The sequence below is a fragment of the Amia ocellicauda genome, chromosome 4 (assembly GCF_036373705.1).
Source record: "Amia ocellicauda isolate fAmiCal2 chromosome 4, fAmiCal2.hap1, whole genome shotgun sequence".
Classification (NCBI taxonomy): domain Eukaryota; kingdom Metazoa; phylum Chordata; class Actinopteri; order Amiiformes; family Amiidae; genus Amia; species Amia ocellicauda.
Window position 1 is genome coordinate 17359140 of NC_089853.1, and position 60948 is coordinate 17420087.

Below are 60948 nucleotides of genomic sequence, written 5' to 3' on the forward strand. Positions count from 1 at the left end.
TGTACAGAAGCATAGAACATTTGGAACATTTACGCAGCACTGACTTTTGGTATAATTTTGGGGATTTTGGTACACTCTGTTATTTTGGTAATGCTCTTAAAACCATTTTATCTTTGTTTACACAGAGCACAGACAACAAACCTTAGTATAGGAGCAGGAATATATTTAATAATTATTCAATTCTGATGGAAACTACAGAGAGTGATGCCAAAAGACTTATGTAAGTTGGTGAATCAATCTGAAGGTACCACAGGGTTACAACATACATTTATTTGACTCTACAATGTGATTTCAGGCTTTTGCCCCCAGGAGGTAGATGAATACTATGGTTTGTCTGGCATTTCTCCAGTATTGGTTTCATATTATCAGCTCTAGTGCTACACATAAAGCCACCTGCTATAGAACTTGATGGGACATTAATAGTAGGCGACTCAAAATCCAAAGTAGTAGCCAGCTCCAATACTTTTTACAAATGCTGAAATAAGAGGGAAAAAGCTGAGGAAAGAAAGGAAACAAACTATGTCAGTATTCCCATCCAGGTAGTTGAAAAACCAAAAAAGACAAAAAAGATGTCCAATGATAGGGTGGAGCAGTGAATTCCTACATTTTCAAAACCACAAGCTTTGAAATCTAAAAGATATAATCTGGAAAGAGACAGTCCCACCAGGATTCTTGTAGAAATGTGTTCAGGACCGCGGACAGCGATCAAATAGCCCTTTACTGCAAAGGAGAGCAAGATCTGTCTGTCAGAGAAGTCGAGTGTCCTTAGACGAGGGAAAAGGCATATAGTGGCTTGTACAATCTGACTGGTGCTTTTGCAGGTCTTAAAGTCCATAGATTTACCAACACACCGTGAACAAACGCAAGAACAGACTTGTCCTGTTATACTTCTGTGTATAATGAAAGCCAGGTGGTATTCTCAATTTCTCTCATTAGCCGTTTCTTTCTAGTCCAAGAATACATCAACTTTATGACTGCGTGAGAAGGTTAGATAACCAAGTCACTCCAAGCTGAATTAACTTCATGTCTCTCCAGCTCTTTTGTGTAGTGGCTGTTTCTATGACAGCAAGAGAAAAAGAGAAAAACTGCCACCTTGGCTGAATTGGAATACTCCAATCAAGAATTTAACGCAAGACATTGCAGGTGTCTGCAGTACACTCAACCATTCCTCCAACTGGCATGGAGTCTTAATAGCAGTTCGTTTTTTCCAATAATTAGATAATTTTGCTGGGTAAATTATTATATTATAAATAAATAATATTTGAAGCCTGTTAGACATCAGGGCTTTATTTACAGCTGTTGAATTTAAGCAAATTGAAGAAATGGGATGTGCTCCAGACAGCTGTGCCTCATATAAAACATTTCATGAGTTATCCAATTTGCAGCACTGTGTAAATGTGACATGCATCCTTGACAGCTGAGATTTAAATTGTTCAATATGCGCATTTGACAAAAGTGGAACAGGCTGAAACAAGATAAGACTGAAATACTGAACTCTGAATCTACTGTTTAACTAGATTGATAAAAAACATGGTAACTGGGCCAGGAGTTTTTTTTTTTCTTCTTCTTTATATTCAAGGGTTAGTCAGGTGAGTGATATGAGCACTGTATAGCAGTGTGCATATGGCTGAATATATGCTCACTGGCAGTCAACGTTATAGGTCCAATTGACAATCCTACTAAATATGACGAAAAATAAGCATACATCTTGTGCTGATTTTGTTATGCAAAACTTGAAATGCTTTTCTATTGTTTAACAGGTGACTTATCCTTTCTTTTTACTCATCATATATGCATTTACTATAAGAATTTGGTTATACAACTTTAGCAGTGTTTAACAATTGTAGTCAGTGGTAAATTAATTTTGTGTCGATGCTTATTTCTTCTGCTCATCAATGTAACCACTCTGAAGTACAAGTTTGTACTTTTCCATTGGTGGGTAGGTCAAAATATGTATTTAATCTGGCAATTTGGGTATTAATGTACTCTGTGACTCTGTGATAAATTGTGAACAGAATAGTTCATATAAATTCAGAGCTGCAAAGGAAAAGCATGTTTTACACTGAACAAATTATAAATTGATATAATCCAATGTCTTACAGGATCATATCGGAATGGTATATTTCTTCGTCAAACACAAATGTGCACATTTTGATTTCCTATGTGAAATAAATCTTTGTGTGTTAACATTTACTTTGGCAGTGAGGATTTCAATTTAATTGATGGTGGTTTCTCTTTTCTGTGCAATTACTGTGTCCAACAGGGACACATTCATCTTCCTTTTAAGGGTGCTGTTATCCTTTTCATCTTTCTGTAGGCTTAGATTTTGCATTTAAGGTCATATTGTTCTGCATTTACAGAATGCTTATATACTATTAAATATAGTTATTGTCATATAAATCATTCATACAAAATTAAAACTATTGTCCCAGTTGATAAAAACCCAAGTTGTATCTGGCTGTATCTGTTCCCGTACTAGCAAAGACAATGAAATGGTTTGACATTTAAGAGTTGGGAATAATATCTGACTTTCCTAAATCATTTAAATGGTCATTGGAAGTGAATTTTAGGTCTAGATGTAATTATTCAAATTGATTGAAAGTTGTTGGTTGATACGCTCCTCCATATATTTACTTTAATATTGAAAATCCCTGACCCTCCAAAATAATCCTTCTAATAACCCTGTTGATAAAGCAGTCATACAATAACACATTTTAAAAACATGGAATGTTTAAGATTTTGCAACCATTCTTGTAATTCCACTAGATTACAGGGATGCAATCAAATAGGAAATATCCTGTACATTTTGAATGAATGGTGGGCAACTGCTGTTATATTTAATATTAAACAGGACAATGATCTATAATTATTGAACATTGACATTGCACATCAGTTTCAAATGGCTTCAAATAAGAAAAAAGTGATTCCTTTATACAATATAATGCCTGTTGCTCATAGGAAGTATTGGTTTACCTCCTTCTAACTATGCGTTTCTCTTCTGCTAATTTTCTTGTTGATTGGAAATCATTTTTCTGAACATTGAAAAGCTCTGAAGTTGGCAGGTACAAGTAAAATCTTTTTCTCCAAATTTGTTCTGTAAACTTTGAGCTTTTCACCTGACGCCACATGTTCCGAGTTGTTGAGAAATTTCTAACTAGAACTGGGCAGTTGGCACTTAGTTATCTGTAGATATTTGTTCGCTCTACCCTCAGTCAAAGCCAGAGCCAAGCAAAAGCACAGGGGTTTGCACGAGCTCCTGTGACTTGACTGCAGTTGAGCTGTCACCATGGCAACTGACGAACATGTATTTGCCTTGCACTTGCACGTTTTAATTTAGTTCTCACCTGCCACAGCTGTACAGGTGGCCTGCCTGAGCCTAACTGACTGCCTGACAGACAAATATGTAAGCATTGCAATATCCCTGCAGATTATCTTTGGAAGCTAAAAAAAAAAAGTGCACGTGGGAATCAGTCAGCACAGCTGCACAGTCCATACAGTGAAAAGTCTATTTTTGTATTCATTTCGGATGATAGGAAGACAGGATTATTAAATCACTGTGACAAATGTATTCAAATAATGTGCATTTCATTTTCACTCAGATCTGTATGCTGTCTAACATTAAAATATCGAAGGAAAAGCGTGCACCAAGTGTTTGTCGATTAATGGTTTGACAGCTGTTTGTAATATGTGTGTGTGATAGAAGTCTTAATTTCTGTGTGGCAGGGCACTCCTCCATTAATAGCTGCATAGTTGATTTCTCTATATGGGATATGAAAGCCTAACAAAACTTAAACATCAAGGTGTTCTTTTAAGCTTTATAATGTACATGTAGGTGTAGTTTCTCTGGGAGCAGAAAAAATGTCATGTGGTTTCAAAAGTCAATATAAAGCCCTTATTGTTCTTCAAATGGCAGGTGAAAAAGACCCCACAATCACGGGATGACATTCCATGGTGTTTTTTGGCCAACAAAAGGCCAGTGAGATGATTTAAAACCCCTCCAATATATAATTAATTGTGGGTATAACATCTGCGTTTAATAAGGTACCTGCAGCAAGCTGAACTGTGAAGCAAGAAAGAGAATGACTGACAGTGGCAGTATTTAATTTTGATAGTGATGAATTAGGTGAAATGCTGCATGTCAGCACTAAGTACTAATTTGAAAACACTTTTGAGATTATGCTTCATAATGTCTATGCATATGTTCTACAGAGCTACAGGCAAGGCTGCACTGTCAGAGAGGTCCAGAATCACCTAACCTTGAAGGTGTTGAAATGTCTAATGCACTGTAGAGGTGGAGATGTCATTGTACCATTGTCATGTTAATACATACAAAAACAATATTAAGCACAGAGCTTCAATTCAGTATATATACAAAAATAAATAGAAATAGACAATGTTTTCTGTGATGCAACCTTTTTTAATCCCAATCCCCTGATCAGAGTTATGGGTTGGTCCTGCTTTTGCAGTCCATAGTCTCATTTTTTGTCCTCTATTCACAAACATGGCTGTACTCAGGTTTCTGTTGTCACTGGTGCTCCCTGCCTTGCATTCCTGTACCCATCTCTGCTTTATTTATTTTTTTGCTTTTTGTTTTGTTTAGTTTTGTTTTGTTTTTCTAGATGAGAGAGAGAAAAGAATGAGCTGGGCAAGGGATCACAAACATTCTCCTCTGCAGTGTAATGAAAACAGTCCCTCTGAAGTAATGGGAGGCTTAATCTGACTGGCACCCACTACAGCGTCCGGGAGACCACATCAATCAACTTTCTTTCATTGGACTCGCAGGAAACTCACAAAAGCTTGTCAGTATTATTCCATAGCGTGTGTGTGGGTGTGGGTGTGGGTGTGGGTGTGGGTATGCTTTGCATGTGTCAGATGGATCGCTTATCTTGGACACTGGTGAGTCCTGGCTGTAGCAAGCTGGAAATCTTAACTCTCTTTCAATTGTATAAACAAAGCCTGGAGAGATAACTAGTGCTCTTACAAAAGAGAGTCACGGACATTCTCAAGTTCACATTTGAAATCCCAAACCCTAATGAAGTCTCTTTCCTGTCTTGCCACACACATTGTCCACCTAGACAGCAGACATTACCATGATGTTCATCTTGTACAGTTTGGGCACTGTACCTTTAAGCAATAGCATTTAAAAAATCCAACTCTCACAACATACAGTGCTGGGGTGTAACAGTATACAGTCTGCTCCTTTTGTTGACGTCATAACCGAACACAGTACAAGAGTTATTGAGAAAAGATAAAGTATCTTCCTGGCTGTTCCAGTAATCCTTTGTGTCTGTGTTGCATATCTCTATTCGGGATTACTGACGAACTTCCAGCTGAGGGCTACCCTCCAAGACTTTATCACACTGGTCAGTGGATATCACCCAGGTAGAAAGTCAAGAATGAATAGAAGGTGAAGGGTTCAACACCAAATGATCGCTGAATGGTCACCCTGGTTGTCTGGTCAGCAGATGTAGCTCTCTCTAATTATTAATTACAAATGTATACAGTACCCATTGCTTTCCAGTCAAGTAATTTATCAGATTTAATCCAGAACATAGTTAGTTGGATAATAAACTCCTATTTTGGCTCTGATGTAAAGTCTCTGCAGTGATGAGAAAACAAATGCAGTAAAACAACATAGCAGGGGTTCAGGAACACTTAATTAATAGAACAAATACTGGTAATGAAAAAACAAACAAACACCTGCAGTAAGTAAAAAGATTGATGTGTAATGCATAACTTAATTCTGATAGATTTAAAGAGATGTTTTACTGGAATAGTTACAGTTAATCCTAGGGACCTGTTTACTTACATTAAAAGCCTTTGCTTTTATCCAAAACTTTATCACATCAATGGATAAATCAGCAACCACAACTGATGTATAGAATCATCTGTAATTGTATCTTCAATCGATCCCTTTGGGAAAATATTAAACAGGGCACAGGTGGCTAGACAGTGACAATTTATTGTCTGTCTTCAATAATAATAAAAAGAAAGCTTTCCGTTTACAAGGGACAATTCAGTGGGATGACAAAGGTTTGGAATTCATTACAGAGAGGGCTTGCCTCCTGCAGCTTGTTTTCCTCTGTCCTGGCTAGCATATTTAAATAATTATTACTAAGGTGCTATTGATGGGAAGGAATGTGACTGGAAACCACATCAACTGCAGCTCAGAAAGCCGGATTGTTAAAAAAAGAACACAAGGGGGAAAAAGACTAAGAGAGGATTAATCGTTTTTCTTCACCAGTTTTGCTGTTGTTTTGTTCAGATCTTTTTCTATCTCTGCTTTCTCTCCCTCTCCTTCTTCTTTTTCTTTTTTGCAGCTGCCTTGGTGTCACTGAATAAAGGTGAAAGGTCACTTTGTGGAAATTCAAAACGCTATAGCCTTCAAAGCATACCAGCTCCTGCTAAGACCTGCAGATTTAGTAGTCTAACTCAGACTTTGGCCCAGACAAGGCAGACTGACTGATGTCATAGGTCACATTCCTTCGCAGAACTAGGCCAATCTCCTGTATGTTTGGTGATTGCTGACTAATCAAACAGTGGAAAGCAAAAGAAGGGGAGGGGGGTGGCAGAACAGCTTACAAGAGACGTTTATATAATCTGTTCATATCCTATTATTTAATTTCTCATTGTTGCATTTCCTATTGTGTGCTTGCAGCCTGATTCTCCTTTTGTTGTGCTCTCCTTTGATAAGGTGTCATGTTAACTCACTATTGTGAGAAGACAAGTCAAAGTTGTTTTCCGAGATGGGAGAGGGAGGAAGCACCATGTCCATCGGTAGAGCTTTGTGAACTGAGGCCAAGGAAACACTGATATCCCAACACACTTTCTCACAGTCCAACTTTCCATGAGTTCTGCTGACCCTCTTTTGTGTTTTTTTCTAGAACAGTTCGTACCACTTTGCAAGTAACTAAAGCAGAAACAATAGATTATGGCATACAGCCCACAAAACAGGATATGACACAAGCAAGCCTTAACCAGTTCGGGGAAGAAAAGGAAAGCTGACTCTCTGAATGTGGGTTACGGAAAAAGGACAGCAGGAGAGGATGATTGACGAGATAGCTGGCACTGCTGGCAATGTCACAGCATGGGCTTTTCCTTTTCTGTGGATAAGTGGATATTCCCAAACCTGTACTGTGGCATTGAGGGGTGCATGGGGGGTGTACTATGTGAACTAGCCTGTGGATGGTTTGTGGTTGCTAAGTGACTAATTTAACCAGGCCTTTCTATACTTTTTCTTTCTTTCAAACTAGCACACTGTATTTTATCCAAAGGTCCAAGGTTTCCCATAAAGAGACATCCGGTCATTTATCCAGTTTTGGGTATAGTATTACGTGACATTCAAAAAAGGAACACAAATGACAGAAAAAGTATGACAATGATTCAGGCGTAGCAGTAGCCAAAAAAGATCAACTCAAGATGGCTGTCTGCTGACTTATGTATTAACCAGGGCTGTGACAAATGTGCAACATTTAAGCATGCAAAGTTCAACAAAGTTCACCCTAACGGAGAACTATGTCTAGACTGGGAAACAGTAAGCATCTGCGGATAAAAGGAATATGGTTCGCCAATTCTATCACATGGCACTTTTTTAGGTAGAAAGTTAGACAGCTGTGGATGTTACCCAGTGACTAGAATTTACCAATGCAAAGGGGGTGGGGGGTGGATTTTAGCATTAGCAAAGGTAGGTTTCTTCCCTAGAGATGCATTTTGACCAGCAATTATAGTCAATGTTTAAGTGTAGAGCCTGCTGATGGCATTGGAGAGTGTATACCAGTGATGACACCCAAAGAGGCCAAGAGTTCAGGTGAATAAAACACAGGCTAGGAAGTCACATGTCAGTTTTAGGACGTTCCACAAAGTCCAGCCAGAAATGTTCAATCAACTGAAGCATAGCCTTGGAACATTATCAACCATGTATAATACACTTGTTTCGGTGCCAAATGTGAGCAAAAAAACATTTCTATTTTTTGTTTCTTTTTCAGTTGTGCAAATGTGCTGTACTCAATGGCATATATATGAAATTTACCCTCTCAGGATTAAATGTTATATGTTTAATTTGAAACGATAAGAATTAAAATTACACATCCAATGTAAAAAAACAAACAAGAAAACATACATTTTTGCATAATTTCTTCTCATATGTAAAAATATATACATGCATAAGAATGAGTGGCTTTTAATCTACCAAACTACCAAACAAAATGATTGAGAACAGGGTGATTCTTGTTTGGGTCAGGCTATTATGTTACTGGCATAAGTTCACATTAATTGTGGCATAATAGTCCACTGTTTCATCATTTGCCTTTAAGGGTTGCTAAATGTGACAATATACCCAAGCCTTTATATTACCTCCTTTTAGAAGTTAACAAAGGAAATAAAAATAGATGTTTGTACCGCGCATGCAATGTCAGACAGTTGTAACACTAAATGTCAGTGATGATTCATCTCTGTCCATTTCAAGTAGAGTGTTTATGTATGTTCTCCTCTTTTTCTCCTCGTCTACTCAGTAGATTTGATTTTGGTTTTGATTTTAGTTTAGTTTTTAGAGACATTCATTGTGGGTCACAACCCACACACACATATTATCTGCTTTTCTGTTTTTGTTTGTTTACTTCAACATCTATCACCCCCCCAAACACATATACACATTGACAGTATTACAGTCATTAATGTGTATGGAATAAACCACTGTAGCAGAAAGATGAAATAATTAATTGTATTTTTTACAGTTCCATATCATATGTTCAAATGTGGGGTGCCATGACTTTTTTTTTGTCGTAGTCTTTAGTCGTATGCTCTGGGTGTGAACAGCTTGGCTCTGGTGTAGGGTAAAGGACTGATAAAGCCATTGCTAAGATCAGTCAAACTCGGCTGCCCTACTAGGAACACAATTGCTGAGTCCCAGTTGATGCACTAGATCCTAGTCAGCTCAACTCTGCATCCTCAGTGGAGGCTTTTACCTGATAATCCAATGCAAACCCCCAAACCCAAATTCAGAATAATTTATGCTTGCCCCCCTTTCAGCCTGTAATATTTTATTTACTGGTACATTTCCATTGATCCTGAAACTCTCCAAACCTCTGGGAAAACACCTTAATCCTAAATCGTTATTAAGTCCTTCTTACTGCCTGGTGTCTGAGTAAGTCTTACAAATTTCCTTGGTAAAATACGAGTTACGGGAATCACTGATTTCATAGTCATTTCTCTCCTCTCACTGTGATATGCAGTGTCAAGCCCTTACTGGAAGCAGGGCCAGGCTGTGTGTTCAGTCATGCTGTAATAGCAATAGATTCCTTCAGAGTAAATTTTGCTTGGCACCTGCTCCACTCAACTCCCACACAACCAATGTGCCATATGCTATTTATAACCAGTTGCAAACATTCTCCCCATTCTTTCCCTTATACTTTTGTTTTCTGCAGTTGCCCCTTCATTTCCTCGGTTTAATTTAATTATCAATGGTGGTATAGTGACAGGACAGTGACCTAGCCCTTCGTAAGCCTATTTAGATATGCAGTCTGAAAGAAACAAATATGTATACTAAATGTTATTTTTGTAGACGAGATTCTGCTTATTTGTTTCTGAAATGAAAATTAATCTTTAAAAACTAAAAGCATGTCCATTTCAGACCAAACTTTCCAAATGAACGTTGTCATCAGACTCAAACTGATGCCTTACAGGACCCAGTTTCCTCTTGCTGACGTCAAAGGTTATGTACATATAGGCAGGCCATTGGAATGTTGTGTACTGCCTGTACAACAGCTTCATTAAAAATACATATATCTACATGTCGAGGAAATTTGTTTTTGCATTGATCTTCTTCTCCCTTGACTTTAAGAGTCTTCCTCACTTAGGAGCAGTTGCAATTTCCAGTTTCCCTTTTTGTAAGGATCATCATAAGAATAGACAAAAATCCACTGTTTTGTTGAATAGATTGCTTGGTTTGCTTTGTGAGCTTTTACAACTATCTTACAATGAACTGTCATATGTGGACTGTTTGCTATTTATACCACAGCACTACATTTCAAAGCAGCCATGTGGGGATCAATGAGGTTCGGTCTTGTACTTGGCAGTCATCCTAGCTCCCATGTATTAGAAACAACATTTTCCTGATTTCAGTGTTGATTTGAAGGAGAAAGAAGCTATAGTTTTTGACTTATTTTCCTCTCACAGATCCTACTTTTACACAGTGTTACATGCAAAGTCACTCTTATTTTATACTGCATGCATAAGAGCAGAGAAACTTCTACTTACAACTGAGTTTCTGATATCTTATAAAAGTCCTGCAGATGTGTAAAAACAGGAAGTAAGAAAGATTACCAGAAAAGCTCTGCCAAACAAAATACTTCATTGTTTATTTTTTATTTTTTTTGTGGTGTGCTTTAAACTTTGTGAGGCTGACATGCTTACGTCTGCTAAAGAACAAATCAAAACTGTGTTCTAACTGGAAAGAGCTGACAGTCTGAAGGACAGTTGTGTTATAATCTCTAGAGAAAAGCAGTGCTGGGAATTCGGAGACCATTACCAATCAAACAAAGAATGCAGTTTCCTCCTTCCATGTCCCAAATTCTCAACAACAATGTCTTCACTCCATTGGTATTCAAAATGATCCATATGAAAAACATGTTTTTATTTTTTGTTTGAAATTACATAAAGCAATTTATTTTGTTGTATTGCTGATGTTTGTCAGGAGTTTTCTTGAATTGGTCACGCAGAAGTCACTCTTATAAAGTGTACTCCATCTCTCTGTGAAGGGAAATGTGACTATTATTATTCAAGTGATATACACAGAGCTTTGTGAGGGTACCAAATGAGTCTGTACTTTGGTTATAGGCTGGATTGCAGGAAGAAACCTAGTAAATTGCATGTCTTCCTGACTGTAAACTCAAAAGTCTAATTCAGGCAGATCTGAAGACTGTTTATCAGTTCATCAGCAGATGGGAAATCACGGAGACGACGTCTGTGTCACTCTGTCTGAATAATCTGGAGGCATCAGTCTGCTCCCTCGAGTTTGCATTTGATGTATAACAAATTGCACAGGTCACTAGGCTCTTAACCTATAATCTCCCAATTGTGGCACACTTGACAGAGTGAAGGCTGCAGAGGTCTTGTCTACACCCTCCTCCCCTTTCATTTTGTAGCAGCAACAAAATGCAAGAAACCTTCAAAATCCTGGCAATGTTCCAAACACGTTACCACTGTTTATTCAAGGGTTGCCCTGTAGTCCTTCCCTTTTTTTAACACTTTATGTCCAGCTAGATTATGTTTTAAAACAAACTGTTTTACAGCCATGTTTATTACTGTTATTAGTGGTGTGACTTTAATCGGCTCCCTAAGGGACTACACCGCTTTCCCAGTCAGTGGATTGAATCATGGTATCTTTAATTGGAGTAGCAATCTCATCCATTCCCTTGTGGGTTTTGTTTGTTTGTTTGTTTGTTTGTTGTTTATCTCTGTGTGTATATGTGTGCTGTGGAAATATAGCAATTCCTGAAAACAGCGGAGTAAGCCCAGGCCTAAACATGTTTTGTGTATGGACATCTGTTCCCACAGAGCAGACAGAGATTGGTCTAATACCCTCCTCTCATCTGTCACCTTTTTATTTACTCATAGAATCACATAGAAGTGCAAAGAGATGGCATGAGACTGTGAGCATCTTCTTTCACTAAGAGTTGTAGGGACTTGGAACAAAACTACCCAGTCATGTGATTGAATAATTATAATTCCTCTCCTGACCCCATCAACAAACAACTGGATACAATTGTAGGATGTATTGGATACAAGAATTAAAATGAACATGGTGGGGCAAATGCCTTTTACTTATCCATAACATTTATTTTGTTTGTACAGTTAGAACAGGTTCAACTAATGGCTGTAGATACACAAGTCTTTAAAGCCTCCTCCCGAATTCCTTGAATTTTCACAGTCTGAACACCAATGAGAAGTAAATAAGCTGTGGTGCTTTCTGCTGTCTGGTTGATTATTCCACGGAAAGTCTAGCCCAAGACTATCTCTTTCACCTCCCTACATTAATTACATAGCTCACTAGCGTGCACTTAGGTAAATGCTAATTCAAGGGAGAAATTATATACCTACAGTATGGTGCTCATTCAGTCTGTCTGCTGTGGAAGAGATAATGCTTGTTTACCTAGAGAAACCTAATCGCATTAAAGGACAATTAAATCATGACCAGAGGACGGTGGGCAATATCTTATCAGTCTAATTAACATCCCCTGCTTTTTAGAGTAAACAGGTTAGAATAAATCGAAGTGGTCTAAACATGATTATCAGACAAAATACACACAAATTGAACCGGTAATAATTATGCTGTGTCATGCAATGGCCTTATGTAAAGTTTCGACTTGACATTCTTTGATTAGCTGAAAAGGGTTCAAATATTTGGCAGATAAAGGCTGGGTGTGTCTGAAGGAGAAAGGCAGAGCATTTTACATTTTGGATTAGAGTGAGCGCATGGGGTGGAATTGGGCCAAACTCATATGCACAGTCCTGAGAGGAAACAAATCTACTAATCAAACAACTCTGGAGGCTAAGCGTGCAATCTTGTATTTATTTTGAACTTCAGTACAGGGGCTCCCAAGTGGCTCATCCAGTACAAGCTTCTGTTTGGAGAGCAGGATGTGCCCTATAGCTGTGAAGGCTGCTGTGTCAAATCTAGGCCACACCATGAACCAACACTGCCCTGTAGTTCCCAGGGGACAGTTTGCAGTCAGACACCAGGGTTGGGTGGGGTAAAATGAACTGGAGAATCCTAGCCATGCACCACTGACCCCCTGACCTCTAAGGGAGAGGTTGTGTTTTTTGTGTTCTGGGCTCGGCATGCAGATTAAGTGAAGAGGATGGCTTGACAACATGCATTTCTGGTCCTAGTGAATGTTGTCTGCATTTTCCATTAGGCTGGTGCAGCATTGTTTTTAGAGCAAACTTTCAAAGATATATGAATATAATCACCAACAAATAACCCTACACATTCAACCCATAGAACATATCATAATTCTGCAGCTCTGTCTTTTGCATTGTTAGTTTTTCTTTCTCTACACTGAGTCCTGTTTTCAAACACAAATTTCTCAATAGTTATCAGACTTTCTTTTATTCCTGGGTTCCTTGCCCAAGCTGAGACTTTGAATGGCTATACCATCAACTAATGCCTCGGGGTCCTACTTGAGTTTATTGTACATCTTATTTTCTTCTAAGGTCCCTGGGCCCCCTCATCGCATCCCATGGTTTCTCCTACCATTTCTACACAGATGATGCCCAGATCTTTTCCTTGTCTTTTCCCTCTTCTGACCCTCTCATCCCCTCTCGCATCTCTTCCTGCTTCTCTGCTATCTCCACATGGATGCAATCGCACCACCTCAAGCTCAACCTCTCCAAATCAGATCTCCTCTTTTTCCCCACTCTTCCTCACCTTCTGCTGATCTTGCCATCTCAATCCCCTAGGAATCCACCACACTCTCTCCTTCTTCTTCCGCTAAAAACCTAGGAGTCACCATCGATCCCGCACTCTTCTACACCCAGCACGAATCACCACGCTGACACACACCTGCAGATTCTTCCTGAGCAACATAAGCCGAATCCATCCCTTCCTCACCAACTACTCGACTCAGCTGCTCGTCCAGTCACTGGTCCTCTCCCGCCTGGACTACTGCAACTCCCTCCTGACCGGCCTGCCTGCAACTGCTACTCGCCCGCTCCAGCTCATCCAAAACTCTGCGACTCATCTGGTATTCTCTCTTTCCCCCGATTCGCACACGCTACTCCACTGCTCCGCTCCCTCCACTGGCTCATGATAACGGCACGCATTCAATTCAAGACATTGACCCTCACCTACTGCTGTCTCGACCACACTGCACCGAGTTACCTTCAGACCCACGTCTCCCCATACATCCCCTCCTGACCACTGTGGTCTTCCGGTGCCAGAAGACTAACTCTGCCTCCTCTCCACTCCCCTTCCTCCAGAGCCGCTCCTTCTCATCCCTGGCCCCTAAGTGGTGGAAAGAGCTTCCCACTGAAGTCAAAACAGCACAGTTCTTGACCTCCTTCCGGTGCTTATTCAAAACACATATTTTCAGACAATACTTGTAATTTTAGTCCTTTACTCTCCTGTAGGATATCACTTTACAACGTTTTAATATGCTTCTTGCATTTCCTGTAGCCCTTGACTGTGACCTAACATCTTGTCCGCACTTAGCTTTTACTATCCAGGATGAAAGACCTTTATTTATTGTATTCACTTGTGTCAATTGGAATTTGTAAAATGTATTATGCTTTGAAATGCTTTGTATTATGTAAATTATGTAAAGTTTGATGCTTGTACTGAACTGTATTTTTGCACTTTGTATTGTACTTATGTTTTGTAAGTCGCCCTGAATAAGGGCTTCTGCCAATAAATAATAATAATAATAATAATAATAATAATAATAATAATAATAATAATAATAATGTTGCTACTTGCTATATTATTGAACTATTCCACCTAAACTAGTTAGTGAATACATCCCTTAAGACTTTAACAAGTGTTAATGTGTGTCAGTATCACACAGGCTTCAATGACAGCTCTGTAGCAATGGGCTTCAGGATGTTGTGTAACCTGAATTTGGTCTCTACTTCAATTCACTTTTACACAGTAGAGTTTACTGGGAAGACAAATAGTCCAGGGTGAAACAGAAAAGTTGAATTGTGAAAGGCACTTAACAGACCAACCAGTGCAACCAGGAATGAAATTAAGAAAGAGGATAATTTAGATGATACAAATTTCTCACTCACAGCTGAAGAATACAGTTTTCTTCATGAAACACATAGGGACTAAAGAGGAATAAAGAATAAAGGGGTTTCATCAAACCCCCCCATGTTTCAGTTACAAAACTGTATGCCAGTTATCTTTCAATTCCAAAATAGTTACCAAAAGGTAGTATGGGACATTACCTCACAACCAGGAAATGCTAAAGCTTCATCACAAAGCTGCCGAGAGGTACCTGTGTGCTGTGATGAACTTGGCCCTCCTCCTGCCACAGCTCAAGTTCACTGCACACCGACTGCATTTTCTGTTTTGGTTTTTCATACCTTTGACATTATTTATTTCTTCTCTGTCAAACATCCATCATTTGTCTTCAGACTGAAATCCGTCAGCTGCCCCTTTCCAAGCATTATGTGGGGTGTTTTTGTCTTCACTCAGTTCTCATCTCTGCAGACTCCAGGGCTCTGATTTCGTCAGAAAGCTTGTGATTTACATGGCTCTGGTAATCGATGGCTCCCTTGCCAACCAGACTGGTGAGTTATACGTTTTTATTTATTTACTTTACAGGGATTTTTTTTGCAAGGAGCTAGACACTGCAGCTGGGGCTCCAGCAAGCCTGTTAGTGTGGGATAAATGTGGACAACAAGATAGAGAATGGGTATTTTGTAATTCTTATTATTTTCTCTTGTTGTACTATGGCACTGCCTAAAAAGGACCATTAGGTGGCAGATGCAAGCAGGTTTTCGAGAAAATTCAAGTTGGGTAAGGACACGTTGAAGTGATGCTTGCACTTTCTTTTCCTTTAATAATTACAGGTATGTATACCCTACCAAACAAATGTATTTGTCTGTTAAACATTTGTAAACACTCACTTTAAAAAGTATTTAAGAAGAACATAAAGTTTATTAACAATAGGAGGCCATTTGACGCATCGTGCTCGTTTGGTGTCCATTAATAACTAAATGATCCAAGGATCCTATCCAGTCTATTTTTAAATGTTCCCAAATTTTCAGCTTCATCCACATCACTGGGGAGTTTGTTCCAGATTATAACAACTCTCTGTGTGAAGAAGTGTCTTCTGTTTTCCGCCTTGAATGCCTTGAAGCCCAATTTCTGTGTGTGTCCCTGGGTGTGTGTGTCCCTGTTGATCTGGAAAACCTCTGATTTGATGTGGTCGATGCCTTTCATGATTTTGAAGACTTGAATCAAGTCCCCACATAGTTTCCTCTGTTCCAGGGTGAAAAGGTTCAGTTCCCTCAGTCTCTCCGACTAGAACATTCCCTTCAAACCTGTAATAAGTCTGGTTGCTCTCCTTGCACTTGTCCACATTGAATTTCATCTGCCAGGTGTTGGCCCACAACTGAATATTATCTAAGTCCCTTTGAATAGCCTGTGCTGCCAAGTTTGTATCTGCTGAGCCACCTATTTTAGTATCATCTGCAAATTTGACAAGTTTGCTAACTATCCCAGAGTCCAGATCATTAATATAGATTAGAAAAAGCGAAGGCCCTAGTACTGATCCCTGTGGAACTCCACTAACAACCTCACTCCAGTTATAAGCGACTACTCTAATCGACACCCTGTTTCCTATACATCAACCAGTTCATAACCCATCTACTTACATTACCCTGAATGCCTACAGCTTCCAATTTGAGGATCAGTCTTTGGTGTGGAACCTTATCAAAAGCTTTTTGAAAATCTAAGTATATCATATCATATATATTCACGTGATCTACAGCTGCAGTTGCATGTTCAAAAAATTCTAATAAACTAGTAAGACATGATTTGCCTCATCTAAACCCATGTTGACTATCTCCAAGAATATGGTTTTCATTAAGATTTTCTATTTTCTGTTTAATCATTTCTTCCAACATTTTACAAGTAATGCAGGCGAGACAGATTGGTCTGTAATTTCCTGGCTCAGTTTTGTCCCCTTTCTTGTGGATTGGTATGACATTTGCTGTCTTCCAGTCACTTTTTACTATTGGAACATAAATGCTTAATTATTTTGTTTCAATACATGTGTATCAGACTAATCTCCTAATGGGCACTATAGACAATAACCCTGTATAAAAGACCACAAGCGGGTGGAGTTGGTTGAGATTTATCTTGTTCAATGTATATTCACATAATCTCGTTATTTGTCAATGTATATGATTACTGATTGAATTATTACAATTAGGCTGCAACATTAGCAGCACCAGGGTAGATTTCCACCTCTACCTGTGGCCCTTGCTCTTCCATCATATTACACTATGCTGTAGCTCATGGCTGCATACCTCGGCTATGGTCGATAAGAGCCAGACCGGCAGTAGGGGAGTGGATCACCCTCCTCAATGCTCTCCCATATCCCATACTCCCTCTTGGTAGCTATTTTCTCTCTGAAATATCCAAGGTTGCATCTGCAACCCATCGTTATGTAAAATTGAGCAGCACGTTAATTTTTAACCAGGGCTTGTTGTAATTGCACATTTGCTGTATTTGTTTTAGCCTGTAAACCATCTTTACTTGATACATGTCCTTCCAGGTACATGTTTTTTGTACTTTTGGATTCTGTGACGTAAATGCTTAATTATTAAACATTTTTGATTTTGGCACAGTGGCATGTGCAATTCCCTCAGTTTTCATGAGCTGAAGGAAAGTAGGCAGTAAGTGTGTCTGGGGGAGGACAAAGGGCTTACTGGCTAGTGGATATTTGCATTGCCACCCTACTTGCTCTGGAAAGACACACAATTGTCACACTGACATATTTTTTATTCTGTTTGTCACAAGAAGGTTAAATAGTTCTTAGAAGCCAAGATTAGCATCATTAAGGAAAACAATGTAAGTTGCTGAGTTTCTGTTTTTAGTAATGAGCTGAATTTATATAGAAAAGTTTTTTTCTGGACAATTGTTGGCAGGTTGATATTTATAGATTCAGAAAATCTTTCTTTCCTTCTTCTCCTTGCATGCAGTGTGCCTAAAAAGTAAAAGACCATTAATGCCTGATTTAAGCCAGTAGACCTGGACATCATACCTGTCCATGTTTCATCTCTGCATAAAGCAATGCATTTAGTTTCCATCCAGCCACGTAAGAAGGATTTCAATATTCCAGATTTTAAGTTTCAGTTCACAGCCTGCTGACCCGTATAACATAAACCGAGGCACTGGGTTTTTGATTGGTTTGGAAAGGTAAATGGACTTCTGATGTTTCTTTCTTATTCCCTGTGATGTTCAAGAGTCATGTAGTTGCATGTCTGGTGAGAGCCTGTCAAAGTCAATGCTTCTGCAAGGCACTGTGATGTATACTTTTTGTGATAGATTACTGCAGTTCTAAGCCTACACTGCCACTCCTACAAGGACAGGCATAGGGTTTAGGTATGTTATATTCAATTCTGAATGACAGATGTTTTCTTTTTGCTTCCCAAAATACTTTGAGCTGAGTTACAAATGAATAAGTCTGCAGAGAAATTCTTTAGATCATCCTGACAGGAAAACAAACGATGTAAAATGCAGCAATGGATACGTTGGTAATATTGCATCAAACTTGCTCATTGCTTGAAATGCCCAGAGCTATTCAACATTTCCCTCAAGTAAAATGTGTGCATCATAAAGGTATTCAAATCACTCTACTTTCCAAGTGTTTGAATGTATGAAAATAAATTAATAAGTGCTGAGCCTGATGTGTCATTAACATATACTATACCTTTAAAAGTATTTGGACAGCAGTTAATAAATACTAAAAAAACATTCACACTGTATTTAATAGGGTATGGACCCACCCATAGTTCTTATGAGTGCTGCAACCATCTTAATATGCACAAAGCAAATACTGTGCCATTCCCCACCCAGTGCAGTTTCTAGTGCCCAAGTGAGAAATTGGTTTCTGGAGTAAGGTGATGGAGTAGGCCCATCCCTCTGTTAAGATGTTTGAAAAAACCTTCCAAACAAACAAAGACTTACCTGGGGTGGAGTTGTGGAGCATCCATCTTGGAGAAGGTTACACAGGCTATCTTGGGAAGAGACCTGGGTCATCTTATCACTGACATGGAAGGGGGTTTATGCTATTTTTTTGCGTATTTATTTACTTTGTTTATAGTTTGCATTGACTTTACAATCATGCATCACCTTTATTATAAGTTTGGTATTTTGATGTAAACCTATTTTGGAAATATGTTTAGGGATGTATGTTTTTAATGTTTTTTTTGTCACCCCTATTCTCTAATGGTTGGGTCTAGGGGGTGGGGCTAAGCTTACAACAGTATATGAGCTGGGTCAAGGTATTCAGTAGGCGAGAGTTGTGTGGTGGTTAATGCCTTCCTGTTTTGAGGATTTGTTTTATTTTTGTTTTATTTTTGTTTTATTTTTGTTTTATTTTTGTTTTATTTTTGTTTTATTTTTGTTTTATTTTTGTTTGTGTGAAATTGTTGCTTGTTGACAGTGACTACACTAGTTTTGTTCTGGCTTTTTGACTGAAAGACAATAAATATCTGTATTTTGAAGCCTAGCTATCCTAGTTTGTAACAGTCTGACTTTGGGTAAGTAACATCTCGTATAGCCATTCCATTCCACCCCAGGGGTGCTCTACTAGATTGAGATGAGAACTGGGTCATGAAATATTTTCGTCACTATATTCATGCAGCCCAGTCCTAGCCTCCCAGCTTAGTGCATGGTGCAATATCATTGTATTAGAAGCACAATCCCCCACCTTAAAAATAACTGGAGCAGGAAATTTGGGTAATATAATGTACACATTTATCTATATTTCTAACTCACTTTATTATTAAAGTTCTCCAAACCAAATATGACTCCATTGTTCTTGAGCCGTCACCTCACTCTCCCTGTTCCTGACACTAGCCTATACAGTCAGACCTCAGATTCAGACCACCATCGCAGACACATACGCAGGATCTGCACAGCCCAACGCAAGCAACCAATCTGCCACGCCTATGGGTGGGTCCCCAGGCGCGACAGGATTGTGCATTCTTGGAAGTCGATGGGAGTGACATCATTGTAACAGGCTCATGTACACAATTAGCCCTGTTAAAGTGGACCTTCTTTTTCAGAGAATGACATTCTGAGAATGTCTTTGTGTTTCTTGGTGGACTTCAAGAGGCTTGAAAAAGTTCATTCATGTTGTAGTGTATATGGGGCGAGATATAAATAATCTGTATATGGAATCTGAAGTGCCCATGGCTTCTTTTGTTCCAGGTCAGACTCTTGAAAACTTGACTCCATAAAACCAGCTTGACATTTCAGTGAATAAACCTCCTTGTCTCTCTCTCTCTCTCTCTCTCTCTCTCTCTCTCTCTCTCTCAAAATATTGAAAATGGATTCATTGGTTTCTGTTATGTATTCTACTAAAACTATTCAGAGGGAGAATGATTTCCACAATAACAACTTCCACATGATTTACTTCTCCCTTATGAAGAACAGGGCCTTTTCAGTGACAGTGCATGTGTGTGGCTGCAAAGAAATCAATCATAGAGATACCCAACACACAACAGAGAGTGTGCCTGGAACTGTTTATTTTCCTGTCTAAAGTTTCCGACATTAGTCAATGGGTTGCTTGTTCATTTCTAGGTCTGACATGCTTAGTTCATCCGAGAGCATGAAAAGAGGAAACCTCAGGATTATGTGGATTAGTTCCCAGTTTGAAAGACTAGACATCACAACAGATCTGATGTCAACATGAGTATTTCATTATATCAAGGCTGGGATTAAGCAACCCTTGGCCATTCCATCATGTCACCTTAGTGTGTGCAAGTCAGCCAGAATATTATTAACGGAGAGCAGGTGTATTGTTGTGCGTGCGTCACCAGCTGACCTAACCATGATCTCAGCGTCCTGCTGTGACGTCTCTTTTTTTGTCAGAATTAGTGAGAAAAGCTCTGCTTGGTGCTATGTTTAGAATTCCTGTTCTGCCTGTGACTTTCAAGAAACAGGAGCCCTGGTAAACATTTCAGGTCTGTGTTATAACTACTTCCAAGGAAACTTGGAGCAAATGTCATGTCATGAAATACCATAACACACCAGATACCAACTTATATTGATAGATCACGAGAGACAGACAAGACCTAATCCATTTCATTTCTTAAATTCCTCTGAAAGTTTTATTTTTTTCCCTTCTAGAGACAATCTGTCCATATTAACCCAATTATCTGCCTTCAGTCTTCACATGACCTATGAACACATCAACATAATTAGTTTCTTTGCTAATTGCTGACATAAATATTGTTACGTACTTTGACCAGTCCATCATTGTTTTCAGACCAAATCAAACCCTATGCAGTGGGTAAAGTATCTTTGAGATGGAGCAGCTGCAACCCCTGATGTCAGTGCCAGTTAAGCTCTTTGTTAAACTTGCATATATGTCCTGTTTCCTTCAGCCCTATGCTCTGGTTTTGTAGGGATATTCCCACTGTCACTGTTGACCCAATACATCCTGCCTGATGTTGTCAGTCCCCATCCACACTCAGGAAGCCTTTAATGCCAACCAAACCTATATGAAAACTGTAAACACACCCATATTGCAAAGTCTGAGCACACTGGCCATAATAGTGCATTGTTAACCGTATGTCTAAGCTGACAGTGAAAATTGTACATTGGTTAGCTCAGATAAAGAGTTTTTAATCTGCAAAATCCTCTCTGACACCAGCTCGCTTGAAACTTGCATAACATGAAGCTTGGTACAGCCCGCCTAGCACAAAAAGGGAAATGAAGCCTGGCACTGAGGGAAGTATAGTGGTGGAATATGAAACCAAAAAACACATCAAAATAAATGAATTGCAGCTGAAATTGAAAACTCCTGCTTTCATTTACAAGCAGCCCCATTAATTTGCTCAATCAAAGTGCTCAAAGTGCTCAAATCGAAGTGAAGTGCTATACATTATGGTCTGCTGGTTAAGTAAACTGACCTGCCATAAAGATTTCTTATTTCATAACTTCTGCGAGGGATGCCATCCTTGAAATATGAAATGTAAGTTCATACTGGGGTATTGTCACGTTCCAAAGCAGAACACTATTTTGTTGAAGTCGGAATATTATTTAATATTTATTTATAGATGTATTTTTTACAAGAGTTTGACCTTCCTACAAATCTTGATATCTTTAGCTCCCGATATTATGCATTGACAAAATAGCAGGTGAGGTACCAGTGAATTCTGCAGTAATTGGGCTAATCAAGCTGGGGGCTGTGATGAAAATTGGGGGTGGTGTGGTGGGGGATGATGTAAATGCAAATTCAGCTTATGTACAAAAAGCCTGTTTACCACAAACCATTTTATAGTTGGTTAAGCTTGCACTGACAGCTTTGTTAACATAATTAAGGGCAGCTGCTTAATTAGTCTCTCAAAGCAGAAAACAGTTAATCTTTTTGAAAAGCAGTCTGCAAATTAAGAACTGGGTCACTTGGAGTCAGGCTTGTAAATACATGAACATGAATACAATAAAATGAAAAACAGTTACCTTTTCTTGTTTGGTTGGTTTGGGATTTTGTTTACCAACTAGGTGCTCCATCATTCAGCTCCAGGGCCTCTGAGCAGCACTCAGTGTGGTAGGTATGCTGCATTTCAGATTTGTACAGGATGCTTGTGAAATCAATTTAATGGTTCTTATGAACACAACAGTAATTGCTTGTTTTTTTTTCTGGCACTTGTCTTGAAAAACTGCGGAAAGGAACACGCTTGTTAATAGCTGCAGTCGCAGTTTGATGGTGTTTCTTGGCCACGCTAATAATGCCAATTTTTTAAGTACATATTGTATGGTGCCACACATCATTAACCACTAAGTCTGTCTTTGGTGCGAAACAGAGAGAAGCTGTCATTTAAGCCCTGCCAACATTTGAACTGGCTCGGAGTTAAATATGCTTGGGAGCTGTCTCATGTACATTATTGGAGCATTAAACTGAAATTGACAGTTTTCGGGTAGGGGATGGTTAGGGGAAGAATTTTGCAGTGAAATCATGACTGGCAAATTTCCTTTGTATAAACCAACAGAGGACTGGAACAGCACAATAGCACTGAGAAGTCATACATATCTATTAATCAATCTCTGTCTTTGTTTTTAACTATCTATCTATCTGTCCATCTATTGTTTGTTTGTTAAAAAGGTCAGAGCTATGTGTAATTTCATTGTTAGTTATTTTGTTCAATTATGTTTTTATGTAAAGTAATTTGCTCATATTTCTGGAACGCAGCAACATTTGCTTTATATATTAGTCTAAATTGTTTTTAATTATACTGTGGTATTACTTATAATCAATTAATGATCATTGTTGTAAATACCTTGATAGGTGGACAATACCTTAAACAAAAAGTTGAAATGTGTGTATGTACTGTGTGAGTTAATTTGTCTTTAAAATGGGCTGTACACTGTAAACATGCAGTGGCTCCAATATTTACCAGTACATTTAGAGCACAAACATCTACTGGAAGACTATAGGGGGCCGGGGGGAAGCCGGTTGTATGTTTACCAGTCTGTAAAGCGCTCTGTGGCTACCCTGCGAAGGGCGCTATACACATAAAAATTGATTGATTGATTGATTGATTGATTGATATAGGATAGAGTGTTGATTATATCTTAATGCCATGCATGGTGCATCACCTACGTTGGTGAGCTTCTGTGTTACTGCTGAGTTTCTGTTCTTTCTCTTGTCTTCATCAGGATACATGTTTTAAAAGCATGTAACTGCGAAAGACCTAAATATATCATGCACCTACCATTTGGAATTTCTACAAAGTACTCTTAGTGACTGAGGTTTCTAACTGTCTCACCAAGACAAGAATTCCCTTTTTTCACTGCAGTAAAATCAATTATTTACTTCTGATACCAGCTTGTGTAAGGAGCTCTCCCACCTTCAGGGATACAGTGTTCCTCCTTCCATTGTCAGGTGGGTTTTTAAAATCTGTTTAATATTTACTGTAATATCAAGTAAGCATAAATGTATACTTATATGATATGTATGGGCTTGCAATATTTGAACTAATTGTGAGCCAGCTGTGTTTAGTTTTTAACTGTATGCAAATAATACATTATTTTTATTAATATTATTATTTATTAGTAGTAGTATTACTACTATGTCAATTAGCATTATTCAATTAGCCAAACTTAAAGCTGATGCAGTATACATAGATTTTTGCACTATTAACTATCTTTATGGATTTATGGTTGGCATAATTGGTTGGTGGGGCAAATAACAATATAAGCAGAAACAAACGGCCAAGAATCAGCTTACAACACAGACAACAGGAAACGAAACCACAAGAAATAGAATAACAGGAAAAAACAGATAAAACAAACTGCTCCTGTCAGTGGTCTTGTGCAAGAACATGGCTGCAGGCTAGCAGATTAATACAAATGCCAAAGGTTAGGTTAGTGCAATCAAACGCACATACACATACACACACAGAGACCAGCAAGGATGTCCCTCTATTTTTTTTTTTTCAAATCTATGTTCCACTGTGGCATTGAAACCTACCCATATTGTGCAATATAAATCTTAAATATAACAATTTGCGGTGCAGTCATGAGAGCTTTTGTTGTAAACAAATAACCATTGTTTTCCTGATTTATCTTATTTCATTTCAAAACTTCTGCTTTCTGGACATCTGTGAATGATTTGTGCTGTATGCTCATTTAATTCTTCGTGACAAAGCAAAGCAACTTACATCTCAGGTACAACTGAGGTGGCACAAGAAAGTTGTCAAACAGCTGGTGGGAAAGGAGTACAGTAATTCATTTCAAAAACACAGCTATTTAAGAAAGAATCCACTTAACTGTGGTAGGATAACTCTTGCAAACCAACCTAAAATCCTGAAACAGCAAGTCAGCAGATTCAGGAATGTCAAACATCTATCTAGCTGCTGTTTATATAAGCGAGTTTTTTTTTTCTCTCTACTGAAATAGAGAATTGCAAGCTGCAAGACAGATCCCAGTGAAAGTGTACACACATGCTTTCTAAACATGTTTTGTCAACACCTTTTTAAGTGTTCCATTCCCCTTCACTTTTTTCTCGGGTCTCAGTACTGATTGTAAAAGCGTCAATCCTGATTGATGTAGTGTCTTACGTCTGAGGGGGGCGAGGGGGCAGGGTTTCAACTGCTGGCTTCAGAACAATAGCTTGCTAACCAGCAGGCAACATTACATGAACCAAGACAAATATTGACATCCATCTTGTTAGTTAATCTGATGGCTTGATTGGAGAGCAAACATGAATGGGACCTTGAAGTAGACTGCTTTCACACCAACAAGAGCCATACCTGCTTCAAAAAGCCTATATGCTTGTTATTCTATTCTGTTACCTGATATCATATTAACATGGCTTTTGCTCCAGGGTCTTCTATCTATAATGATTATATGGCTGCAGACAACAGTCTCCAGTGTGTTTTTCAACTCATCTATAGATGGGCCACTCGGTCCACTAGTGACTGGTTATAATTGTACTTGAATGTTTTGGGGAATTATCTATTCATTTTTGAGAGGACCATTTAACGCTTTCTGCCAAGCTGTAAGCTGCTGATTTGAAGAGACGCACAATATGGATCTCGAGGGCCTGCCCTAGTCTGATGAATATTGTACTGTTTATCTCTGTTGTTCAAAGTCCATGTGAGGGGTACTGATATGATCAATTGCAGCCATCCTTCCAGCCAGGTAGTCAAGCACCAGACAACCTATCAGGTTTGGTGGGTCTCCCCAAATTTCACAAGTGGATCAAATATTTATTCAATTTTGAATTTAGTTAGGGCAGCTAAGTGGAGATATGTGATGGGTGTTCAATCTAGGCAGTGGTTTGATTGTGTATTTCTGTCATGTATATTTCTTTAATACCACTCACCAAGGCTCTCGGAAGGCTGCAGTTCATTATATTGTTGGGCTTTTTGTGTGATCTATACATTCTCGAAATATTGTTGAAATGCGCCAAAAAAAATGTGACTCTTTGGAAAAATGTAAACCAGATGTGTCGGCTCAAGAGAAGCAAACCAAGGCACCGCTTGTAAATAATGATTTATTTTTTTAGACTTCGGTAGTCTTTGTTATGAAATATTATATCACAAATTTGAGGGTAGTTTTTTAAAGCGCCTCTAATCTCGCCTGTGTTCTGCAAGTCATACAACTGTGCAAGGAGACGAATGTAGTGGGAAAGCAAACAAAGGCCATTTCGAAATACTATTGAGTCTGCTACCGTGTCTACCATGCTTTTTCCAATACAGCCAGAAAATAGATATGCTTTTTGAATGGGCCTAATGATATGAATCCCTGCGGGTTAACAGAAAGCTCACAGACAAAGGATAAGGCACTCTGCTTTTGAAACTACCTCCTCTTCAGATGTGTTGCCGAGCCCCTGCAAAACAGTTGGAAAGATAAGCAACTTTTTGTACAGCCTGCGCCACAAAATAGCATAGCAATTAAGCAATTAAACAAATGAGATTACTTGAGGCATGTGGATTACAGGAGAGTGATTGTCACAAACATGAATGTATAAAATAATGAAAGGAAGAAAATAAAAGTGCGCACAGGCAAAAGCATGTTTTACTGGTAGAAAGCCACACTAGCCAGGAATAATAGGTTTCATGCTTTTGAAGAAAACATATTCTGTCAAGATGCCCACTTTTTTGTGTCACCTATTTTCCACCCCTCTGTTGGGCGTAGTTAAAAATGTAATGCAAATGTAACTGGAGAAGGTTCAATATGATACCCAATTGTAGTCCCCACCACACTTGCATAATAGTTTCGTTCTTGAGTGGAGTCAAATTTAGAGGATTAAAGGACTCAATTTTCATTTCAGTCTGTTTTTTGGTTTGGTTTGGTTTTGTTGTTGATTTTTCCGCAGTTTAGAATTGAAAGAATGAAACATGCTATTCATGAAAGACCCTTCAGTTAACTGGTATCTATGGTTAACTGCAACATCAAATTTGTTAATTATCCATATTGTATTGGCATTATTAGCAAACTGCAACAGCTACCAAGTGGAATTGCCAAAATTTAATTTAGCCAAATAGTTAACTCGTGGCACCTAATTATCAGGAACACACTTAAAAGTAATTCTATTGTATTTTAAGTGTAATGATATAATTTCAACATTTACTCTTCCTAAGGAGTAGACTCATGTATTACGTTTGAATGTAATGCAAAGCTGGGACAAACTGAGCCCACACAGCTCTGTGACAACACGCAAGACAACAATTATTCTCTTGTAAACAAATCCTGTAACCTAAGCTCATGTCTGGTAACAGTAGATGTGTCGGACTCTGCAGTTCAACATGACAGAGTTAATAGGTCACAGTAAACATGGATGACATTTTTCCACACCTATGGAAATGGTATGCATTAACATTATTATAGCAGGATTTGCACATGGAAGCATGATTTCATGATCACCACACAAAACAAAACACAACAAAAAAAACAAAAAATATATATATATATAAATATATAAAAATGTGTCTGCAGCTTACCTTGTAATTAGTCATGCACTCCTCTTTTCCCTAAAGTGGTTGTTGGTAGAGATTTCTAATTGCACGTTGGCAAAACTAAAGGGAGAGCGGAGGAATGTCAGAGCCAGGTCTGCTGACTCAAGGATTGCCATAGTGGTGCTTACACAGCAGCGCTACATACCCCCCCAACACCTACTGCCGCCCCTCCCCCCTTACCTTTCAGTTCGTAGAGCGCAGCCATTTTGTTTATAGCTTAAAGAGTTAGTCACCAAGCTTCTGAATTTGCAATTTTCTACACTATCCAGCAAATCACGCACGCCTGTCAAGCAATGCCCCAGTTAGTTGCTTTTCCCCCTTAACTCTTTTGGTGCAGAGTTCTTATTCTACATGGTAACCGGTTGTCCCTGACTGAAGCGTGACCCTGTCATCACTGTCAGGAGTCACTACTATACTGAGGGCAGCTGCTTCAGAACTGTACCAGGTAAAGAGTAGACTTTCCTAATCTAACTGAATTTGAGATGCAAATACTGCTGATCTTTTAAATGCAGATTGGAGAGTAGATATGGCAGTAGGGAGTCAATGTCTAAAAACAGTAAGCCATAGGATCCAGTTGTTTCTAGACTTCTCCACACCAGTTAGTGTCAAATATTATCAAAGGTGAGTACTGTAAGGTAAAAATAGCTGTGTTTCTAGAAAATGTTCAGTCATGAACTCTTCAAAGCAGGTTACTTAAGCAGACCCTTCTTCAGACAATTAACAGATTGCCGACTTTTTCTCTGAACTTTGTCTGTCATGGTTCAGTAATATCACAAAAGATATTGAAGGTGTGGAGATATTAATGAATGATTAATGAAATGACAGATAGACAGTTTCCAATCACACAGCCAAGGAGGAGAGAGAGGAAAGTGGAAAAGAGGGAACTGGAAGCAGTTTCAATCTATTGCGACATACGACATATATTTGGTCTCTTCAAAACCACATATAGCACTCATTATATTGGCATTTCTATGTCATACTCATATCCTTTAGTTAAAATCAGATCAAACACCAATCTACTTTGAAGATGGAATAACAAAACAGTGTCTGTGAGAGATGTACGGTCAATCGGATTTAAGCCACACAATTACCTCTCAATTAACTCATGTAGATCATCTCTGATTTTCGCAGCTGTCGCGTGTCTGTGGCTTTCCACAATGTGTCAGAGGTCCCTCTCAGATGTTTTCTTTTGGTGCTCAGCGTTTTTTTTTTTTTTTTTGTGAGCGGATGTGTTTTCCCACTTGCCCATTCCATTGGGACTGTCAGGCAGAGTCTTACTGAATGCCTTCAACAGCTTAGCCACTTCCTGTTGTGGACATCTGTGCTCCAGAGGTTCCCCCTCATAGAGTCACCTCAGTTCCTCTCAGCTTGCTCATGTCATGCATTGGAGAAATTCACCACAGCAGCTCCTGTTTAAATTAACCCTACATGGAGTTAACTCTGTAGTAATAATCCTGCTGCAAAGATTAAATTGGCACTATACGACTGAAATAGAAATCTGTCACATTTTGTCACAGAACTGCACAATTCAGAACATGTACATTTAAATTAATTAGGGCTGACCAAAAGGGGTCACTTGTACTTACTTCATATTATTGAGTTTTGGTTCCACCCATTATCATTATTATTAAAAATATTATTATATTACTTAGCAGACACCCTTATTCAGGGCAACTTACAATTGTTATAATATATCACTATTTTGCCAGCATGGTTGGCAAACGATTTTGAAAACAATGACCGTAATTGACAATTCTGTTACATCATGATATAATCTAACTCACCATGATATATCCAATGGAAACCAATTAGATATCCACAAATTAAGTTATTCTCTCTATTAAAATGTTAGTTCACACACATTTGTCAATAAAACAAATGAAAACACTGTCACAGAGTCACAGTTTTGCTTATTGTATTCTCGCTGTCTCTCTATCTATCTATCTATACTTTTATTCATGTCTATGTGAGGTATCAATGCCCCAAATCAAGTCTTGGTTAGGGTTAAAAATCCATAAATAATCATGACAGCATGAGTGACCCCTGGGTGACTCCCTGAGAATTCAACAGCATATGCAAAATCTACGCAAAACTACCTTTAGCCTGACAGGTACAAGGGCTGCTTAATTGAGCATGAGAAGAATATTTTTAGAGCAGTGTTAATGCTGACTAATGATATGTTCCATCCAGAGAGACATTTCTCAAACTTTGACCCTGAGTATCCTCGGAAAAATAAAAAATGTGCCTGCACGAAATGTATGAGACCCTTTCAATTATAAATGCAAAAGAGAGAGAGAAAGACCGCTATATCTTTGAACTGAGATGGGAACCTAGAATCTGCACCATCACTAGCCATAAGTCTCCTGCAACCCAGGTTTTACACTTTCAGACCTCCATTACTGATCACTTTACCTCATAATTAATTGACTTGGCGTCACCTCATCATATTCCGGTACTCTTCAGAGAGAGCTGCAATGACTGCAGTGTTTGTTTCACAATTTAAATGGACTGGCTCTTGTTTGCTCATCTTAGTGCAAATCCATCAATTCCTCACAGTTCAGTTTCAACCCAACATTACCTTTGTCAAGCCCTTTCGATTATTTGCTTAATAAAATCAGATGTAATGCCATGTAATAGCACATGCAGTCCACATGGGCATAGTGGTTCACATAGTTTTGCTTTCTGGAAAAATAAAATGAAACCAGTGACCGTACAAATCTCTCTTTGTCCAAGGTTTACAGTGTTGTTAATCATCGTTGTGCTAAGCTTGTAATAACTATTTTTTTATTACTGAATTCTGTTCAGTGTTTGAAAATCCATAAAAATGCCCATCTAGTTTTGGTTGATAGTTAGTAATTTTATTAAACTTATTTTCCTAAACAAATCCACTAGTCTTCTTGCCTTTTATTATCCTTCCATCCTTTTCATGTGTATATTGTTATAACTATTCCAATTTTGATCATTAGATGTGAGTGCTTATCTTTTTTCATTCACAGTGGATTGAAGTGAAATGGTATTTTAGCATTGGGAGAGAGGAATAATAATTATCATAATTATGATTATTATGAATATGATTATCATGATTATGATTATTATTATTATTATTATTATTATTATTAAATCCATGGTATAAGAAACATTCCATAATAAACATTGCAAACAAAGACTATTTGGATTAGTCTGTTTTTTTCTGTTCTCCTTGAACAGGCGTTGTTTGTCTGAGTGCTGAGAAATTTGTCTCCCCCCATGTACCACCCTCAGTCTGTGAAACCTTCAAGTCTCCAAGCAAAATCACAAGTACAAACTGTAAGTGTGATGCACCAGTTTGAGCTGAACAACAACAACGTGATCCTTTTTTGATTTTTAGCTGACTTTTCATCATTAATCATCAGTCATACTCTGTGCTGAAGTGCAGATACACACTTAACCTATACTGAGTCAATTTCAGCTCAGCATTTTCAAGTTAAAGCTGCCTTTTATTGCGCAGTAACATATAAATTAAATGGAATAAGATATTCAACCATGAAACAATATTGTTTACCTGTTACTGACATTATGATTAATTAAGATATGTTAAGGCATACAGATTTGGGCCTTCTTTCAGTTTGATTTACTATTTAAGGTGATACAGCATAAATTGGGCAATATTTAAATACAACAATAGCAAAAACACTTTCTATGTATGATATCTGCGAAACTCTGTTACACAACCTCTTTTCCTAACATTCAACCCAAGTAATCTGAATGTATTACATGATGGCCCATCATGGATTCAGTTCTTAATGGGCAAAACACAAGTGGTGAGGCTAACTCCAAAACTGACCTCAATGCAGTGAGGTAATTCTGACTGAAGATCAGATCCTAATCCAGAATTTAGGATTATAGCTTTCACCAAATTGGGCGTGGTGCGGTGCTGGAATCTAGTGAGACTGTAGATTTGTAATGGGTTAGTCATCTATTCCACAACCTCAGGCTTGTCTATCACCTGTACGCCAGTGTTGACTAGACCTGTCACCTATCTCAATTGACAGTTTGGCCGGTTGACTGTGATAGAGAGTGACCCCTACAGGATTGCTCATGAAAATGTTTTATTTTGTGCACAATTATCCCACGTTGGGAGTAGCCATTGTAAATCAGCCCTCTACAACCCTTGTGGGTGCATGACAGAACTGATGGCTGCCGATGTGCATTCTCCAAATTGTGAATTATCCCAGCATAAACAGCATGTCTCCAGGCTTCAGGCGAAAGACTGACGCAGCTCTCAGTGACAATGTTCTGAATCTCTGTTCAATAATTGGAGGAAAGCTGGTCACTCTTCGAATGTGACCAGTTCAAGCACACACAAGCCACCTGCTGTGAATGGCCCCCTTTCAGTATCACTGGTAAGACAGTCACTAGCATGCTAGGTATTTTACTTTAGCTTGAGCTGAATAAGATTGTTGTGTTGTTTTTTAAAGGAAGTGCATGAACAAAAAGGCAGGTGGATTTCCAGTTAGGGTGTCAATCACCTCAGAGAATTCTCTTGAGAGACCCAGTCAGAGAGCAAAGAAGGGGGTTTACCACGCAGCTGCAGCTAAATTGACACTTTTGGTATTTGTGTCTGGCTTTCAAGTGCAAAGAGTACAGCAAGAAAGCCCAAATGTGTTGCGAACTCAAAACATGGTCCACATTCTTTAAGTACACAAATGTCTCTCAACACGTTGGGAAATGCAGGCAGCCATGCATGCACTTGATTGCGACATTTATTTATAAACTATGTGTCCTGTATGTGACTAGCACCAAATCTTTTTAGAGCTCAATTAAGCTTCATTTGAAATAAGTGTAGAGCAGTGTTTGTTATATGTCTATCTGAAAAGGTGGTTATTTTTTAAAACAGCCTGATTCTATAATGAAATCAGTTTCACTCCACATTCCAGTCTATGCCACGATCGTTAGCGCTGAGCTGCAGCATAAAGCTGAGATTGTATTTCTTCACTGCTCCAAAAAGTGATCTAATTGTCATTTCTTAATCAACCAGTGGCTGGTAGTAAGGCTTTCTAATTATGTAACCATGGTTTCTGACTTGTAAACAATTTGCATGAAGCTTATTTACCATTTTATTAGGAGGAGGCAGGGGGGTTATCAGCCAGAACATTACAAAGGCACGCTTCATCTCTGAGCATGATGAAAAGACCATCTAAATAGGTATAGCTAGGCCATAGTTTCATTGCATCAAAGAGAAACTAAACCGAGAAAGCATATTTTACACTAATTTGTGCCTTAGTCTACATTCCTATGTTCACTGTACTCAACTGAATTACTTTTCTGTTGAATTTATTATCACTCAAATAGGTTTAACTACAAACTGGAGGGCATTTGAACAGTAATGGCAAGTTGGCAAGTGTTTTACAAAAACTCTTGATACCACATCTTTTTGTATATATAAAACACTAATCTACAGATTAACCTGTATCCAGTGCTTAATAAGGCATTACATTACAAAGTGTGTATACTTACGTGGACAATGATTGTTTCAGATATGATGATTGCTACCCTCCCAAGACGTTGTGGGAGAACTTGGGTCACTGTTCAAGCCAAAACAGACCTCTGTTGTTTTTCTTTGTTGTTTTTTCCCATGTAGGAAAATTCCACAGTCACTACCGGTCTGTGCTCTAAATGTAATCACAAGTGTTCCCAGTGAACCACTTTTGTAATGTTAAATACATACACCATTCTTACTGCCTTCGTTGCATGCTCTTTGTTCATAATGGAAGTGTCTGCTTCAAATTCCTTTTTTTTAAATTCAGATTCTGTACACATCTTCAACTTATTTATTTTGTATTTATAACGAGAAATAGCTGGATATACTGAATGGATGTTACAATAGTTCTCAGCCTTCCAAGGTTTAATATCACAACTGGTACATGATGTTCCTCATTTGACATAGGTTTACAATTGCTTTTATATATGAAGTGGGGGAGAACTGAAACATGTGTAATTTGCACAACAGTCTGTGAAGGCGGGAAGTGAATGAAAATTGTGGTTTATTCCTTCACAATCCCTGGAAACCCTAGCCACGCCATCACATTTAATTTCACTAGCAGAGAGAATCATATCAACTTCTTTGTCAGTCACACTATTCAGTTCTTGACTCAAAGTGTTTGTGTAATATTTTCCTCCATTGCTGGAAGAGCGTTCTGACAGCTGTATTTCTGCTTCTTCGGTCATTGTTTTTGAAATCCCAAGAATGTGGGGTTTGATTTGGAGCTTGCACAACTTAATACTTAGAGCGACACAATTTTGTTTTCTCTATTACCATCAAATCCCAATTCCCCTAAAAAACTTTTCTAGGTCACAGGATCAGATAACATTGCACAGACTACTATGAAGGAGCCATTGCATTCCAACCCACTGCACTGTTTTAGAGTTCATTGGGGCTAAACTTGGTTCATTTACTGACTTAGTGGACCAGGGCCTAAATCGGTACGGTTCACTTCCAAAAGCATCAACTGGTGTAAAACATTAACACTTTAAAAGTCTAGCTATTGTAATCCAATCTTTTAAGTGAAATGTATTTATTAGTTGCTGTTTTGTTTATATGCTTTGTTGGCATTTTATTACAAATGTAATATTCATCTTGTTTTGGAATTTCTTATTATTTGTATTATTGTAATCTGTTGTTTCTATGTTTAAAATCATATTTCAGTCCTGATTAAAAGTTTAACCTGACCATTTCTCCTTTCCGTCCTTCAAGTGAGAAACTTGGAAGAAAAAGAAATTGATCACCTTATATCTAAATAGATCTCCATATTAGTTAAATGTTTCAAGGCACTTTACACAGCCAAGCTAATTACAAGCCTTGTCAAGCAATATAGTCTTGATTCTATTTTTAAATAATGGATATTTCATACTGAGGTCTCCTTCACTGATGTGTGACTAGAAATGTAGAGCCAATTGGATGTCAGCTGCTACCTCATCTCCTGGCTGCCACATGAATATTCAGCCCCTCGAGTCTCTTCTTGTCCAGAAGAGGAATAGAATGCCCATGATATACAAACACTGATTCAGTTACACTCATAAATGATTTGCTAGTACAACTTCACAGTCTTCAAAGCAAAATAAACTTGTGACGCACTATTAAAGCTCTGCACAAAAATCACAGCTGTGGTGATGCTTTGTGAGTTAACTTTCTTGTGAATCCAGTCCCCTTACTACCCTTGGTGTTGCTGTGATTGACTTCAAGCAGTCTTACAGTTGTGGGATGGCCTATAACTATTCCCCAGTTTAAGAGAGCTTTTTAGGGTTATCCAAGGGTGATTATCAGCATAACCGTATATGGCATGCATACAATATTAAATATTTATCCATTGACAAGATGGCTTTCAATGGGACATTAATTGAAATTACTACAATCTAAGAAGCCTGTAAATATTAAACATTAATCAGACAGTTTTCTGTAGCTCTTAAGTTTCATTCTAAACTTTTGCATTACTCACGTGTTTTATTAATACTCTTAAGGACATCAATGGTTGCGAGAAGTGTCAGTGTTAGCCACAAGCAACTTTTTTTGTCATGTCTTTTTTTCTCCAAAGAATCTACATGAATCTGCTTTTAACCTTGTACTTGAAGCAGTATATTGAGCCATAGAGCCCAGTGTCAGTCAGAAGCCTGCAACATGCAACAAACTTGTACATAGTCAGATATATCTTGCAATGGTGTGAGTGGTCATTGAAAGCTCCAAGGTTTGCCCAGAGATAGTCAGTAATCTAATGGATTACCATGGGGGCTTGTCTTGGTGTTGGGCTCTTTTAATAGATGGGGTCTTAGGGGAAACGTTGCAAAATAGTAAGATATGTACAGTGCAGGGGTGAAACTGCAGGAAGACCAAACCAAAAGAAAAAGTTAACTTCTGGGTGGCCCCTCTATAAACACAAAACAATAATACAAAACAATAAACACACAGCAAACAGTCCACATCACACTCCTAAATCAAAGTCGTAATTCCATAAGCAATGTTCAATTACCAGGTTCTCTCACACCTCTGTCTCATCTTCCTGCTTTTATGCATGGCCTGGGCCAATCCTGGGAACCCTGCATGTGAGATGCTTCCAAACCATGAATCATCCCCCAGGCCTTTTGGGTGATGTAGTGCCTTCCCAGCCATCCATTTTGTGTTCCTCCTTGCACAATGTCACACTTAGGTACAGGCCACAGTCTCTCTGCATAACACCAGTGGAGAAATGGCAAGCAGTTGATCCTTGTCTAATCTGAAGGAATTTAAAAACCTTCATAACATATACTACTTAACAATAACAACAAACTTAATGGAAACTGTAATTCAGTACAGATCCTACAGTGAGAGCCATCAAGGTTTTGTTTCAGGAAACAGTACTGGGTGTTGTCTACATGGAAATCAACATCTCTTCAACAAGTTATTCTGTGTCATTTTCCTTCATGCCCCTTAATTAATGTTAAGGACAGCTTTAAGACATAAAATAAACTGTTCAAATTTGTATTGATAAATGATACCAACGTTCAAACCCCACTTGAAACAGCAACAATAATGGAAAACATGTGGTTTGTAAGGTCCATCTTGTGTTTCAGTATCTGAACTGTGACAGTAAACCCATTGCATTTCACCCTGAAAGTGAATGATTAAATGAGGAGACGCCCAACATAACTTGTCTGATTGGGTACTGGAATTTGCCAGGAGAATTGCCCCTAGGGAAAAAGAAAGCTTTGTTAAACACATAATGGGAAATCATATCTAAAACCTCAGTCTTGTGTGTGGAGTATTTTAAACTAATAGTCCCAGCAGATACAGTTCCATAATTATAATTATAATCAGCCACAGGCTATTGGATATTCTGTCAATCAGACCTCTGTCAAAGGGGATTCTTCCTGATACCTCTGAGTTCACTGCAATTTTGAATTATTTGTTTTCAACCTGTTCAAAGTTATTTTTGACACTTACAATCTTTAGATATTAAAGTTATCTAATTTTGTTTCAGATTTAATTTTTGAAAGGCCTGATCCATCTTGTCTCTTGGCTCTACTGCTGAGAAAAGCATCAATTTGACTTATGATGGAGTGGGCTACATTCTGCTTGAATAGTGGCTGTGGTCTGCTTTATTTCAGACAACTCCCAGACTGCAAGTAACAAATGTCTTGATCTGGCTACAGTTATGCCATTTTTCACCACTCAACCATTGTGAAACAGGTCTTACATAAACAGCTGTGGGCTATAAACAAATTCCAATTAAAATCTGGCATTCAAGCTTTTCTCTTTAATCATTAATGTACAGACCTGTAGGGGCAAGTCAGGCTCAACTACTAAGCTTCAGCAGGCTAGCGTCATGTATAATTTATCTTCTGTTCCACTTTGCTTCTATTAGTCCTCCTTAATACAAGGTTAAGTTATTAAGTTGGTATTTGCGTTCACTGTACGTTCTTCATTGGCACAGTCATGACTGGGGCTCCCAAAGTATCTCAAAAAGTAAAATGTTCTAGAAAATTAGTGCTCTAAATATGTGAATTAAAGTCCAGGCTGTGACGTATAGTGTTGAATTGGCCTGGGGCCTGTTGGACCGGGCTAAATTCAGCAGGTGCGTCAGCATCTCTCTAGCCCTCTGGCTGGCTGCCTGTGGGCTTCTGCTATTGTTTTTTCAGTGTTTTTCTGTTTCTGTCTTTCACTGTGCTGAATGTTAGGGGGTCACCAGAGGGCATTTCCATTGAACATGTCTGAAATATTCGAAGAAGACTTGTTGTGTCCCAGCAACACTCTCCCAGACCCATTCCTCAATTGACTTTTGCTCTGAAAGAAGATCAGAGGAGAATCAAACAAATGCTTTTCAGTTTCTTGATTAGGGAGCATGCATTGTTATTTTTCAGACCTGAACACACACTATATCAAAGACTGCTGCAGTTCCTCTGGCTTTACTTGGGTCTTTGGGGGAGGCAGAACAGGGGTCCTGGGTTGAGAAGCTTCCCAAGCTGGTGCATGCGTATAATAACATCACCCACGAGAGCACTGGCTACTCACATTTCTTTCTTATGTTCAGAAGGCAGGCCCGTCTTTCAGTGGATGTCATAATCGGCGGGTGCCCAACTCTTATCCCACAGCCAGTGAGCATGCCCAGCTGCACCAGGATCGGGATGGCGAGCGGCGCAATCGTCAATTGCGGGATGTCCCCCAATTTCCAGGTGTATGTCCGGAATTTTCGCTGGTGGGCACAAGGAAAACTGGCACCACATTTGTCCCCTAAGCCCTTTATCATGATGGCTTCTCTGAGCGAGAATAGCCCCTCGTATCGGGTGAGACCAGAAGGCCGAGAGGGCTCTAAAGACACTTATCATCATAGACATTTACGGGTTGGGAAAGCCCAGGTCTTCTAGGTATCAGTCTCCCCTCCCTCCATGGGCTAAGCCCCCGTGGCTGAGCCAGGACCATACCATAGCCCCCAATGCCGGAGAGGGGTATGTGTGGTGGCCTGTCTAGTGGTGCCCTGTGAGTACAAGAGCATAACCACCTGGACCTGAGTCAGACAGTACTTATAATATTAGTCCTTTTAATCCCCGTTAGATAGCACTTCACAGAGTTTTATTATGCTTCTTGCATTTTTGATTGTTTTCCTCCTTGCTCCCTTTCCCGTAGCCCTTGACTGTGACCCTACATCTTGACAGCACTTAGCTTTTACTGTCCAGGATGTATGACCCCACTTACTGTACTTGCCTGTGTAAATTGGAAGTTGTAAAATGTATTATATTTTGAATTGCTATGTTTTATGTAAATTGAATTTGTAATGATTGATTTACACTTATGTTGTAAGTCACCCCCTAGATAATGGTGTCTGCCAAGAAATAATAATAATAATAATAACAAGCAGGGGCAAATAGTGGGGGAACCAGACCTGGGGGTCATTTAGCCAGAGATAGGGCAGGGAGATGCCGGCCCCCTAGATCCCCCAGAAGAAGTGAGGTGGTCAAAGTGGCAAAATGTGGGGGTGAGACCCTCTCACTATAAGGACTGATGGGAATCTTCCTTTTTTGTAGACTGGGAAGAAGGGATTGTGGGGATGACAGTCGACTTGGTGGGGGAGAGTGTCACGGACATGATGAGGCTCAATTAATCACTAATTGTTTAATCACCTTTTTTCCTTTCTATTCCTTTTTGTTTACAATTATTATTATTATTATTATTATTATTATTATTATTATTATTATTATTATTATTATTATTGTTATTACTAATATTATTTTGGTTTTCACTTTTATTATTGTTTTCACTGTGTGGGCTGCTTTAATTTGGCATTGCTGGTTTAATTGCATTCCTTTCATTCATGTGTGTATGTTTTCTTTGCGAGCTGACTCATTGGTCGGAGGTGTCCTGCACCTATTAGGGCGTCGCCTGCTCTCAATGTTTTGTTTAACAAGCTCACCTATTCCCTGATGTTCAGATGTAGCAGTCTGCTCTAAACAAAGGGGGCAGAGATACAAGAATGGAGATCCAGACAAGACTAGAGATCAAGTTGCACAGCCCAGACTAACCAGAAGCAAGCAAGCACAGGAAGCCAGACTGGGAGAGAGACAGCAACAGCCTCCAGGACTTGGGAGAGTGCATTGACTTTTTGGCAGCTGCAGTGATAGATAAGCTCCAGAAGTGGAGAACGAGCAAGACTGCACTTCGCCAGGTCTACATGATGGAATAGAATTCAATAGTTCCCAGCCATACAAAACTTTCCAGCCCCCTTTCAGGTTTTGTCTCTTTGATTTCTACGCAATTATGTGCATGCATATTTTTTAAAGGACGAAAACTCAAATGAGTAAACTTCAATTCCCAGCGGCAATTGCTTATTGAACTCGAAACTCCATGAATACATTGGAATAGTGGAAGGAACCTGTGCTTACCTTTTAAAGTAGAATATTGCCCAGCTTTAAAGTGGATACTGCTTATTAAATAAAATATATGATACTGGTGGTAAAACGAATACACCTTTTTGTAATTATGTATTTAATGTTTATTATTATATTCAAATTAATTTAAAAATGAAAAGTTATATGTGATGTTATATGTTTGTAAATTAGTGATATTTATTGAGGTTTTATCAATACAAATAAAAATATGAATGTACGCATACAATGTGATCTTTTATATAAGTAAATTACAGAAGTTACCCATGAGTTTCACATGCGTGTCTGTAGATATAGTAATGAATTCATCTAAAACTAACACTCCACCCCACCCTGCCTCCCTTGTATTTGATTAATAAAGTACAGGTGTACATGCAATGGCATATCAAATCTTATTGTATGTAATACATGAAACTGATGTTTATTTAATTCAAATCATCCAAATTGTTTTCCGTATTTAAATTTATCACTATATTGTTAATTTAATTAACGGTTGTTTAACACTGGGCCAAAATTCTATTCATAATGTTACTTTCTTCTCCTTGAAATCATGATGCTGTAGCCTATTGTATATTTATGTGTATTATGCAACATTATCCTTTTGTCTAGACTAGGGCTTCCGTAAACGTTTACATCCCAATACCACTTTTCAGTTGCACAGCTTACATTCAACTTTTGGGGGTCTTCCTTACATTGAGCAAAAAATCCCAAACAGCAGATGTTTTTTGAGATTTTCTTTTTTAATGTTTGCATTATATTGCACAACACTTTGCCAGTAAAGAAACAATAAAGCAGAATAACACAGAGTGTTCCACATGTGTGCTGGCAAATGGGGATAGTGTTCTTTCAGAACAAAAACAATTTTACATCATTATCAGTGTAATCGTCCATTTTCAAAATACATTGTTTAAATTAAATCTGGTCCAATACCTGCTGACACGACAGTTTTGAACTTTGTTATACCCCACAACTGTTATTTAAGTAATGGGCATTATACAGTAGGGGAAAAAAGTATTTGATCCCCTGCTGATTTTGTACGTTTGCCCACTGACAAAGAAATGATCAGTCTATAATTTTAATGGTAGGTGTACTTTAACAGTGAGAGACAGAATAACAACAAAAAAATCCAGAAAAACGCATTTCAAAAAAGTTAAACATTGATTTGCATGTTAATGAGGGAAATAAGTATTTGACCCCTTCGACTTAGTACTTGGTGGCAAAACCCTTGTTGGCAATCACAGAGGTCAGACGTTTCTTGTAATTGGCCACCAGGTTTGCACACATCTCAGGAGGGATTTTGTCCCACTCCTCTTTGCAGATCCTCTCCAAGTCATTAAGGTTTCAAGGCTGACGTTTGGCAACTCGAACCTTCAGCTCCCTCCACAGATTTTCTATGGGATTAAGGTCTGGAGACTGGCTAGGCCACTCCAGGACCTTAATGTGCTTCTTCTTGAGCCACTCCTTTGTTGCCTTGGCTGTGTATTTTGGGTCATTGTCATGCTGGAATACCCATCCACGACCCATTTTCAATGTCCTGGCTGAGGGAAGGAGGTTCTCACCCAAGATTTGACAGTACATGGCCCCGTCCATCGTCCCTTTGATGCGGTGCAGTTGTCCTGTCCCCTTAGCAGAAAAACACCCCCAAAGCATAATGTTTCCACCTCCATGTTTGACGGTAGGGATGGTGTTCTTGGGGTCATTCCTCCTCCTCCAAACACGGCAAGTTGAGTTGATGCCAAAGAGCTCGATTTTGGTCTCATCTGACCACAACACTTTCACCCAGTTCTCCTCTGAATTATTCAGATGTTCATTGGCGAACTTCAGACGGGCCTGTACATGTGCTTTCTTGAGCAGGGGGACCTTGCGGGCGCTGCAGGATTTCAGTCCTTCACGGCGTAGTGTGTTACCAATTGTTTTCTTGGTGACTATGGTCCCAGCTGCCTTGAGATCATTAACAAGATCCTCCCGTGTAGTTCTGGGCTGATTCCTCACCGTTCTCATGATCATTGAAACTTATTATAACAATTTATAACTTTTTTGAAATGCATTTTTCTGGATTTTTTTGTTGTTATTCTGTCTCTCACTGTTAAAATACACCTACCATTAAAATTATAGACTGATAATTTCTTTGTCAGTGGGCAAACATACAAAATCAGCAGGGGATCAAATACTTTTTTCCCTCACTGTACGAATCTATGGGCACCTTTTTTAATGTTTTGCATCCATTTTGAAGAAATTTGAATTTTTCATTTTGTTAGCTTAGTACACTTGCTGGAAGAAAATGGTTGCAAAAAGCTGACTCTCAAAAGCCGGCTAATAGTTATTTTAACTACTCAAAAGCTTGGCCATTTGTCATTTGTAGTCTTACAGATTAATTTGTTAATTTATTGGTAATCGTAAGAAATGAGTTGCCACATACTTCCTTATTTTTACGGACTGCTTTTGGTTTTGCCTGCACTCTCTGTATTTTCATTCATGCACAGTGAGCTAACCCTGTGTTCACGTCATGTGGGAAGGATGGTAAATACGAGCTCCCGACTTGGAAAAACCACCCACGTCTGCTTCTAGGTCATAAATACTACTCGTGAACTCAGACTTTGGAGATAAACCCCGATTTATCCCACTTCAAGAATCCCTACGTCATGAATGCGGAAATATAAGCAAACAACATGATACATGGCATCCAATTTGTTGGTAAAGTGTAATAAAATGCAAATCATTGATTATGGCTGTCATTAGCCATAACTCAGCAGCCACAATACCACTAACTTTAGAACATAAGAACATAAGAAAATTTACAAACTAGAGGAGGCCATTCGACCCATTGTGCTCGTTTGGTGTCCATTAATAACTAAGTGATCCAAGGATCCTATCCAGTCTATTTTTAAATGTTCCCAAATTTCCAGCTTCAACCACATCGCTGGGGAGTTTGTTCCAGATTGTGACAACTCTCTGTGTGAAGAAGTGTCTCCTGTTTTCTGTCTTGAATACCTTTAAGCCCTATTTCCATTTGTGTCCCTGGGTGCGTGTGTCCCTGCTGATCTGGAAAAGCTCTAGTGCATTGTACAGTCTGAACATTACTGCCCTTGTTCTCAATTCTACACTTTTGACAATATACCCGAACATCCGGTTTGCCTTTTTTATTGCTTCCCCACATTGTTTGGATGGAGAAAGTGAGGAGTCCACGTAGACTCCTAGGTCTTTCTCATGTGTTACTTCATCTAGTTCTATTCCTCCCATAGTGTAATTATAGTGGAAATTTGTGTTACCTGCATGTAATACCTTGCACATGTCCACATTGAATTTCATCTGCCAGGTGTCGGCCCACAACTGAATATTATCTAAGTCCTTTTGAATAACCTGTGCGGCCGAGATTGTATCTGATGAGCCACCTATTTTAGTATCATCTGCAAATTTGACAAGTTTGCTATCTATCCCAGAGTCCAGATCATTAATATAGATTAGAAAAAGCAAAGGCCCTAGTACTGATCCCTGTGGAACTCCACTAACAACCTCACTCTAGTTAGAAGCAACTCCTCTAATTGACACCCTCTGTTTCCTAGACATCAACCAGTTCATAATCCATCTACTTACATTACCCTGAATGCCTACAGCTTCCAATTTGAGAATCAGTCTTTGGTGTGGAACCTTATTAAAAGCTTTTTGAAAATCTAAGTATATCATATCATATGCTTTCACGTGATCTACAGCTGCAGTTGCATGTTCACAAAAGTCTAATAAATTAGTATGACATGATCTGCCTCGTCTAAACCCATGTTGACTATCTCCAAGAATATGGTTTTCATTAAGATGCTCCTCTATTTTCTGTCTAATCATTTTTTCCAAAACATTTTACAGGTGATGCAGGTGAGACAGATTGGTCTGTAATGTGGTAGCTCAGTTTTGTCCCCTTTCTTGTGGATTGGTATGACATTTGCTGACTTCCAGTCAGTTGGCACATCCCCTGTTCTAAGTGTCATTTGGAATATTTGAGTTAGTGGCCTATAAATAATTTCCCTCTTTTCTTTAAGTACTGTTGGAAATATACCATCTGGCCCAGGTGATTTGTTTGTTTTTAATTCTGCTAGTCCCTTTAGTACCTCCTCCTCATTTATCTTGATCTCTCTTAGGATTTGACTGGACTGATTGTTAACCTGTGGCATGTTATCCGTTTTTCTTTTGTAAAAACCTCTGTGAAATACTCATTTAGAACATTTGCCACATCTTGTTCATTATCCAAGATACTTCCATATTTGCCCTTTAGCTGTTTCACTTCCTCCTTTATTGACGTCTTACTGTTGTAGTATTGAAATAACTCTTTGCATTAGTTTTAGCTCCAAGAGCTGTTTCTTTCTATTTCCCTCTTTGCTTTTCCAATCCTTTTCTTAAGATCTCTTTGCAGCTCAACATACTCTTTGTATTTTGTTTAGTTTCTATCCCTTTTGTATGCGCTATACAACATTTTCTTTCTCTTGATTTTTTTTGCATACCTCTATTAAACCATTTTGGCCAATGTTTTTTGGTTCTCAATTTGCTAAGTTATGGTACAATTTTCTCTCTTTATGACATTAAAAACACACATTTTGGTAAGTTCTTGATACCTTCTGTATTTCAGTGTATTTGAATGTTGTATGTTTGTAACTCCAAAGATAATTATTACGAGCATAAAAGTGTATGCAGAAAACCTCCATTTTGGTGTCTGAACAGGTTAATTTGAGGTCATGGCATGAACACTGTCGGGTTGTTGCTCCAACCAAGTAAATGGTTTCTACCATAATTTCCACATGACGTGAACGCAGGGTTATCCTTGGGCCACCTCATCACAGCTGATGAAATGCGTAGTATGGTGAAATAGTTAAAAAAAATATATATGTTTAAACATATTAATCAAAATATGTTTTATTTTGTATAGACTTGTAGAGAATACTTATATACAAATTATGTACAAATCTGCTATCCACATAGCTTTTGAGTATTTAAAAGATATATTAGCTGGCTTTTGAGAGTCTGCGTTTTGTGACCATTGACAGTATGCTAAGCTAACAAAATGAAAAATTAAATTTCTTCAAACTGGACACAGAATTAAAAAAGTTTTCCATGGATTCGTAAGACATCTGTTTAAAATGCCAAAATATCAAATTATCCCTTGAACTCTCCATAGCTGCCCGTATCTGTCCCCATATCTGAGCCATTGTAGGATACAAAAGTTCCCAGCCCCCTTTCCGGTTCTGTCTCTTTCATCTAAGTTTCTACGCAATGCTGCACATACGTATTTTTAAAAAGATGAAAACATGAGTAAACTTCAATTCTCTGCGTTAATTGCATATTGAACTTGAACCTCCAGGAATACATTTGAATAGTGGTTGAAACTGCTATAATAATAGTAGATAGTTAAGTTAATGCTTATAAATCAAAATAGAATACAAGTTTGTTTTACAGTGGCAATTTCACTTTTATGCTTTTGTACTTTTGTGTGAATAGTAATTTTACAAAAGCAGTATGGTCCTTCTTAATAATATTTCAAACAATAAAGTAAATTTACAGTGGCTCACAGATGATGCTTTTAAGGAATAAGCAATTAATATTAAAATACTGTAAAAGGCACTGTAATATTTCATGCAGTGATATGTGAACTTACTATAAAACGTTCGAACATAACAATGGTCTAGAACAGTTATTCCCAACCTGCGGGCCACGGGGCCATAGAGTGCAGGGGGGCCACGAACATATATATTTTTAATGCTTTTAAAATAGGAATATTTTGTTGTTGTTAAAAAATAAAAATAATTAGGTCTGTCTTTGAAGGTTTGATCAACCTCCAGATCTTTTTTACAAACCATAAGGTTAGTGACGTGGCAATCACATCGTTTTTTTTCTCTTGTTGATAGAAATTGGCTGTATTCGAAAAAAACGCATACTATCCATACTATATGTAGCCTACTACATACCAACATTTCAACATAACCAAAATGTTGGTCTGTAGTATTTATAGTATGGGTAGTATGCAGTTTTGAATACAGCCATTGACTTGAGATGTTACTCGTATTATTATTATTATTATTATTATTATTATTATTATTATTATTATTATTATTATTATTATTATGTATTTATTTATTGGCAGACACCCTTATCTAAATTAAACCATTTGATATGTACAGTGAGGGAAAAAAGTATTTGATCCCCTGCTGATTTTGTACGTTTGCCCACTGACAAAGAAATGATCAGTCTATAATTTTAATGGTAGGTGTATTTTAACAGTGAGAGACAGAATAACAGCAAACAAATCCAGAAAAACGCATTTCAAAAAAGTTATACATTGATTTGCATGTTAATGAGGGAAATAAGTATTTGATCCCCTATCAATCAGCAAGATTTCTGGCTCCCAGGTGCCTTATACAGGTAACGAGCTGAGATTAGGAGCACTCTCTTAAAGGAAGTGCTCCTAATCTCAGCTCATTACCTGTATAAAAGACACCTGTCCACAGAAGCAATCAATCAATCAGATTCCAAACTCTCCACCATGGCCAAGACCAAAGAGCTGTCCAAGGATGTCAGGGACAAGATTGTAGACCTACACGAGGCTGGAATAGGCTACAAGACCATCGCCAAGCAGCTTGGTGAGAAGGAGACAACAGTTGGTGCGATTATTCACAAATGGAAGAAACACAAAATAACTGTCAGTCTCCCTCGGTCTGGGGCTCCATGCAAGATCTCACCTCGTGGAGTTTCAATTATCATGAGAACGGTGAGGAATCAGCCCAGAACTACACGGGAGGATCTTGTTAATGATCTCAAGGCAGCTGGGACCATAGTCACCAAGAAAACAATTGGTAACACACTACGCCGTGAAGGACTGAAATCCTGCAGCGCCCGCAAGGTCCCCCTGCTCAAGAAAGCACATGTACAGGCCCGTCTGAAGTTTGCCAATGAACATCTGAATGATTCAGAGGAGAACTGGGTGAAAGTGCTGTGGTCAGATGAGACCAAATTCGAGCTCTTTGGCATCAACTCAACTCGCTGTGTTTGGAGGAGGAGGAATGACCACAAGAACACCATCCCCACCGTCAAACATGGAGGTGGAAACATTATGCTTTGGGGGTGTTTTTCTGCTAAGGGGACAGGACAACTGCACCGCATCAAAGGGACAATGGACTGGGCCATGTACTGTCAAATCTTGGGTGAGAACCTCCTTCCCTCAGCCAGGACATTGAAAATGGGTCGTGGATGGGTATTCCAGCATGACAATGACCCAAAACACACAGCCAAGGCAACAAAGGAGTGGCTCAAGAAGAAGCACATGAAGGTCCTGCAGTGGCCTAGCCAGTCTCCAGACCTTAATCCCAAAGAAAATCTATGGAGGGAGCTGAATGTTCGAGTTGCCAAACGTCAGCCTTGAAACCTTAATGACTTGGAGAGGATCTGCAAAGAGGAGTGGGACAAAATCCCTCCTGAGATGTGTGCAAACCTGGTGGCCAATTACAAGAAACGTCTGACCTCTGTGATTGCCAACAAGGGTTTTGCCACCAAGTACTAAGTCGAAGGGGTCAAATACTTATTTCCCTCATTAACATGCAAATCAATGTATAACTTCTTTGAAATGCGTTTTTCTGGATTTTTTTGTTGTTATTCTGTCTCTCACTGTTAAAGTACACCTACCATTAAAATTATAGACTGATCATTTCTTTGTCAGTGGGCAAACGTACAAAATCAGCAGGGGATCAAATACTTTTTTCCCTCACTGTATGGCTCTGGGTGAGTAAGACACCTGGCTTAAATGCCAAAATACTAAAGTATCCCTTTAAGAATACTGGCTTATTAAGAATATTTTTGTATTTCACAGACTGGTGATGAATAGACATGCATAAATTGGGATTACAAGTATAACAGGGTGTACATTGTCTTAATTGAGCGGCCAGTAGCTGAGGTCTGTTGTTGCATTCCCTTGAGTCTTCTCCCCGACTGCGAGTTCTATAGCTTCCTAAAAAATAAAATGAATAATTAAAGCCATAATAAATAGCACTACTGCACTTTCATACACCTATCGGAGATCTTTTGTTTTGCAGTACATTTTCTGACAGTGTGCTCCAGCATGGCGAGTGGTGACAGCATCCCAATTTCCTGAAAAAAGAGGATTCATTACACAAGGAAACCTACAGCTTATCCAGGTTTTAGTATAGTGGGGAGAGGGAACCTTATAGCATAGGTTTTATTTTAGTTTTAGACCGGTATTAATAAAGGCTTGTTTTAATTAGAATAATTAACCCTTTCTGTGCACTGTAAATATAGGCAGACTTCTTGCCCTGCCAGTGGAAACATTTTGTAAACAAATAAACATCATATTCCCTTTATTTCATTGTGTCTGCCTGCTGGGTGTACAAGCGTTGAACCTGCCTGGGGGAAACCAAATTAGGGAGTGTTTGAGGTCCCCCCTCCTCAATATGATTACTGGGGGTAGCGTAGTCAGGTATTTTGGGGTACCAACCACAGATGGGCTCTTTCTTTTAGTTGTGGAAAGGGGAATACCATGCACTGTAAATCATAAGAGGTTCTTGATCACCTTTCATTTATCTCTTTTCATAAGAAACTCAACTAAAATCTCAACATACTGTGGAGGCATATTTGGACTGTTTACATTCTCTTTTAAAACTTTTGTTAATTCAGTGGGATCTCACAAGATGCTTCACCTGTGTAGTATAGGCTTGAGTCATTGGTGTTTCTGTTCAAACAAGTCAAAAAACACTAACAATAATTTATTACCCAATAAGTTAAAAGGTCAAATTGATGTGCTCTACTAGGAAAACCTGATTGCAAAAAAACTATGTTATAAACCATTTTGAGTATTGCAATACCCTGACATAGTTTTGCAACACATTCCATGAAAGGTTACCAGAGTTATCCAATTGGGAAGAGCTTGCTTTCCTGTAACCAATATAATGTTGTACTTGGCCCATCCATTACAAGGCTAAGAAGGTGAGCTTTCTTTTGATGTTTTCTGTTTAAGGGAATGTAGGAGATTCATTTGAAATACACTTCCCTGCTGGTGACAGATCCCAAAACTATCCGATGTACAAATGATGATGATGCCGTAATTCTATTAATTCTGTTGAAAGCAAATACTGCTTCTACTAGTTGGTTATTCCATGCACAGTAAAAATCAGGAACTACCTCTACTAAGTGTAAATAAGTACGTGCATGTTTGCACTTGGTTACTGATTGTGCTGCTATGGGTAAACATTTGTTAGTTATCTTCTACCTAGTCAATGAACTGACTGACTGTACGAGAAACATTAAAGAAGACACAGGAAGGTCTGATAAAGTATGATAAACTGTTAACAATTTTATTGATATTAAAAATGGAAGTACATGAATTGTGCATGTTGGAAGTTCTAGCGTGCAGTTTAAATCAATGATGACCTCACAGGCACCGTTGGTCACTGACATCACAATTTGCTTTAGAAAGTGATTTACAGACATGGATTCCTTCATTTGTAGTGACCAGAATCAATTTTCTTCAAAACTGATGACAACAATCTAGATGCCCGTTTTGTTGCTGTTGTGATTGTTGTTGTTTTTTTCCAGAATTAATGTAGTCTCCAAAAGAAAAAGAAAAAATGAAACATTCCTACCACTTTGATACATTTAAACCCTGTGTGAAATCACCGGAAGTACAGTTTGGAAAAAATAAAATAAAATAAAATAAAATAATAATAATAATTGCACTGGATTCTGACACAACTGAAAAAAAAATAGTAGCCAGGTCTGTTAACACAAAAACGTATGAATACAGCACTTGAAAGAGAATGCTACTCCACGTTAGTCATTCAACTGGTGTACTCATAAGAAAGGTGAAAGGTTGACAGAGCGGTTTAAGGCTGCAGTAACCCCTTAGTAATAAAGTGAGTCATGTCCCTAACACATATTATTACCACGTATTAAAAGTTGACGTTAATGTTTGCTATATTGCCCCGCCAGAAGCCTGCAAGGGTGGGATAGATAGGATATTGTATGGCTCAGTTATCCTCATTCACAACTGTGGCTTACTGAATATAACTGCAACCCTGAATGGGACTCCTTTTGAAGAGAACACAAGCAGGGATTTCTACAAACAAGTATTTCCTGCTAAGATGGTTTCATCTTATCAGAAAAGCTGTGTAAAAGTGGAGGAGGACTACTTGGTGTGATGTCCTACTTTGTACAAAATGATCTCCTGCTGCTGCTTTGAAATAAGAGATTTGTATAACGATTGCACTAAAACCCCAAATCGGGAGTCATGACTGCCCATAAAACCTAATATCTTCCTGAGTTTGCACTGCTAGAAATATTTTCAGTGGATGAAACTAAATTAGGCAGTTAGTCATCAGATCATTTTTGGGTCATTCTAGGGTGAAATGTTTTATATTTTACTAGCGCTGCTTCTACAACAGAGCAAATATACTGTGTATCAATCAATCAATAGACTTTCTCCTTCTAAATGACTTTGAATATGTCAATGACAAATTATAAATGAGACTCTGGATTTTCATTTATCATGAGTCTATCCTCGGACTCCATTACACAACTAGATACTTCTTGCATGACAATTAAGATATATCTGTATCTAAATCTATACACACACACACACACACACACACACACACGCACATACACATACTGAATATAAATCTGTCTGCATACATGCACACACACTAACATAACAATAACACATATTAAAATGACAAAATATCACATATATATATATATATATATATATATATATATATATATATATATATATATTCTGCAGAAATAAATACTAAAGTGGCTTGCAATATAGTGGATTGAGTACAATCAATACATATTTTTATTTATAACTTCAGGTATTGAATATAGTATATTTCTATCTTATTTAACCAAATCCCCGCAGTTCAGTGGAGGGCAAAAAATAAATCAAAGTCGAACAAAAGCCATGCAGACATGAATAGGAAGAATATGTGCGCTTTTCTGTGACATAACATGCCTAAGCAATCCAGGCTACTGCAGCGCTTTTTTTTAAATATTCGTTTGACACATCAGTGGCGTGCAAAAAAAAAAAAAAAAAAAAAAAAAACGTTTTTGGTACAAAGCATCTAAAAAAGCATAACAAGTAATCAAAGAAAAAAAAAACTTACACGATAAATCTGTCAGTTGCGCATCAGTGCTAAGTATATTATTTGGACCAATTTTTATATATATTTTATAACAAAATAAATAATGCCTTTATACAGTGCCATTATTTGAATTAAAAAAAAAGAAAAGAGGAAAAAAAAAAAGCTTGGCGGCTCATTATGCAAGATACAGCTCAGACTACAAGAAAGTAACATGATGTCCCTGGAAACTAATTATACATATTCAAGTATTTGTTTTCAAGCAAAAGCACGTGAATACTACTGATATACAATACAAAATTAAAAAATAAAAGAATGTTAGTTATTATTGCTGTTTTTCCCTTTGACATAATTTTTGTGCCTTTTAAAAATTAAAAAATAATAATATAACAACAATAAAAAATATTTTAAAAAAAGAAAAGAAATATCTATCTTGCAACAGGAATGTCACGGTACCAGAATTTGACAGTCGTGAAAAAAAACATCTTTACAAAGCGAAACATCATGATTACTATACTCCCATAGTCTGTCTTGTCTTTTTGTACAGTCTGTTTAGAAGTATGAGCTCCCTCCAGAAGATGCAGTTATCCCTTTGTTTGTTTGTTTTTTTCCATATCAGTGGTCTTCTGGGCAATATTGTGGTACACTGACAGTGTTGTATACTTGAAGCATCTGGTGCTTGTATTAGTCAAGGGATGCTGTATTGCAGTCTACTGCCATATCTGTATGCTGTGACATCCCAGTTTCACACTGCCAGAACCAAGCTATTCTTTTTTCTTCTTCTTCTTTTTCAAAAGTCCCACTTTCCCTAAAACGGAAAGTTTTATTCAAGTTCTATATTGTCAAAAAAAAAAAAAAACGTGCATTTTCCACTTCCTCTTCTTTGAGTCCATTCCCAAAGCTAGCACCATTACATTTTTTTATAGCTACACGTTTATTGTTCATAAAAAAATAGTGCCTTTTTTTCCTTTATGTATATAAAAAAAAAGAAATTTGACGTAATCCGTGGCGATGTGCAATTGCAGATTTTCCTCTGCCTTTTGTTTGTGATTAGAAGGTGCAGGATCAGGAATCTAATTTAAACAATATAAACTCCTTATGGTGTGGAAATCCCTCTTAATAGTTACAGGTGCAAACTAATAATAAAAAAGAACTAATAAAAAGAGATAAAAATCTCTAGAAATTTGCATGGAATGGAGCCTTTTATGTTTTGTTACCCCCTCTCAACCATTCTTCTGCCTTTCCTCTTCACATTTGCCAAGCTGTAAATCTCTTTCATCTTCTTTTCCTTCTTCTTTTTTCTTTTTTTGGATCCACCTGAATCGCCTTCAGTGTAATTGTTTACTTTGTTGTGTGTGTGAGGGAACGAGTGTATGTGTATGTGCGTGTATGTGTTTGTGTGTGTCTAGGGGCATGGGTTGTAGGGGAGGGCTCAAGAAGACTGCCACAGAAATGACATCATAAACAAAGCTATAATCCCCTTGTCTTTTTTTTTTTAATCTCTTGTTTGTGCAAACAATCCCAAACTCATTTGTGGCGGACATAGTTTTCTGTGGAAAGCTGAACGGCAGGGGGTAGTTTGCTTGGGAGGGTGATTAGAGGCCTGTGAAAGATGACTTGCTCCCGGGCCTTGATTTTCTCAGCCTGCCGCCTAAACTTTCTGGCTCTCAGGATCGCAGGGATGCCTCTTCGGAGCCTCTGAGCAGCCTTTCTCTGCCACACATCATATTTGGAATACTTGACAGTCAATGGCTTCCTAGGGACATCCGGCTGTTCAGAAACAAAACAAAAAGAAACAAAGAAAAAAAACATATGGGATAAGTCAACTCTCTTGACAGTATTGGAGCTGTTTAACTTACGTTTACATTTACAGAAGAAACAGTTTATTACATGAAACTTGTCCAACTTATATTGTTATGAATTATGCAGCTGGGCCCTAGGACACAGTACAGCCCGTATTTAAACAGGGCAGTTCTGCTGAACTTTAACAGTGAAAAGATATGCACTACACTGTCTTACTGCTTACTGTGCTGTACAGCCCAGGACACTGGTATTTCTGTAAGTGCTGCAGTGTGGAATACTTCCAAATGCAACTGACTCAATGCAAAATTAAACACATTGCATCAAGCATATAAAACCCCTTTTTCAGCCCTTACTTCAAGGGATATTGAAAAGAAAGTTAGCTTTCATTTCCCTGCCTTTTCAATTGAGATAAGAGGGCCCTGTCATTGTTCTAAGTCTGATCTCTGCATCTCTCCATCAAGACAGTAAACACATTCCAATTCAAACCACTATGCCTGGCAAACAAACTCTGAAAATAGAAGGCTTAAAGTGAAAAGGCCACTTGGATAGAAAATAAGAACACAAATTCCTCCCGCATTAAGTGCCATTGCAGATACACTTATTTTATATTGAAATTTCTTAAGTGGTCTGTCTCATGGTCTCAAATACTTTCTCTCTCTCTCTCTCTCTCTTACAGTTTTAGGAGCTTGGCCTACTGCAGCATGATGCAGTAAATTATGCCAAAGTGTTATGACTCAATGGAATACTGCACAGTACTTGATTTGGGGCTTTATATATATACTAATGCTATGTAATTTTGAAAGACTATTTTAACCAAGGCCAGGAAGCATTTAAATAGATGTAGGTGTGCAATATTGTCAGTTCCTGCTTGTGGACACGCAGCGGTGTGGTATGTAGAAATGCCTCGTGCCAGAACACAACATTCAATGCAGAACTACAACCATAGACCATAATATGAAGAGTGAAAAAGCCATTTAATGTATTGGCTTAATCTGCAAAATCTTCAATTAGTCAACAGAAATCAATCTTACAAATTTATAAAGAAATAAACTGTGGCAGATCAGATTTCAATACAGGGTGAAGGAATTTTATAAGTGGAAATATCTGTGTCTGTGTACACTTACTTACATAAACAACTCCTAGTTACCTGCTCTGGCAATTCTTTCCCTGAGTACATTCTAATTTTCCACCTTTGTCAGCATTTGAAGTAAGATGCTTGCTTAGCAATATTTATTACTTTGATAAAAAGATAAAAAGATCAAGTGTTTCTTTGTTTTTCCTTGTTTTCAGCAACACCAGTATATGGGTTTTGCATAAACAAAGTTGATGTGGGACAAGATAGAGCCTTAGGACAGTGTTGCTTCCCACGCTGATATGTTACAGAATGACACGTACCTTATTTAATGTCGGTAGTGCTGGCATCATCTGCAATGAAGTAGAAGATACGTCTCTTTCTGACTTGGCGGGTCTCGCACAGTACAATTCCAGCAGATTCAAATCACAGCTTCGGAAGCAACACTCTTCCACTATTCCTCTGGGTGTCCTCCTATTGCCTGTCCTCCCTGTTGGTCTGCCTGGTAAGAAAGGAGACGAGAAACGAGGAATATTGTTATGATTCGAGAGCAGGTCAAAACTTAATTCATTCCACTCTCATGTTTCTTTATCATCTGTTGATTGTATTATTTGTGTTCTCCCTAAAAGAACCCCCCTGCCTGTTTTTAACCTGGTGTGCTGAGAGGTGGGATTGGTGGTAGAATTACCAAAGCAGCTATTGAAAAAATGTTTATTTTCTTTGCCATTATAATGCAGACTCTTACTTTATGAGATATGAAGATATGCAACAGACAGCCTTTGTGTGAAGAGGTAATTTACAGGCTGTTGCCCCTGAGAAAGACTGAAGGAATGGGGTTGGGGATATGGGTAAAGGCAAAAGCATTTGAGTTGAACAACAATTGTCTACACTACACACCCAAGTGAGCTGTTAAGCATGAGCTAGTTGCTCAGCACGGAGTAGAGCACCTCTCTGGATAAGGTGTTATTTTTTTCAAACAAACAGATATAGCTTTAAATAGCTATTATGTCATTTGTTGGTTTGACATGACATAACTGTACCCAAGTTACTGGTTTCATGATGTGACTTGCTTACAAAAAGCAGATATAAAACAAAAAGAGCACCAACTGGGACCATTTTTGTCTTTTGTTATTTAACCCTGCAGTTGAACATGCCCCCCTTTGATATAAAAATGTTTCATATCTGGATCTATATTGTTAGCTTCATAAACCTCCTGACATTTTACAAACGTATCCAACTAGTAAATGTGGGCTATGCTGTTAAAAGTGTTCATTAATTCACCCTAATTACTTTTAGACTAGCTTTGCATCTTAGAAATGACCGGATCAAAAAATGTCAATTTATAGCATATCCGGGCTGTTTATGGCCAAATGCTTTTCCTGCAAAGGGAAAAACTTTTGGCAATGTTGTTCATTTGAAAAATAAAAGGAGGCTACTCCTTGACCTTTGCCAACTCAGTACAGATAGAGACACAATGGTACATGAAAGGGGGGAGTCCACTGATAGCTGATAGAGCTAGTGGCTGAAGTGATATGTGCTGTGCAGGAGGCACTTTCACTAACACTGTTTTTAATATATACAGTTACAAATTTCTATGGAGAGGCTACAGTCTGTCTATCTCAAGCAGATGTGGGTGTCTGAGTGGGAGAGAGGGGGGAGGGGGGAGGATAAAGAGCTCAAAGGAGGGACAGAGACGGAGACTTGTATTTTTTGTTTTGTTTTGTTTTGTTTTTTCTTTTCCTTTTGTTTGCTTTTTTACTTTGGCCAAAATTGGATAATGATCTTCTTTTGGGTAGTGTGGCTTCCAACCCTGTAGAGTACAAAGACTGTGTCTGTTTGTCCTTGCCAAAAGGGGGGGGTGGGAAATTGAGGTTGGGGGTACTGGGTTCGACGACAAATATAAGGTTACAATATTAGATTGATTAACAAAATGAGAGTGGGGGTATACACACTCACAAATACAACCTATTTCATTTTAAAGTGTCCACAGTAGATAGACAAGTGGCTCACAATGCGAACAGGATCCAAATTATGTCCATGCCTATGCAAAGACTCCCTATTTCCATGGTTATATTTGACAAATTCACCGGTCATCTATTCATTCAATAATTTTGCTAAATTAACTGCAAGTCTAACTTCAGCAGAACCATTGACAGCCATGCACTTCATTAATTTTCACATAGATTAAAATAGTTTGAGGGTTGCGAAAATTGTAAGCAAATAAACTTTCACTTCCTTAATTATGAAACATTTTTCTTTTTCTTTCTTTCTTTCTTTCTTTCTTTCTTTCTTTCTTTCCTTGCAGAGCGTAGCCTGGGAACGTTTTTGAAGTGGAGAATGGAATGCCTACTTGGGTATTACTTTCACAAGCGGAATGTGCAAGTAAACAAACAGCCCATTGTAGCTCGTTTAGCAGTGCGCCTTTGCTTTGTGCGTCCTTTTCATATGCAGTAAAGACAGAGGGAGAAAATGTGCCCACTCAGCACAATTGCAGGGTCGGAGTCTTTACACACAGCTTGTAATTTGCAAGTATGTATTTGCATACCTGCATGCCAATTGTCGGTTGTACTCCTAAACCTCTCCCCCTCCCTCCTCCTCCTCCTCCTCCTCCTCCTCTCTCTCTCTCTCTCTCTCTCTCTCTCGTAAATAGGAGGTACACCTTTATTTCTAGGTCTGTTTGCTTTACTGAATTGTTAATTTACTAACGAAAGCTATTTTTTATAGCTTTGCGGACAAGTAGGGCACTGTCAAACACTAGCTGAAACGTGGATCAAATTATACAGATAATGATTAATATGTGTAAGCCCAGAATGGCAAAAATATACATGAATGAATGGATACATACATAAATAAATGAATATCAGACACTTACTGAAATAAAAGCCTCTGTCTTCACACACGAACTGGAGCGCATCCACCAGCTCTCCACCACAAAGCGTTTCCGCTGAAGCAAACGAATTGGACACATCCACAATGTACAACGTCAGGGCGACGGTGAACACCAGAAACTGTCTGGATGTGGACATCTTTCTGATCTAAAAGGAAAGGAAAGTCTCGTTAACACTATGAACACTGGCGAGAAGAAGACTTTTGTCAAATATAGGTAGTTATGCGGGTTGTCTCGCCTTACATTCAATCCGAAGGACAAGCTTTTAAGGTCATGTGTGATACAACAGGTTATACGCGTAAATGGCCAACGTAATGTGTCCAAAGACACCATATCCCCATGAGTCCATACTGCATGAATACTGATATTTCCCATAGCTACGTCTCATGTTTATCTATTCGTTTTGTTAAGTATGTATGACGTTAACAAGAGTTTGAATAACGTTAACATGCACCACAAATTAGATACGTGACATGGCAGCTGTCTTAACTTAATGTGAGAAACTGTGTAATAAAAATAAATGGCCAACAGTTGTTTGCATGTCCAACGATTTCGGACACTTGCTATTTGCTGTCCCATGAAGCCAAAGAATCGCAATAAGGTAGAAATGGGTATGTCATAGCTTAACTGGGAAATAATGAAAAACAATGTAAGCTTTCGAGACAGGCTATTGCAGAATGGACTTCATAAGCAACTTATTCAATCCCCTCACTCAGCATTTCTTCAACTTGCGCACCTTCCTCGTCCCATACACCATCGCCCCCTTGCGTCACCAATAGACCCCTTTAAAACATGTTTATCCCACAGATCCCAACATGAAACACTATCACGAAAAGACTCAATCCATTTCACAAGTTTCACACCAGAAAAACACAAATGTTCATCTTTTTGGTTGGCCAATCAGTCCCACTAGACGCATCGCACCGACCAGCTGAAAATGTCATTACAATCCAACCTTTGTTTGCTTGTTTGTTTTTGTGTTTAGTAAATAACTTTAAAAATATTTCATAAAAAGCGACTTCTAAAGCGCCCTAAACTTCTTTCAATGCGCATTAGTCCAACAGCACCCGAAATGCGCCCTGAGTGCCAATACAGAGCCCAGGGAATTTTTTCTCTCACACACAAGCATTGCCACATAGTATTTTTAAATCATCATATTATTATTACCTTAGTTCTTCTGTTGCCAGTTCCTAAGCAGGTGTGACAGAAAGCGTGGTGGCTGTACTTTTGCTGCTCCTCCATGCTGAAATGGTTGGATTGATGTATGTATTTGGTACTGAAGTTGCAGGTAAATGGTTATGTTCCCGGTTGCTGCTATAGAGATGTTGTGTGAAGCTGCCCCACAGCTTAGGAGACAGGCTAAACTTCAGAGTGTTAAACATTATATACCAAAACCCGCCCCTTAACTCCCCCCCTCCCTCCCGACAAATTTTCTTCCAGTTGCGCATGTGTGAATCCTCAACGTAATGTTACTCTTCCCACAATAAAATACCTGGCCAAGCAGCCCCGGGTCTCAGTCCAGAGCTGAGGAGACACACGCAAGTCTCCGAGGATTCAACTTTTTCTTGTTCTTCATTTTCTTTATATGATTAATGTACTTTTAAAAGCATAATAATAATAATAATAATAATAATAATAATCACAAATTATTATTATTATTATTAGTAGTATTATTATGATAATTCACATTATTGTCGTGATTATTATTACTGTTAACAATCACAACAATAATATATTGATTTCCTCATAAAAGGGGTTTAGGGTAATTATTTATGTTTATGAGAAAAAAACACATCAAATAAACAGTGGACTGCCGTAAAGTTAAAGCTCTGTGACATTTGAAATGAAATGCTTGATACTATATAGAGTCACCCTGGTTACATTTGTTTTAGACATTTTGATATTCGTTGTGTTAGCGCACGCTACTGGAGCAACCAGGTACTCCCAGTTTCACTGCTAGATGTTCTTGACCATCGAGGTATTTGATCATATTTATCAAAGACTTAGTGACTGAAAACATCGTTGTCGCCAAGATAAGACTTCAATTCAACACATTTGTTGGCATTTCAATCTCAGCAGAAATCACTTGGTTAGTTCGGTTTTGTGTATAAGCCTTTAACCCTTGTTGGCATTGTTCTTTTGTTAATTGTACCTGTCTTTAAATATTGAAAGTTAATTATTTTTGATTGTGAAAGCTGGCATCAATACCTATAAGAGGGGTGTCTGTGATGAGCATTATGTATAGTAACCACTTGCCAGACTGAAAGATCGGATGTGATAATAAATTAGAGCATACCCATTTTTATTTAAATAAAATATAGTATTCCCCCAGTTTCCTGATAGAACAAATAACAAGCTGTTATGATTGAATTAATTAACCGATGTATTGCAGTCTATCAAGAGTGGCAAAGGAAAAACATGCTTTATTTCTTTCGAATAGTGATATCTGTGGCATCTCTTGAATCTGAATCTAAAAACAGCTTTATTTTTTTATTTTTTCTCCTTTGATGCTCCACATTTATTCTTCTTATAATTGTTTTTATTATTTTAGTCCAGCTGCACATTCTCAATTCATCCACTTCAAACCACTCCAGGAGAATCCACAACCCCCAACCCCAATTGTAACCATAACCCTAAACCTAAGTCTAACCATAATCCTAACCTAAACGCAGACCATAAACCTTGCCCTTAAATACAGTCAGTGTACAGAAAGCAATATTCTCGGGGCATCAGTAGTCTGAAGATATTTGTTCAATATTCCTAAACTTTTCCAGCCAAATGCCATACTTCTCCACTATGAATCTGCCCCACACTAAGCCTATTCCTAACCCAAGACTTTACCCGCAAACTTGGCACTAGCCTCAAGTGTCTCTGTTACATTTGTGTCCCATCACAAATTAGAATAACAGTAAAAAGTAATGGGGTCCAGTGTTGTTCCTTATTGATTTGATGGCCTTTAAGAGCAGTGAACATTGTGCTGCTAATTGGTTGATTTATGACTATACTACAGAATAGTCTCCCCATTTACATCTCAATAAAGACACTTTTTTGGTGGCACCACAGTATTCAGCACTACAGGTGCCAATAATGTCTCTATAACAATGGTGTCCTATGCATATTACTACTTAAGTAACAATGTGCAATGTATGGCACAACACTGTTGATTTGATGCAGTCTTGCATTCTTTGGGTTTGAAGATCAGATTAATTGTGCCATAGGTTAGTGTGTTTAGCACTTTGCATAACATTTTCTAAGTAAAAGAAAGCTTTCACAAGGCTGTTTAAAACAGTGTGGAATCAATTTTGCATTCATATTTGAGCTAAACGCACATTTCAAATAATCCCCAAAATACTAAAAATGAGTGTGCCAATAGGATTTTAATTTTTTTACCAACATCTTAATCACATTTTCTGTGTTCAAAACATTCCCCTGAAATAATTAAATGTTTCAAAACTGTTTACAAAGTTTGGGACTTGACTTTGTTCTCTCCTGAACTTTTTTGGTCACAGCATTTCTGTGTTGACCATGCTTCTGCCAACCACTCCAAAGACACATGTTTACTCCACGTGCTCCCAAAATCTCTGCATGTATATTCACATGATTTAAACTCATTTTGTGGTGATAGTCTTCAGCAGACTGTCCTGACACTGGATGCCTATTTTTCATTTCTTTCTATTTTACTGCTAAACTCTACATTGCACTCCTAGCTTGCATCAGGTTTTGTTCAATATAATGTTTTTTGGCAAATTCTCCCTCATGAAGGAATTTTCCTAAAATGTATGTGGACTGAATGCCATTTTTTAAAAAGGATAATACTGCATTTATTTAACACGATTCATAAGGCAGGTAATATTAAAATGTACATATCAAATAAATACAAAATGCAAAGGGTTAATAATATAAATGTGTTCTGTTCCACGATAGCTATTACAAACATACAGTAGTTCATTCATTCCACGTGAAATTTATATGTAGGGTGTTTTCTGTAATGAGTCAGTCTTGCCATGTCTACAATTTGAGGTTAGACCTTTTTTTAATTATTATTAGATCTCAGTTTTCTGCCCCTGCTACAAGTTGTTTGTGGAATTATAGCTGCAGGGCATCAGTGTGCCTCCAGTGGCAGTTCTCATGCATTGCCTTCAATATGCAGACTTAAGAAAAGGAGGATTTTCAATGATAACCACCTAACACTTCAGCTGGGACAAGCCAATTCAGCTATGTCATGTTGCAATTTTGTCTGCAGTAATTAATGTCACAGACCTGCCTAAGTTTATGTACTATGGGAGTGCCCCATCAAATTCGTTTTTGATCATTTTGCCTCCAACTTTAAAGGTTCAGGAATGTAATTCTCAAAATGAAGGGTATAAAATAATGAGTTCACACGATTAAGTGGTTATTTTAAGCTATGCTAATTATATTCTTTTTGGTTTGCTTTGTTTGTTTTTGTGCTGTTATGGTAGCTAGTGTTTACGTGTGCCTTTATATTAACCTAATGTCTACAGTGCAATGTTTGGAATTTATTTCTGCACCCGAAAAAGCCAAATTTAGGACAACCAGACTTTGGAAAGGCACAGGATGATAAATAAATTAAGGAATATTTTAGACTCCCACAGGCTCACAAGAAGCAACCTCCTTGCATGCTTACAGGACACTTTCAAAAAGTTCCCGGTCTGTGTAATATAACATTATAAATACAGCAGTTATAATTGTTTATTTTAAACTGTTTATTGTAATATATCAAGAAAAACTGGAATGGTGTATACGTTTGCAGTCACTGGTAATGTGACCTCATTGATCCCACTGGTAATGTGACCTTATCAGCTAGTTTAGTACATTAGAGATCAATGAATAACTTTTGAAGGGCTCAGGATGCCAAGCCAATGTACTGAGCTGGTGTGGGGTTATAGGATAAACTGCAGCAGCCTGACAGTTGGGTACAGCTAGCTCAGTGGCCTTTTGTGGGCCAA

At 38.3% G+C, this 60948-nt stretch overlaps 1 protein-coding gene across 1 annotated transcript; it reads right to left on the bottom strand.

Moving 5' to 3' along the window:
- Positions 1-49906: 49906 nt before the first annotated feature.
- On the bottom strand, positions 49907-57334 carry igf2b (insulin-like growth factor 2b). The gene is made up of 4 exons (XM_066701139.1): positions 57149-57334; positions 55967-56129; positions 53418-53596; positions 49907-51989 (listed from the first exon to the last, which is right to left on the bottom strand). Exons 1-4 carry the CDS (start codon positions 57221-57223, stop codon positions 51747-51749), a joined length of 660 nt encoding a protein of 219 aa, XP_066557236.1. The 5' UTR covers positions 57224-57334; the 3' UTR covers positions 49907-51746.
- Positions 57335-60948: the final 3614 nt, after the last annotated feature.

What these genes read in the sequence shown, in the direction of transcription:
- igf2b (XM_066701139.1), bottom strand. Translation starts at nt 57,223, where the DNA reads ATGGAGGAGCAGCAAAAGTACAGCCACCACGCTTTCTGTCACACCTGC. An exon ending in CTGGCAACAGAAGAACTAAG is followed by an intron (nt 56,130 to 57,148) that starts GTAATAATAATA and finishes CTTTCCTTTTAG; the next exon opens with ATCAGAAAGATGTCCACATC. An exon ending in CACTACCGACATTAAATAAG is followed by an intron (nt 51,990 to 53,417) that starts GTACGTGTCATT and finishes GTTTCTGAACAG; the next exon opens with CCGGATGTCCCTAGGAAGCC.